The sequence below is a fragment of the Bos mutus genome, chromosome 1 (assembly GCF_027580195.1).
Source record: "Bos mutus isolate GX-2022 chromosome 1, NWIPB_WYAK_1.1, whole genome shotgun sequence".
NCBI classification, from domain to species: domain Eukaryota; kingdom Metazoa; phylum Chordata; class Mammalia; order Artiodactyla; family Bovidae; genus Bos; species Bos mutus.
The window spans coordinates 154,265,895-154,337,340 of record NC_091617.1 but is presented as its reverse complement, the minus strand read 5'-3'; the positions used below and the strand labels follow the sequence as shown (position 1 = coordinate 154,337,340).

Below are 71,446 nucleotides of genomic sequence, written 5' to 3'. Positions count from 1 at the left end.
GCAAAGTGGCAAGTTAAGTGGGCTTGTGATCAGTATCTGCCCTGCCCCTGCCACCTCCCCCCCACCGCTTATGTCAGCCCTTTGCTGGCGGCATTAGTTTTCGGGGTGATGCACAGCTTCGGGTTCACTGCCGAGATAAGAAGGGGAAGCTGTCCTGGAAGTATGGCCCACAGAGAGCGTGGGCCCTGAGCCTTGCGCTTGAGTCGACTGGCCTGGTCCACAGCCTGTCCTCACACCCCATGAGGTGGACCTGAGCCACAGGCTTTGGCCCTACTTCCCAGTTGCCCCACAGGCAGAGCAGGCCTGCTTGGGAAGCACAGAACTTGCTTGCCTCTGAGGAAGGAGCCGCTGTGCACTGCGGGCTTCAAGCAAATGCAAGGCACCAGCCCTGAGGGCCTCAGCCCCATCCCAGGGTCACAACCTGGACTCTGAGTTCGTCCTTCATTGTACACAAGAAAAGCTTCAGGCTGCTCCTGCAGAGGTAAAAAGCTAGTTTGGGATTCTCTCATCTAACTTCTGGATGCCAGAGCGTTGGGCCTGCCCTCTTGGCACAAACATTAGCTTCCTGGGACAGCCCAGTACAGGCTGTGCCCCTACCCAACTCGAGGGCCCACAGGGCGGAGAGGAGCTGCCCATCGGAAAGAGATGGGCTTTCAGGTGCTGTGAGTCCACAGGGTGACATCCTCAGATATGGGCTCTGAGCTGATGCTGAGTCTTGGGGCCACAAACTGGCACTGGGGCCAGCAGTCAAAGGAGAACTCTGGAAGTAAGAGGGAGTCTCAGCCCATTCAGGGTAGCTGGGTGGTGCACAGAACTCTCTGGAGCTGTTTCTTAGCTCCTGAATGTACTGCCAAGACAGACACACTCGGCCCCCGCTGAATTCCCTCTCTGGCTACCTTACCTGTGACCTGAGAGCCACTGTGATAGGGAGCTCACGAAAGTCTCCAGAACAAGACAACTGTGTCCACAGACATCCGTGTGTGGAGCGCTCCAACGCCACTGTGATCTACAGTCAGTACAGGGCCTGATTCTGGTTCAGACACCGGTCCTTGGATGGTGCTGTTGTTCAGTTGCACAGTCGTGTCTGTCTCTTGGCAACCCCACGGACTGCAGCATGCCAGGTTTCCCTGTCCTTCACCATCTCCCAGAGTTTGCAGAAATTCATGTCCATTGAGTTGGTGATGCCATCCAACCACCTCATCCTCTGTCATCCCCTTCTCACCTGCCTTCAATCTTTCTCAGCATCTGGGTCTTTTCCACTGAGTTGGCTCTCTCCATCAGGTGGTCAAAGTACTGGAGATTCAGCTTCAGCGTCAGCCCTTCCAATAACTATTCAAGGTTGATTTCCTTTTGGACTGGTTGGTTTGATCTCCTTGCTGTCCCAGGGGCTCTCAAGAGTCTTCAACACCATAGTTCAAAAGCACCAATTCTTCAGCACTCAGCCATTTTTATGGTCCAACTCTCACATTCATACATACCTGACTACTGGAAAAACAACAGCTTTGACTACATAGACCTTTGTTGGCTAAGCAATGTCTCTGCTTTTTAATATGCTATCAAGGTTGGTCACAGCTTTTCTTCCAAGGAACAAGCGTCTCTTAAAATCATGGCTGCACTCATCATCTTTAGTGACTTGGAGCCCAAGAAAATAAAGTCTCTCACTGTTTCCATTATTTCCCTGGCTATTTGCCATGAAGAAATGGGACCAGATGCCATGAACTTTGTTTTTGAATGTTGAGATTTAAGTCAGCTTTTTCACTCTCCTCGTTCACTTTCATCAAGAGACTCCTCAGTTCTTCTTTGCTTTCTGCCATAAAGGAAAGTTCTTCTTCTGCTTTCTGTCATCTGCATATCTGAGGTTATTGATATTTCTCCCAGCAATCTTGATTCCAGCTTGTGCTTCATCTAGCCAGACATTTCACATGATGTACTCTGCACATAAGTTAAATAAGCAGGGTGACAATATACTGCCTTGACAAACTCCTTTCCCAATTTGGAAGCAGTCCAGTTCCATGTCTGGTTCTAACTGTTGCTTCTTGACCTGCATACAGATATCTCAGGAGGCTAGTAAGATGGGATGGTATTCCCATCTCTTGAAGAATTTTCCACAGTTTGTTGTGGTCCACACAGTCAAAGGCTTTGGCATAGAAAATAAAGCAGAAGGAGATGTTTTTCTGGAACTCTCTTGCTTTTTCAATGATCCAACAGATGTTGGCAATTTGATCTCTGGTTCCTCTGCCTTTTCTAAATCCAGCTAGAACATCTGTTGAAGCCTTGCTTGGAGAATTTTGAGCATTACTTTGCTAGAGTGTGAGATGAGTGCAATTGTGGGATAGAATGAAAATTTGGGCATTGCCTTTCTTTGGGATTGGAATGAAAACTGACTTTTTCCAGTCCTGTGGCCATTGCTGAGTTTTCCAAATTTGCTCACATATTGAGTGTAGCACCTTCACAGCATCATCTTTTAGGATTTGAAATAGCTCAGCTGGAATTCCATCACCTCTACTAGCTTTCTTCATGGTGATGCTTCCAAAGGCCCACTTGACTTTGCATTCCAGGATGTCTGGCTCTAGGTGAGTGATCACACTATCCTGGTTTTCTGGGTCATTAAGATCTTTTTTGTATAGTTCTTGCATGTATTCTTGCCACCTCTTCTTAATATCTTCTGTTTCTGTTATGTCCATTCCATTTCTGTCCTTTATTGTGCCCATCTTTGCATGAAATGTTTCCTTGGTATCTATAATTTTCTTCAAGAGGTTTTTAGTCTTTCCCATTCTATTTTCTTCTATTTCTTTGCATTGATAACTGAGGAAGGCTTTCTTATCTCTCCTTGCTATTCTGCATTCAGATGGATGTATCTTTCCTTTTCTCCTTTGCCTGGAGAAAGGAATGGCAAACCACTTAGTATTCTTGCCTTGAGAACCCATGAGAAGTATGAAAAGGCAAAAAGATAGGACACTGAAAGATGAACTCCCCAGGTCGGTAGGTGCCCAATTTGCTACTGGAGAAGTGTGGAGAAATAACTCCAAAAAAAAAAGAAGAGATGGAGCCAAAGCAAAAACAATGCCCAGTTGTGGGTGTGACTGGTGATGGAAATAAAGTCTGATGCTGTAAAGAGTAATATTGCATAGGAACCTGGAATGTTAGGTCCATGAATCAAGGTAAACTGTAAGTGGTCAAACAGGAGATGGCAAGAGTGAACATTAATATTTTAGGAATCAGTGAACTAAAATGGACAGGAATGGGTGAATTTAATTCAGATGACCTTTATATCTACTACGTTGGGCAAGAATCCCTTAGAAGAAATGCAATAGCCCTTAGAGTCAACAAAGTACTCTGAAATGCAGTACTTGGATGCAATCTCAAAAATGACAGAATGATCTCGGTTCGTTTCCAAAGCAAGCCATTCAGTGTCACAGTAATCCAAGTCTATGCCCCAACCACTAATGCCAAAGAGGCTGAAGTTGAAGGGTTCTATGAAGACTTACAAGACCTTCTAGAACTAACACCAAAAAAAGATGTCCTTTTCATCATAGGGGACTGGAATGCAAAAGTAGGAAATCAAGAGATACCTGGAGTAACAGTCAAGTTTGGGCATTGAGTACAAAATGAAGCAGGGCAAAGTTTAACAGAGTTTTGCCAAGAGAACGCAGTGGTCATAACAAACACCCTCTTCCAACAATACAAGAAACAACTCTACACGTGAACATCACCAGATGGTCAATACCAATATCAGATTGATTATATTCTTTGCAGCCAAAGATGGAGAAGCTCTATACAGTCAGCAAAAACAAGACCCGGAGTTGACTGTGGCTCAGATCTTGAACTCCTTATTGCAAAATCCAGGCTTGAATTGAAGAAAGTAGGGAAAACCACTAGACCATTCAGGTACGACCTAAGTCAAATCCCTTATGATTGATTATACAGTTGAAGTGACAAATAGATTGAAGGAATTAGATCTGATAGAGTGCCTGAAGAACTATGGACAGAAGTTTGTGACATTGTATAGGAGGCAGTGATCAAGATCATCCCCAAGAAAAAGAAATGCAAAAAGGCAAAATGGTTGTCTGAGGAGGCCTTACAAATAGCTGAAGAAACAAGAAAAGCTAAAAACAATGAGAAAAGGAAGGATATACCCATCTGAATGTAGAGTTTCAAAGAATAGCAAGGAGAGATAAGACAGCCTTCCTAAGTGATCAGTGCAAGGAAATAGAGGAAAACAACAGAATGAGAAAGACTAGAGATCTCTTCAAGAAAATTAGAGATCCCAAGGGAACATTTCATGCAAAGATGGGGACAATAAAGGACAGAAATGGTATGGACCTAACAGAAGCAGAAGATATTAAGAATGGGTGGCAAGAATACATGGAAGAACTATATAGAAAGGATATTAATGACCCAGAAAATCACAATACTGTGATCACTCACCTAGAGCCAGATATTCTGGAGTCTGAAGTCAAGTGGACCTTAGGAAGCATCACTATGAAGAAAGCTAGTAGAGGTGATGAATTCCAGCTGAGCTATTTCAAATCCTAAAAGATGATGCTGTGAAAGTGCTACACTCAATATGCCAGCAAATTTGGAAAACTCAGCAATGGCCACAGGACTGGAAAAGGTCAGTTTTATTTCCAATCTCAAAGAAAGGCAATGCCAAAGAATGTTCTAACTACCGCACAATTACACTCATCTCACATGCTAACAAAGTAATGCTCAAAATTCTCCAAGCTAGGCTTCAACAAAACATGAACTGAGAACTTCCAGATGTTCTAGCTGGATTTAGAAAAGGCAGAGGAACCAGAGATCAAATTGCCAACATCCAGTGGATCATAGAAAAAGCTAGAGAATTGCAGAAAACATCTCATTCTGCTTAATTGACTATTCCAAAGCCATTGACTGTGTAGATCACAATAAACCGTGAAGAATTCATCAAGAGATGGGAATACCAGACCATCTTACTAGCCTCCTGAGAAATCTGTATATAGGTCAAGAAGCAACAGTTAGAACTGGACTGCTTCCAAATTGGGAAAGGAGTTTGTTAAGGCTATATTGTCACCCTGCTTATTTAACTTCTATGCAGAGTACATCATGTGAAATGCCGGGCTGAATGAAGCACAAGCTGGAATCAAGATTGCCAGGAGAAATATCAATAACCTCAGATATGCAGATGACACCACCCTTATGGCAGAAAGCAAAGAGGAACTGAAGAGTCTCTTGATGAAAGTGAAAGAGAAGAGTGAAAATGTTGGCTTAAAACTCAGCATTCAGAAAATGAAGATCATGGCATCCAGTCCCATCTCTTCATGGCCAATAGATGGGGAAACAGCAGAAATAGCAATAGACTGCCTTTTCTTGGGCTCCAAAATCACTGCAGATAGTGACTGCAGCCATGAAATTAAAAGACGCTTGCTCCTTGAAAGAAAAGCTATGACAAACATAGACAGCATATTAAAAAGCAGAGACATTATTCCTTTGCCGACAAAGATCTGCCTAGTCAAAGCTATGGTTTTTCAATGGTCATGTGTGCGGATGGATGTGAGAGTTGAACCATAAAGAAAATGAATGCCGAAGAATTGATGCTTTTGAACTGTGGTGTTGGGGAAGACTCTTAAGAGCCCCTTGAACTGCAAAGAGGTCAAACCAGTCAATCCTAAAGGAAATCAGTCCTGAATATTCATTGGAATATTGAAGCTGAAGCTCCAAAACTTTGGCCACCTGATGCAAAGAACTGACTCATTGGAAAAGACCCTGATGCTGGGAAAGATTGAAGGCAGGAGGAGAAGGGGACGACAGAGGATGAGATGGTTGGATGGCATCACCGACTCGATGGACATGAGTTTCAGCAAGCCCCGGGAGTTGGTGATCAACAGGGAAGGCTGGTGTGCTGCAGTCCATGGGGTCACAAAGAGCTGGGTACGACTGAACAACTGAACTAACTGTCCAGCCCTTCTCCCCTCTGTGAAGTTTGGAGTGGGGCTTACATTCCAACCTCCAGTCTCAGTGGTCTCCTCAGGCAACCAGCCCTATCCTGAAGCTCTCCAAGGGCCCAGAGTCACCTCTTTAGCATCATCTCAGGTATGCTTGATAGGGCCTATTATGAAGATCTTCCTCTCACCCCTGCCACTCCGGGAATTATGGGGGTGATAGGAGTTCTGTGCCAGGAACCAACGTGTGCATGCTAAGTCACTTCAGTTGTGTCTGACTCTTGTGACCCAATGGACCAGAGCCAGCCAGGCTCTTCTGTCCATGGGATTCTCCAGGCAAGCATATTGGAGTGGGTTGCCATGTTCTTCTCCAGGGAATCTTCCCAACCCAGGGATCAAACCTGAGTCTCTTATGTTTCCTACATTGGCAGGCAGATTCTTTACCACAGGACCACCTGGGAAGCCCAGAGACAAAAACCAAATACATATTTCTTGTTATATTACAATTTCACACAATGTAATGATATTTTGTAAATATAAACAGCCTATCTGTAAAAGGAATATGTACTATTGCCCAAGTAATAAAAAAATAATCTTAGGGAGTCAGAGTACCAACAGGGCTGGCTATTGGATTGCCACCACCTCAGGTGTTTTCTGGAAGGTGGAGACCAAGGGGCTGGGTGTTGGCCTGGAAGGAAGGTGTTTATTGTGAATAACACTGAAGCAACTCACCTGTCTTTGCTGTCTCTATAGTCCAGAGCTGTCTGCTTGACTAGTGGTCATGGCATTGCTGAGAAATGTCTACAGAACTTCAGGGATAACTGGGAAGCAGTGAAGGATGCTCAGACCCTGCAGCATGTCCAGTGTCAAAGGCCCCCAAGTGACATATAGTGAGGCTTTGCTGGCCGAGGGAGGAGGGCTCCTGAGCAGGGGGCTCCAGCATCAGTCTTGGTAAGGAGAGGTGCTCCTCCTAGCCTATAGAATCCCAGTGGATGGAGATGCTGGTGGGTCAACAGGACTCTCTAGGATGTACAAAGCTCCTTCCAGCTTCCTTGAGCTCAGCTTTCATCCACCCAGCAAACCCTTAGCAACAATTAATTCAGTAACCAGCTCTAAGTCTAGCTGAATTGGCTTGGGGGAAGGAAGAGTTGTTCTGGCTGGAGTTTTCCAGGGGGAAAGGCCTGGGCAGCAACATTGTTCTCTTGCATAAAGGACAGTGCCATCCGCCACCAAGCTGCTCACGAGGTGGGTCAGAGCTACCCATGTCCACAGGGAGAAAAGGATGCCTGTGTTCCAGAGGGATGTGGGAGAGGGACAAAAGGCTTCTGTTGTAACAAATGCAAGTGTCAGGAGAGGAGAATTCATTGCTCCCGAGAAAGCTGCTCCCACCAGCAGCTTTGGGGCTGGAGTCGAGCCGGGTTCAAGTCCAGTCTCTGTGGGCAGAACTCTGGCAACTGACTTGACCTCCCTCAGCCTCAGTAAAAGGGGAAATTTGTGTGTGTGTATATAGTGCGCTGTGCCTAATGCGCCCAGATAACGGTCACTATCATCATGCAAGTTACTATTCTCACCCATCAAAGGAACCTGCAACTGTTGGGTGAGCTCCTGGTACAGAAGGAAGACCAAGCAAAGCAAAGAACAGCAAAGAAGAGAAGAGCAGAGGCTTCTTTCTGAGCCAGATAACTGGAGCCAAAAGTGCAGAATCAGCTCACTGGCTAACTTAGAAAACCTTGAGTCCAGGAGGCCCCAATCTGGCCAATTGTGATAGAGCATCTGTATTTTATGGGTATCATGTTTTATTATTTTTACACCACATCAAATTCCATGAATCCATTTAGTTTCTAACCAGTCGCTCCAAAGTCAGAGTCCCTCCCAGAAGGGCAGGCACAGCGTGAGCAGAGCTGGCAGCCGCCATGGTGTTGGCCTTGCTCTGGGTCCATGGCGACAGCAGGGTCCAGCTCAAGACAAGAGAGCTTTTGTTTTGAGAAGGTGCTGGGGTTGGTGCGCAGCAGCACGCCCCACACGAAGCTGCTTCCTCAGTCCATTTTATGCGTGTGGTTTGTTTCTCTGGAATCGAGTCCAGGGATGTGAGAGCAAGTGACCAATGCCGGGAAGGCACCCGAGGAGGCTCGCCAGCGCGTCCCTGGCAGAACTCGGCACAAGTATTCATCTGAATATGCTTTGTATCATTTTTAAGGACTCAGAAATTTGCCGTTGTGAAATAAAATTCATATATGTGGCAAGACAAGAAAAATGTAAACACAAAGATTCTTCTCTGCCCGTTGGCCTCCCCTCCCCTGCACTGAGCATCTTGTACCCACACTAGGCGTGGAGCAGACCACCCCCCATAGGCAGGGACCCCTGCCAACCTTAAGCAGCATTACGCTCCCAGCACCAAGACAAATCCTTAAAGGCAACATTCCTCCTTGAATTATAAAGGGTCACAGGACCCACACGATGGTGCTTAAATCTGATTTATATAAACTATCAACAATATGTCTTTTTAACGTACAGCCTCAATCTCACAAACCTTATATAAACTGTGTCTTGACTTCTAATGGGCAGACTTTCTGTGATGCTCTTCCCAGGTTATAATCCTCAAATTTGGCTTGAATAAAAAATTCCAATTCCTTCTTAGAATAGTTTTTTTATTCAGAAAAAACAACTGAATAGTTTTTCATTGATGCCATAAAAACTCATCAGGTTTAAGTTTAAAGAAATCACTAGATTAGCCTCCTTGTTTTCTTTTTTTTACTCAATGGTAACGTTTTGTTTAACTGCTCTGTAAGCACCGCTCGTTTTACAGCCTTGTCCCACGTGGGCCCAGCTCAGCACGCAGCATTCAAGTGCATGAAGCCAAGTGAGCCACAGCGGAACCCACTCAATCGATGGCTAAAATTAGTCAGTAGTGAGGGTTCCTACACCTTGTTTTCAAAACAACTATGTGGACCTGAACCCTCTCCAACAACAATGATCCAGGAGGTGGAATGAGTCAAATTATACAAAGACTTAAATAAAAATTCACCAGCTAAAACAGAGAATATTAAAGATCAGTTCAGTTCAGTCGCTCAGTCGTGTCCGACTCTTTGCGACCCCATGAATCGCAGCACGCCAGGCCTCCCTGTCCATCACCAACTCCCAGAGTTCACTCAGACTCACGTCCATCGAGTCAGTGATGCCATCCAGCCATCTCATCCTCTGTCATCCCCTTCTCCTCCTGCCCCCAATCCCTCCCAGCATCAGAGTCTTTTCCAATGAGTCAACTCTTCGCATGAGGTGGCCAAAGTACTAGAGTTTCAGCTTTAGCATCATTCCTTCCAAAGAAGGTTTAAATCCAGCAGTCTAATTCCTAGCAGTTTTCCTACTGTGGGACAATAATATTTTTTGCTTTTTAAAAAACAAACCAAGTTTGGAACTTCCCTGGCAGTCCAGTGGCTAAGACTCCACGCTTCCAGTTCAGGGGCCATGCTTCGATCCCTGGTCAGGGGACTAAAATCCCATGAGCTGCTTGCAGTGTGGCCAAAAAGATTAAAAACAAAGTTAAAGACGTTGTAAATAGTTGGCCTGATATTTAAAATTTTAGTATAAATGAAATAGATCCACAGGTATATTTCTTATTTAATAGTACAATTGAGGGCTAATGTAAATATAAATGTAAAGAGTATGTAAATAAAATCATAAGAGGAATAAACTATTTTGGGAAATTAAAACAATGTAGCCTCCACAATAAAGTCAAGTAAGTTGATACAGTTCCTAGGATGTGTGTATTATCCACCAGCAAGGTGGTCTCAAGACAGTCAGCCCCTCACATGGGGATGGCCTTTCTCCAGAACCACTGGAAGTTTTGACTGTTTTGACCTCATCTCAGAAGTCATGTAGGGTCTCTGTCATCATTTCCCACTCGTTATCGGCAGGTGGAGGCTAGCTGCCCTCACAAGCAGGGGACGGAGTGGTGGCAAGCCCACACCGGACAACAGGGTGTGGGAAGGGAGGCACTGTCAGGGCCAACTTTGGACAAAGCACTCTGCCCTCCAGCCAAACCACAGAGACACGCACAGTAATCCCCCAGACCCACAGGGCTCACCCCACTGCTCGCCAGAGCCCCAGGAGTTGGGCCAGTGTGCTGAACCTCCTCAGACGCGATTCCTCAGAAAAGTGGCTTGAGGATTCAAAACATGTGACCTAAAGAGACAAGTTATCTGACCCAGTCCTCTTGCCCTGCGTCCAGTGGTGGAATGGGTTAGGAGAACCCTAATGAGATAGTCCAGTCTGAAGAGGAAATGGGAGGCCCGGCATGCACAGCAGCCCCTCGTCAGGCTCTACAGTGGCTGGGCATGACCCCCACCTCTCCACTTCGCCCCCCCTTTCCACCTCTCAGCCATTTTTCCTGTTCCATGAAAAGCAGTCCATGTTTGAAGCTGCTGCCTGGCTGACCAAGTTCGGGGTCCAAATGCTGCTTTCTGTCTTGTGCTCTCTCTGGTTCTTTCAGCGCAAGCTGCTATTGATTCTGCCGGTTCTGTTGTCTGAATAACTGTGGGTTTTCTACAGAGTTCATTGACGTTCACAGCACTTGACAAAACCTAAACCCGAATCTGTTTGAAACGGGCCCATCTCTAATTGGCCCTCATGCAGCTTCTGCAACCAGTGCCCTCAGGTTTGGAAGGCAATTGATACGACAGCGTCTGAGGGGCCCATGTACAAAGTCCACAGGAAGCTTTTGCTCACAAAACAGATATGAGCAGCAACTGAACTATTGCGGAGTCTTTGAGGGCTTCACAATGCCATCTCATCTTGTCCCCGCTCTGAGGCCACTCTTCCCCAACAGCCCGTGGAGTCAGCCTTTGCCCTGAACCTGCTCGTTCTTCGAGAATCTTCTTCTGGGAGAGAAGGGGCATAAGAAATAGTTCCATTTTTGAGCCAGCCATGGTCCTTTGTAGCTCTTTTAAGTTCTGTTTGGAAACTGGATTATCCTCCTCTAGCTCCTCTCTTCCAGACCGTTCTTAGACACATAGCGAGGAGACCCGGCTGACACTCTGATGCTGCTGGGAAGCCACTTCAGCAGACCGGAAGTCCACTTCCACACAGGTCACCCTGGGACCCAGTTCCCACGGCTGAATAACGAAGACTCTTTCCTCCTCTTCTGGTACATTGCTTTGATTTCCTTGCCTTGGCCCCTAGGTGTGCAAGCCTCCTGCTTCTGTCTGGTTTCACACTAGGGCTGCAGGCTCTAGGCTCTTGTTTTGGCAGCACCCACAATGCAGCACCAAACTCTGCCCCAGTTCCCAGTGCCATGTAGGAAGCCACCAGCGGACGGTGTAAAATGCTCACCCTCTTCCTTATTCTCACCAGGCGCACCATCAGGGAGCAGGGACCCATCTTGCTTCAGCTCCATGATGTCCGGGCCACAGCTGGGAAACCTGGAACAGTGGGATACCTCAAACAGTGGTAGTGGGTGACCCAGGACCCTCTCAATTGCATGTCTGGCACCTGTATGGGTTCCCAAGTGGACTTTCACAGCGACTGGGTTCTGAGAGCAGGCGTTTCTGCAGAACCAGAGGGCACTGCACAGCCTCTCGTGAGCTGGCCTCAGAGGTCACTGCTGGTCTCCTGTTCTATTGGTTAAAGCCCACCCAGATTCAGGCAGAGGGAATGTTATGGAAAGAGTGTCAAAGAATTCACAGTCGTTAAAAACCCACGGTTCATCCTCTAGCCGTACATCACCTGCAAACAGTGGAGGGTGCACATCTTTTTTAAAGACGTTGAAAGATTACTTTCAATGGAAGTGTCTTTTACATTGTGTGGTTTACATGGTATGCTGCATACTTTTTTTTTTTTTCGGATCAAGGTTATTTTTTATTGCACATTTACTACACACATTTTTATCCATTTAAAGATACAGAACACTCCAGTGTCCCAGAAGACTCCTTCACAGCATCCCCTTCACAGTGTTTATCTCAGGCACACATACAGTTTTGAGGGGAGGAACACAAGCCTATGAGTGGGACTGTTGAATTGCAGGGTAGGCATAGGTCTAACTTTCCCAGTTAGACTGGGAAACTGCCAGTTTCTAACTTAATTGTACCAGTTTGTATCCCACTTTCTCCCCAACAACGTGTAACTCCAGTCCCCAAAATACCAACACTTCAGGATTTTCAGTCTTTTAACCGTTCTAATGGGAGTGTGGTGACAGCTCACTGTGATTTTAATTAGCATTCCTTGATGTGTCTATGAGCTTTTGTTGTATATGCCAAACAGTCCCAAAGTTGAATCATTGACTTAGCTCACGATTCTGCATACTGGCTGTTAGGGATTTATTCAGCAGGGTTTTCAGGAGGGCCTCCCCTGCACTCATTCCATCTCCAGTCACTACCGGCCACCAGGTGGCTTTGGTTCTGGAGGTGACCGGTTGTCAAACGTGTGTGTGTGCTGTGCATGTATATGTGTGTGCCTGTGCATGTGTGTGAGGCAGCCATCTATCTCTGCTCAGCCACCTCTTCACCTGGTGGTACAGGTTTCAAGACCATGAGACTGGAAACTGTGGCTTCTGGAATCCTAACCTTGGAAATTGTACAAGGTCACTTTTCAACTTCTGTGGATATATTTATTGCAAGGCCAGCCCAGATTCAGGGGGTCCACTTCTTGCTGGGAAGCCTGCAGAGTACTGTGGGCATTTGGTGGTAAAAACTAAAGAAAAATCTTGTCTAAAGCAAGTCAGGAAGCCCAGGATGGGGAGCTCTCATGCCTCGCAGCTCAGCTCCCATTCCCAGACAGGAAGCTGACTTCACCAACCACAGGAGAAGGAGAATTTCCTCCCTGCCTGGCAGCAGCTGGACAATGAGCAGCCGTTATCCCAGAGCCTCCCTTCCCTCCCATGGACTTTTCCTTTACAGGAGCCCTTCCAGCTCCCTCTTTGGTCTGTGAAGTGACCTTCTTCTCCCTGTTCTCTGGACTTGCCTATGGTTTGCCATAACCTGCACGTCCTGAATTGCAATTCTGCTGCTATTTCTGAATAAGTCTGTTTTACTGGTAAGATAACTGGCTGTTTTATTTTTCAGGGTGGCATTTGCAGTGTCACACACTTAGCTTTTTTTTTAAACTATTTTATAGTAAATAGTTCTAGAAATGAACTATTTACATTTCTAAACACAGAGCATTTGCTCGCCCATCCCAGGAAGCTCCCTCCCCTAAAAGTCTCATCCAGTTGTGGCATAAAGCTTGAAGCTCAGGACCTCATGATTCATGATTTCCATCAGGTCTAGTAGCCACTGGGGAGCAGTAGCTCTTCTAGTTTCAGGCACTTGTGAGTTGGGAAGACGAGGAGTCTGAATTTCCTGCCAGACCCAGCACACGATGCTGAGATGGGAGCGACAAACAGGACGCTCCCAGGCATGCAGGGGTGGTGCACAGGCCCCTGTCCTCACCTACCGCCCTCAGTCCTGAAATCACAGGGCAGTGTTCCCAGGTCCATGGTCTAGGAGTCAGTGCATTTGGATTAGTGCCTGGTTCTGCTCCTTGGGCTTCCCTGATAGCTCAGGGAAGAATCCACCTACAGTGCGGGAGTTGCTAAGTCACTTCAGTCGTGTCTGACTCTGTGCTGCCCCATAGATGGCAGCCCACCAGGCTCCAGTGTCCCTGGGATTCTCCAGGCAAGAACACTGGAGTGGGTTGCCATTTCCTTCTCCAATGCATGAAAGTGAAAAGTGAAAGTGAAGTCGCTCAGTCGTGTCCAACTCTCCTCGACCCCATGGACTGTAGCCTACCAGGCTCCTCGGTCCATGGGATTTTCCAGGCAAGAGTACTGGAGTGGGGTGCCATTGCCTTCTCCTGCAATGCGGGAGACCTGGGTTCAATCCCTGGGTTGGGAAGATCTCCTGGAGAAGGGACAGGCTACCCTCTCCAGTATTCTGGTCTGGAGAATTCAATGGACTGTATAGTCCATGGGGTTGCAAAGAGTCAGACATGACTGAGCGACTTTCATTTTCACTTTTCTGCTCCTTTCAGGCAGCTGCCATCTCAAGACCCTGCTGCTCCCTGGAATGGCCTGCAGGCCCCTGTCCTTCCTTTTCTGCAAGAACTGGCTCCTCAGCATGGAGGAGTTGGGGTCCACAGCAGCCTTGTTTCACATTGAACGATCTTGGTCCCTTTTGGTTCAAGCAGGTGGTGCTTTCACGGAAGTAAATTTTGTGAGCGCTGTTCATTGTGTGAACACGTCACAGTTTGTGACTCCAGTCTCCTGGTCACTGACACTTGGCATGGTACCAACATTTTTGTCACAAAGCTGCTATCAACATTCTTGGGCAAGGCATCTTTTAACATGTTTTTTTCATTTCTTTTGGACAAAGGCTGTGGGGTCTTTTCTGGGTCCTCCAGGTTCACCCATGTTGCTGCAAATGACAGTATTTCCTTCTTTTGATGTATATCACAGCCTCTTTAGCCACTCACCTGCTGATGCATATTTAGGTTGTTTCCATGTCTTGGCTATTGTGAATAGCGCTGCTCTGAACAATGACCTGCACGTATCTTTTTAAATTGCTGTTTGTTTTGGATATATCTCCAGGAGTGGAATTGCTGGATCACATGGCATCTTTATTTTTAGTTTCCTGAGATACCCTTCTCCACAGTGGCTGCACCGGTTTACACTCCTACCAACAGCTTACACAACTGAAGCGACTTAGCACCAGCAGCAGCTTACAAGAGTTCCTTTTCTGCGGCACCCTTGCCAACATGTGTTACTTGCAGACTTTTTGATGATGACCATTCAACCAGGTGAGAGGTGATAATCTCATTGTGGTTTTAATTTGCATTTCCCTGATGATTAGCAATGTTGAACAACTTTTCATGTGCCTGTTGGCCATCTGCATTTCCTCTTTGAAAAAAATGTCTGTTCAGTTTTTCTGTGCATTTTAAAATCAGATTATTTTTTTGATGTTGAGTTGTATGAGCTGTTTATATACGTTGGATAGTATTTGCAAATATTTTATCCTATCAGCAGGTTGTCTTTTTCTGGTTTGCGTATTCTTAATTGTCTATTTCGATGAGAAGGGCTTTAACTTTTGATTGTCTGATACAGCTGTCAGCAATCTATGGTCAGTCAGCCGTTTGCCTGGATTTGTAAATAGAAGTTTTATTGAAACACAGGTGTGTACATTCATTTCTGCATTGTCCAAGCTGTTCATGCTACGACCAACAACAAGGTCAAGTGATTCTAGCTGAGGCTGCCTGCAAAGCTTTAGAATATTTACCATCTGGACTGCCCTTTACAGAAATGTTTGCTGACCACTGGTCTAATTTACCAATATTTAACTTTATTGTTAGTGGTTTCTTTGTCTGAGGAATCTTTGCTGCTTCTAGTTTTGAAGTTTTGTATTTAGATGTGTGATCCATTCCAAATAAGCTTTTATGTCTTTTGTGAGGCAGGCAAATACGTTCATGTTCTTGCAGCCCACCTTTTGAAAAGACTCTTCAACCCAAGGAGGTGCTTGGGCACCTTGGTTGGAAATCAATGACTGTAAAAGTCTGAGTCTACTCCTGGATTTTCTTTTCTTTTCCACTGATCTCTTTATCATTTTGCCAGTTCCACACTATCTTGATTGCTGTATCTTTATAAAAATTCTTGAAGAATTATGGAGAATTGACTTCTTAAATATATTGAATTTCCAATATGTGAACATGGAATCTCCCTTCACTTCTTTAGATCTTTCAATGATTTTCTCAGCATTAAAAATTAGTTGTAGTATAAAACCTTTCACTCTGTCTTTCACTCAGCTTAAAACTAAATATTAAAAAAACAAAGATTATGGCATCCGGCCCCATTACTTGATAGTAAATAGACAGGAAAAAAGTGGAAGTAGGGACAGATTTCCTCTTCTTGGGCTCTAAAATCACTGTGGATGGTGACTGCACCCATGAAATCAGAAGACGATTGGTTCATGGCAGGAAAGGTATGACAAATTTAGACAGTGTGTTGAAAAGCAGAGACATTACTCTGCTGACAAATGTCCAGATAGTCAAGGCTATGGCCTATCCAAGTGGTTACACATGGTTGTGAGAGCTGGATTGTAAAGAAGGCGGAACACCAAAGAACTGATGCCTTCGAACTGTGGTGCTGGAGAGGACTCCTCAAAGTCCCCTGGACTGCAAGGAGATCAAACCAGTCAATCTTAAGGGAGATCAACCCCAAATACTCATTGGAAGGACTGATGCTGAAGCTGAAGCTCCAGTATTTTGGTCATCTGAAGCGAACAGCCGACTCATTGGAACAGTCTCTGATTCCGGTGGAAGATTGAGGGCAGAAGGAGAAGAGGGTATCAGAGGATGAAATGGCTGGATGGCATCACCAATGCAGTGGACATGAGCTTGGGCAAACTTCAGGAGATGGTGAGAGACAGGGAGGCCGGGTGTGCTGCTAGTCCATGGGTTGCAAAGAGTCAGATGCAACTGGGCGACTGAACATAAAGCCTTGCACATATTTTTGTTAAAATTATTCATAAACATTTTATGTTGATGCTTATATTGGTCAGTCTCAGCCTATCTGTAGCGATGCTATCAGCTAGAGATGCCTGGGGGCCCTCTCTGGACCCATCCTATTTGCTCCCACAGATGTTTTTCAAGGTCTTGCCAAGGTTGGACTAGCCCTGTGGTTATCATTGGGATTTTAAGAAGCACCTCAGCAACCATCATTAAGGAGCTTTGAAAAGACACGTTTTGTTACTCACAGGTCCTGGAAGGTACAGATTGCCCAGGGCACACAGTCAGGTCTCAATATGCAGTGCGGGGGAGGGGAAGTGGAGAGATAGAGCTCTCTGGGGTTCTGCCTTTATTGGGGTGGAGGGTAGGGTCTAGAGTTTTTCTGGCTCACTCTCTATTGGTGAATTTAAAATATAAGAGAGGGAATGAAGGGACAGGATGGAAAAAGCAAACCATCAAAGGGTCAATTATCTAGATCAACCGGTGCTTCCTAAAAAGGGGAAGTTCGTGGATGATCTGGCTCTTCATCTAGTTATGTGGCTGGTAATGTGCTTATCTGAGATGGCTGTCTTTGAAGCAGATGCCTCAGCCATAGAAAGCTTAATGTCAGTCCCTTGCATTGTATTCAAAAGCTAATTGTCAGGTGCTTGCTTTAGTGTGTGTGTGTGTGTGTGTGTGTGTGTGTGTCCTCATGCTCAGCTGTATTTGACTCTTGGGGACCCCAGGGACTGTAGCCTCCCAGGCTCCTCTGGACATGAGATTTCCCAGGCAAGACTGCTGGAGTGGGCTGCCGTTTCCTACTCCAGGAGATCTTCCGAACCCAGGGATCAAACCTGCATCTCCTGCATTGTCAAGCAGATTCTTTACCACTGAGCCACCAGGGAAGCCCAAGAAGGAATGCTATTTTTTTTTAATTTATTTATTTTTTACTGAAGTATAATTGCTTTACAGAATTTTGTTGTTTTCTATCAAACCTCAACATGGATCAGCCATAGGTATACATAGATCCCCTCTCTTTTGAAACTGCCTGCCATCTCCCTCCCCATCCTACCCCTCTAGGTTGTTACAGAGCCCCTATTTGAGTTTCTGGAGACATACAGCAAATTCCTGTAGGCTATCTATTTTGCATATGGTAAGTTTCCATGTTGGAGAAGGCAATGGCACCCCACTCCAGTACTCTTGTCTGGAAAATCCCATGGATGGAAGAGCCTGGTAGGCTGCAGTCCATGGGGTCGCTAAGAGTTGGACACGACTGAGTGACTTCACTTTCACTTTTCACTTTCATGCATTGGAGAAGGAAATGGCAACCCACTCCAGTGTTCTTGCCTGGAGAATCCCAGGGACGGGGGGAGCCTGGTGGGCTGCCGTCTATGGGGTTGCACAGAGTCGGACACGACTGAAGCGACTTAGCAGCAGCAGCAGCAGCAAGTTTCCATGTTACTCTTTCCATACATCTCACCCTCTCCTTCCCTCTCCCCATGTCCATAAGTCTATTCTCTATGTCTGTTTCTTCATGCTGCCTTGTAAATAAATTCTTCAGTACCATTTTTCTAGATTCTGTATATATGCGTTAGAATACGATATTTATCTTTCTTGTTCTGACTTACTTCACTCTGTATAATAGGTTCTAGGTTCATCCACCTCATTAGAACTGACTCAAGTGAGTTCCTTTTTATGGCTGAGTAATGTTCCATTTTGCATATGTACCACAGCTTCTTTATCCTTTCATCTGTCAATGGACATCTAGATTGCTTCCATGTTCTATCTACTGTAAATAGTGCTGCAATGAACAATGGTATATATGCATCTTTTTCAATTTTGGTTTCCTCAGGGTATATGCCTAGGAGTGGAATTGCTGGGTCATATGGTGGTTTTATTCCTAGTTTTTTAAGGAATCTCCATACCGTCTTCCATAGTGGCTGTATCAATTTACATTCCCACTAAGAGTACAAGAGTGTTCCCTTTTCTCCACACCCTCTCCAGCATTTATTGTTTGTAGACTTTTTGATGATGGCCATTCTGACCGATGTGAGGTGATATCTCACTGTAGTTTTCATTTGCATTTATTTTTCTAATAATGAGCGATGTTGAGCATCTTTTCATGTGTTTGTTAGCCATCTGTATGTCTTCTTTGGAGAAATGTCCATTTAGGTCTTTTTCCCAGTTTTTGATTGGGTTGTTTGTTTTTCTGGTATTGAGTTGTATGAGCTGCTTGTAAATTTTGGAAATGAATCCTTTGTCAATTGTTTCATTTGTTATTATTTTCTCCCATTCTGAGGGTTGTCTTTTCACCTTGTTTATAGTTTCTTTTGTTGTGCAAAAGCTTTTAAGTTTAATCAGGTCCCACTTGTTTACTTTTGTTTTTATTTCCATTACTCTAGGAGGTGGGTCATAGAGAATCTTGCTTTGATTTACGTCATCAAGTGTTCTGCCTGTTTTCCTCTATGAGTTTTATAGTTTCTGGTCTTACATTTAGGTCTTTAATCCATTTTGAGTTTATCTTTGTGTATGGTGTTAGGAAGTATTCTAATTTCATTCTTTTACATGTAGCTGTCCAGTTTTCTCAGCATCATTTATTGAAGAGGCTGCCTTAGCCCCATTGTACATTCTTGCCTTCTTTGTCAAAAATAAGGTACCCATAGGTGCATGGGTTTATTTCTGGACTTTCTATCTTGTTCCATTGGTCTATATTTCTGTTTTTATGCCAGTACCATACTGTCTTGATGACTGTAGCTTTGTAGTATAATCTGAAGTCAGGAAGGTTGATTCCTCCAGCTCTATTCTTCTTTCTCAAGACTGCTTTGGCTATTCGGAGTCTTTTGTGTTTCCATGTGAATTGTGAAATTTTTTGTTCTAGTTCTGTGAAAAATGCCATTGGTAATATGATAGGGATCACATTGAATCTGTAGATTGCATTTGGTAATATAGTCATTTTCACAGTATTGATTCTTCCTACCCAGGAACATGAAATATCTCTCCATCTGTTTATGCTGTCTTTGATTTCTTTCATTGCTAAGTTGCTTCAGTCGTGTCTGACTCTGTGCGACCCCATAGACGGCAGCCCACCAGGCTCCCCCGTCCCTGGGATTCTCCAGGCAAGAACACTGGAATGGGGTGCCATTTCCTTCTCCAATGCATGAAAGTGAAAAGTGAAAGTGAAGTCGCTCAGTCGTGTCCGACTCTTAGCAACCCAATGGACTGCAGCCCACCAGGCTCCTCGGTCCATGGGATTTGCCAGGCAAGGGTACTGGAGTGGGCTGCCATTGCCTTCTCCGTTTCTTTCATTAGTGTCTTATAATTTTCTGTGTACAGTTCTTTTGTCTCCTTAGGTAAGTTTATTCCTAGATATTTAATTATTTGTGTTGCAATGGTAAATGGGATTGATTCCTTAATTTCTCTTTCTGATTTTTCATTGTTAATATATAGAAATGCAAGTGATTTCTGTGTATTGATTCTGTACGCTGCAACTTCGCTAAATTCATTGATTAGCTCTAGTAATTTTTTGATACTGTCTTTAGGGTTTCTATGTACAGTATCATGTCATCTGCAAAGAGTGGAGCTTTACTTCTTCTTTTCTGATATGGATTCCTTTTGTTTCTTTTTCTTCTGTGATTGCTGTAGCTAAGACTTCCAGAAGTATGTTGAATAATAGTGGTGAAAGTGGACACCCTTGTCTTGTTCCTGATCTTAGGGGGAATGCTTTCAGTTTTTCACCATTGAGAATAATGTTTGCTGTAGGCTTATCATATATGGCCTTTGCTGTTAATCATAAATGGGTGCTGAGTTTTGTCAAAGGCTTTTTCTGCATCTATTGAGATTATCATATGTTTTTATTCTTCAATTTGTTAATATGGTGTATCACATTGATTGATTTGAATATTTTGAAGAATCCTTGCATCCCTGGAATAAACCCAACTTGACCATGGTGTATGAGCTTTTTGATGTGTTGTTGAATTCTGTTTGCTAAAATTTTGTTGAGGATTTTTGCATCTATGTTCATCAGTGATACTGGCCTGTAGTTTATTCTTTTTGGTGTGTTGTCTTTGTCTGGTTTTGGTATCAGGGTGATGGTGGCCTCGTAGAATGAGTTTGGAAGTGCTCCTTCCTCTGCAATTTTCTGAAAGAGTTTTAGAAGGATAGGCATTATTTCTTCTCTAAATGTTTGATAGAATTGTCCTGTGAAGCCATCTGGTCCTGGGCTTTTGTTTTGGGGGAGATTCTTGATCACAGCTTCAATTTCAGTGGTTGTAATTGGGTTGTTCATAATTTCTATTTCTTCCTGGTTCAGTCTTGGAAGATTGAACTTTTCTAAGAATCTGTCCATTTCTTCCAGGTTATCTATTTTATTGCCATACAGTTGCTCATAATAATCTCTTATAATCCTTTGTATTTCTGCATTGTCTGTTGTAACCTCTCCTTCTTCATTTCTAATTTTATTGATTCAATTCTTCTTTTTTTCTTAATGAGTCTGGCTAGAGATTTGTCAAATTTGTTTACCTTCTCAAAGAACCAGCTTTTAGTTTTATTAACTTTTACTACTGTTTCTTTCATTTCTTTTTCACTTATTTCTGCTCAGATCTTTATGATTTCTTTCCTTCTGCTAATTTTTTTTTTGGTTCTTCTTTTTCCAGTTGTTTTAGGTGTAAAGTTGCGTTGTCTATTAGATGTTTTTCTTGTTTCTTGAGGTAGGATTGTATTGCTATAAACTTCCCTCTTAGAACTGCTTTTGCTGTATCCCGTAGGTTTTGAGTTGTGTTTTCATTGTCTTTGTTTCAAAAAAGAAATTTTTTGATTTCCCTTTTGATTTCTTCAGTAACCTGTTGGTTATTTAGAAACATTTTGTTTAATCTCCATGTGTTGGTGTTTCTTATAGTTTTTTTCTTATAATTGGTATCTAGTCTCACAGCATTGTGGTTGGAGAAGATGCTTGGTATGATTTCAATTTTCTTAAATTTGCTGAGGTTTGATTTGTGACCCAAGATGTGATCTATCCTGGAGAATACTCCATGTGCACTTGAGAAGAAGGTATATTCTTCTGCATTTGGATGGAATGTCCTGAAGATATCAATGAGATCCATCTCATTATATAAGACCTGTGTTTCCTTATTAATTTTCTGTTTTGATGATCTGTCCATTGGTGTGAGAGGGGTGTTAAAGTCTCCTACTATTATTGTGTTACTGTTAATTTCTCCTTTTATATCTGTTAGTGTTTGTCTTATGTATTGAGGTGCTCCTATATTGGGTGCATATTTACAATTGCTATGTCTTACTCTTGGATTGATCCCTTGATCATTATGTAGTGTCCTTCCTTATCTCTTGTAATATTCTTTAATGTAAGGTCTGTGTTGTCTGATATGAGGATTGCTACTCCAGCTTTCTTTTGCTTTCCATCTGCATGGAATATATTTTTCCATCTTCTCACTTTCAGTCTATATGTGTCTTTAGGTCTGAAGTGGGTTTCTTGTAGACAGCACATATAAGGGTCTTGTTTTTGTATCCTTTCAGCCAGTCTGTGTCTTTTGGTTGGAGCATTTAATCCATTTACATTGAAAGTAATTATTGATATATGTTCCTGTTGTCATTTTCTTAATTATTTGGGATTGATTTTGTAGATCTTTTTTCTTCTGTTGTATTTCTTGACTATATAAGTCTGTTTAACATTTGCTGTAAAGCTGTTTTGGTGGTACTGAATTCTCTTAACTTTTGCTTGTCTAAAAAGTTTCTTATTTCTCCATCAATTTTGAATGAGATCCTTGCCAGGTACGGTAATCTTGGTTGTAGATTTTCCCCTTTCAGTACTTTAAATATATCCTGCCATTCCCTTTATAATATAATGTCATTAAGTCTGATTTTAGTGATTGGGTTTTTCATATATGGCTTTTTACAGATAGAAGATATTCTCTTTTTGCTGAGATAAAAAATCTTGATTGGGTGTTGAATTTTGTCAAATCCTTTATTTATTAAAGTAATCTATATGATTTTCCTTCTTTCTTTCTTCTGTTAAAATGATGAGTTACATTGGTTTCCAAGTGTTGGCCCAATTCTGTGTTGCTGGAAAAATTTCACTTTTTAAGGGTTAGTCACTTCAGTCATGTCTAACTCTTTGTGACCCCATGGACTGTAACCCACCAGGCTTTTCTGTTCATGGGATTTCCCAGGCAATAATGCTGGAGTGTGTTGCCATTTCCTCCTCCAAGGGATCTTCCCAACCCAGGGATCAAATCTGGGTCTCCAGTATTGCAAGCAGATTCTTTACAATCTGAACCACCAAGGAAGCCCCAAATTCTGCTTTGGCAATAACATATTGCCATGCTGTTGGGTTCAGTTTGCTAATATTTTGTTAAGGGTTTTGCATCTTTTTTTACTAAGTCTATCGGTCTGTAATTTTCTTTCCATGTATTTGTCACAACCTTTGACTGTGTGGATCACAACAAACTGTGGAAAATTCTGAAAGAGATGGGAATACCAGACCACCTGACCTGCCTCTTGAGAATTCTGTATGCAGTTCAGGAAGCAACAGTTAGAACTGGACATGGAACAACAGATTGGTTCCAAATAGGAAAAGGAGTACGTCAAGGCTGTATATTGTCACCCTGCTTATTTAACTTATACACAGAGTACATCATGAGAAATGCTGGGCTGGATGAAGCACAAGCTGGAATCAAGATTGCCAGGAGAAATATTAATAACTTCAGATATGTAGAAGATACCACCCTTATGGCAGAAAGCGAAGAAGAAGTAAGGAGCCTCTTGATGAAAGTGAAAGAGGAGGGTGAAAAAGTTGGCTTAAAGCTCAACATTCAGAAAACTAAGATCATGGCACCCAGTCCCATCACTTCATGGCAAAGAGATAGGGAAACAGTGGAAACAGTAGTTGACTTTATTTTTCTGGGCTCCAAAATTACTGCAGATGGTGACTGCAGCCATGAAATTAAAAGATGCTTGCTCCTTGGAAGAAAAGTTATGACCAACCTAGACAGCATATTAAAAAGCAGAGACATTACTTTGCCAACAAATGTCCGTCTAGTCAAGGCTATGGTTTTTCCAGTAGTCATGTATAGATATGAGAGTTGGACTATAAAGAAAGCTGAGTGCTGAAGAATTGATGCTTTTGATCTGTGGTGTTGGAGAAGACTTTTGAGAGTCCCTTGGACTGCAAGGAGATCCAACCAGTCAATCCTAAAGGAAATCGGCTCTGGATATTCATTGGAAGGACTGATGTTGAAGCGGAAACTCCAATACTTTGGCCACCTGATGCGAAGAACTGACATTTGAAAAGACCCTGATGTTGGGAAAGATTGAAGGCAAGAGGAGAAGGGGACGACAGAGGATGAGATGGTTGGATGGCATCACCGACTCAATGAACATGAGTTTGAATAAACTCCGGGAGTTGGTGATGGACAGGGAGGCCTGGCGTGCTGCAGTCCATGGGGTTGCAAAGAGTCAGGCATGACTGAGCAACTGAAATGTATTTGTCACGTGTTTCTATATATTTGTGTTTGCCTCATAAAACAAACTGGGAAATGTCCATGCCCTATTTTCTTAAGATTTTGTTTAATACTGATGATGAGATAAATTCATGTTATGGCAAACCAAGAAAAAAAATTAAATGTAAACTTTTTGTCTGCCCATTGGGCCTCTTCCTTCCCCTAGAGTGTGTGCCGTGCATCTGCCTTGACCAGACCTCCTTGGAGACAACCTTCCTTCTTAATCTTGTGAAGGGACCTGATGACTCATTACTTACATTGTACACGCAGATCTGGATGATTGTGTAAACTGTCAATATGTCACTTGATATATAAGCTTTTGTCTCAAAAACATTTATATCCTTTGACCTCTAATGGGGGAAACAATTCCCAGAAGTGGGAAAGAGTGTCTCCTGGGTTGTAATCCTCAGGTTGGCTCCAAAAAATTTCCCTTTCTTTTGCAGATTAACCATTGGTGTTATTTCTTATTGACAAGAAATAATTTTTTGTTGACATTGGTGTTTCTTGTCTATATACTTCATAGAATTCATCCATTAAACAGTTTGGGACAGGAATTTTCTTTGTTGGATTTTTTAAAATAAAATTTAAGATCTAATTTATATAAATATATTTGTATATACAAACATATATATATTTCAATTTTTCTCTTGAGTCAGTATTGTTAAGTTATGCTTTAAAGGATTTATCCATTTCATACAGGTTATCAGATGTATTGGCACAAAACTGGTCACAGTCTTCTATTTATCTTTTTAACGTTGGTGTCATTGGGGTCACAGTCTTCTGTATATCTTTTTCATTTCTAATATTGATCGATCTTTTTTCTCTTGATAAATATTGCTAGGAATTTGTCAATTCTATAAATTGTTTTCTGAGAGCCAACTTTTGTCTTTATTAACGTTTTCAATTGTTTCCTCATCCATTATTTTTTTATATCTAGTATATTCTTCTGTAACTTAATTTGGTTGTAATTTGCTTTTCTTTTCTACTTTTAGCTTAAGTTGGAAGTTTAGATCATGGATTAAATTTTTCTTTAATTCTAACATAAGCATTGAAAGCATCAATTTCTCTCCAAACTCTGCTTTATCTGCATCTCCCCACCTCAATTTTAATCTATGTGTCTTAGTCTGAGTGGACTGTTATAACAAAAAGACCATAAACTATGTGGCTTATAAACCATGAAATATTTGTTTCTCACAGTCGTGGAGGCTGAAAGTCCAAGATGAAGGCACCCCCTTCCCGGGTCTGGTGAGGGCTTCTTGGGTCACAGACAGCTGTCTTCTCACTATGTCCTCATATATGGGATAGGGAGCTCCCTGGGGTCTGTTTTCAGCTCATTTCAGTTGCTCAGTCATGTCCGACTCTTTGCGACCCCATGAACCGCAGCATGCCAGGCCTCCCTGTCCATCACCAACTCCCGGAGTACACCCAAACCCATGTCCCTTGTGTCGGTGATGCATCCAACCAGCTCATCCTCTGTCGTCCCCTTCTCCTCCTGCCCTCAATCTTTCCCAGCATCAGGGTCTTTTCAAATGAGTCAGCTCTTCTCATCAGGTGGCCAAAGTGTTGGAGTTTCAGCTTCAACATCAGTCCTACCAATGAACACTCAGGACTGATCTCCTTTAGGATGGACTGATTGGATCTCCTTGCAGTCCAAGGGACTCTCAAGACTCTTCTCCAACACCACAGATCAAAAGCATCAATTCTTCAGCACTCAGTTTTCTTTATAGTCCAACTCTAACATCCATACATGACTACTGGAAAAACCATAGCCTTGACTAGATGGACCTTTGTTGGCAAAGTAATGTCTCTGCTTTTTCATATGCTGTCTAGGTTGGTCATAGCTTTCCTTCCAAGGAGTAAGCGTGTTTTAATTTCATGGCTGCAATCACCATCTTCAGTGATTTTGGAGCCCCCCAAAATAAAGTCAGCCACTGTTTCCTCTGTCTCCCCATCTATTTGCCATGAAGTGATGGAACCAGATGCCATGATCTTAGTTTTCTGAATGTTGAGCTTTAAGCCAACTTTTTCACTCTCCTCTTTCACTTTCATCAAGAGGCTCTTTAGTTCTTCTTCACTTTCTGCCATAAGGGTGGTGTATCTGCATATCTGAGGTTATTGATATTTCTCCAGGCAATCCTGATTCCAGCTTGTGCTTCTTGCAGCCCAGCGTTTCTCATGATGTACTCTGCGTATAAGTTAAATAAGCAGGGTGACAATATACAGCCTTGACGTACTCCTTTTCCTATTTGGAACCAATCTGTTGTTCCATGTCCAGTTCTAACTGTTGCTTCCTGACCTGCATACAGAATTCTCAAGAGGCAGGTCAGGTGGTCTGGTATTCCCATCTCTTTCAGAATTTTCCACAGTTAAGTGTGATCCACACAAAGGCTTTGGCACAGGCAATAAACCAGAAATAGATGTTTTTCTGGAACTCTCTTGCTTTTTCAATGATCCAGCGGATGTTGGCAATTTGATCTCTCGTTCCTCTGCCTTTTCTAAAACCAGCTTGAACATCTGGAAGTTCACGGTTTACGTATTCCTGAAGCCTGGCTTGGAGAATTTTAAGCATTACTTTACTAGCGTGTGAGATGAGTGCAATTGTGTGGTAGTTTGAGCATTCTTTGGCATTGCCTTTCTTTGGAATAAAAACTGACCTTTTTCAGTCCTGTGGCCACTGCTGAGTTTTCCAAATTTGCTGGCATATTGAGTGCAGCACTTTCACAGCATCATCTTTCAGGTTTTGAGATAGCTCAACTGGAATTCCATCATCTCCACTAGCTTTGTTCCTAGTGATGCTTTCTAAGGCCCACTTGACTGCACATTCCAGGATGTCTGGCTCTAGGTGAGTGATCACACCATCGTGATTATCTGGGTCGTGAAGATCTTTTTTGTACAGTTCTTCTGTGTATTCTTGCCACCTCTTCTTAATATCTTCTGCTTCTGTTAGGTCCATACCATTTCTTTATTGAGCCCATTTTGCATGAAATGTTCCCTTGGTATCTTTTATTTTTTTGAAGAGATCTCTAGTCTTTCCCACTCTATTGTTTTCCTCTATATCTTTCCACTGATCACTGAGGAAGGCTTTCTAATCTCTCCTTGCTATTCTTTGAAACTCTGCATTTAGATGGATATATCTTTCCTTTTCTCCTTTGCTTTTCGCTTCCCTTTTTTCCACAGCTATTTGTAAGGCCTCCTCAGACAGCCATTTTGCTTTTTTGCATTTCTTTTTCCTGGGAATGGTCTTGATCCCTGTCTCCTGTACAATGTCACAAACCTTCATCCATAGTTCATCAGGCACTCTGTCTATCAGATCTAGTCCCTTAAATCTATTTCTCACTTCCACTAAGGGTCTGTTTTATATAAGCATTAATCCCATTCATGAGGGCTGTACTACCATGATTTTTGTCTCATCTGAAATGCTCTGGTTGCTAATACCATCACCTTGGGGTTAGTTTGAGTTGTGGAGTTATGCAGACATTCAGTCCATAGCAGTATATTTTCATTAACATTCAGTGTGAAATTAAAAATGTTATCTCTTTGGTTTCTTCCTTTCACCCATGGATTACTCTGACATATGCTGCTTAATTTCCAAACATTGGGACATGTTTCTATTTGTTTTTCTATTTGTATCGATTTATAATTTTATTTCACTATGTTCAGAACACAAACTCTAAGATTTCAACCTTTGCAACTTATTTTATGGAGCATCTATGGTCTGCCCCGGTTAACGTTCCATATGACCTTAAAAATAAGGTGTACTCTGCAGTTGTTTGGTATATTTTGGATACCTTCATTGTTAGTTAAAACACGGGTGTGACAGTGTTGTTAGACCTTCTGTATCCTGTGTGTGTGTGTTTGTCCAGTTGTTCTTTCAGTTACTAAAGGACAGATGACACTTGATGTTACTTGGTGCTATTCTACACAAACTTTTAGATCACGATTTCCAACTGTTGTTGCCATAGTGAGCCTTCATTTCGGGACCTTAGAAATTCACCTTGTAATTGTAGTACTTTTTTGTGGATTATCTTGGATTATATGCATACACAATCATGCCACCTGTGCCTAACGACAGTTTTATTTTTTCGGTTTAGTCTGCACATTCTTTGTCTTTCTCTAGCCTTCTTGCATTAAATAAGACTGCCAATTGAATAGACAAGGTGATAGAGGATAATCTTGTCTTGTGCCTGAATCCAGGAGGAAACCATTCACTATTTTGTTAAATATTATTGCGTGTCATTTCACAGAGTAAGACATTTCTTTTTTTTTTTTTAATTTAATTTTATTTTTAAACTTTACATAATTGTATTAGTTTTGCCAAATATCAAAATGAATCCATCACAGGTATACATGTGCTCCCCATCCTGAACCCTCCTCCCTCCTCCCTCCCCATACCATCCCTCTGGGCTGTCCCAGTGCACTAGCCCCAAGCATCCAGTATCGTGCATTGAACCTGGACTGGCATCTCGTTTCATACATGATATTTTACATGTTTCAATGCCATTCTCCCAAATCTTCCCACCCTCTCCCTCTCCCACAGAGTCCATAAGACTGTTCCATACATCAGTGTCTCTTTTGCTGTCTCGTACACAGGGTTATTGTTATCATCTTTCTAAATTCCATATATATGTGTTAGTATACTGTATTGGTGTTTTTCCTTCTGGCTTACTTCACTCTGTATAATAGGCTCCAGTTTCATCCACCTCATTAGAACTGATTCAAATGAATTCTTTTTAATGGCTGAGTAATACTCCATTGTGTATATGTACCACAGCTTTCTTATCCATTCATCTGCTGATGGACATCTAGGTTGCTTCCATGTCCTGGCTATTATAAACAGTGCTGCGATGAACAATGGGGTACACGTGTCTCTTTCCCTTCTGGTTTCCTCAGTGTGTATGCCCAGCAGTGGGATTGCTGGATCATAAGGCAGTTCTATTTCCAGTTTTTTAAGGAATCTCCACACTGTTCTCCATAGTGGCTGTACTAGTTTGCATTCCCACCAACAGTGTAAGAGGGTTCCCTTTTCTCCACACCCTCTCCAACATTTATTATTTGTAGACTTTTGGATCACAGCCATTCTGACTGGTGTGAAATGGTACCTCATAGTGGTTTTGATTGGCATTTCTCTGATAATGAGCGATGTTGAGCATCTTTTCATGTGTTTGTTAGCCATCTGCATGTCTTCTTTGGAGAAATGTCTATTTAGTTCTTTGGCCCATTTTTTGATTGGGTCATTTATTTTTCTGGAGTTGAGCTGTAGGAGTTGCTTGTATATTTTTGAGATTAGTTGTTTGTCAGTTGCTTCATTTGCTATTATTTTCTCCCATTCTGAAGGCTGTCTTTTCACCTTGCTGATAATTTCCTTTGATGTGCAGAAGCTTTTAAGGTTAATTAGGTCCCATTTGTTTATTTTTGCTTTTATTTCTGATATTCTGGGAGGTGGGTCATAGAGGATCCTGCTGTGATGTATGTCAGAGAATGTTTTGCCTATGTTCTCCTCTAGGAGTTTTATAGTTTCTGGTCTTACGTTTAGATCTTTAATCCATTTTGAGTTTATTTTTGTGTATGGTGTTAGAAAGTGTTCTAGTTTCATTCTTTTACAAGTGGTTGACCAGTTTTCCCAGCACCACTTGTTAAAGAGATTGTCTTTAATCCATTGTATATTCTTGCCTCCTTTGTCAAAGATAAGGTGTCCATATGTGCGTGGATTTATCTCTGGGCTTTCTATTTTGTTCCATTGATCTATATTTCTGTCTTTGTGCCAGTACCATACTGTCTTGATAACTGTGGCTTTGTAGTAGAGCCTGAAGTCAGGTAGGTTGTTTCCTCCAGTTCCATTCTTCTTTCTCAAGATCACTTTGGCTATTCGAGGTTTTTTGTATTTCCATACAAATTGTGAAATTATTTGTTCTAGCTCTGTGAAGAATACTGTTGGTAGCTTGATAGGGATTGCATTGAATCTATAAATTGCTTTGGGTAGTATACTCATTTTCACTATATTGATTCTTCCAATCCATGAACATGGTATATTTCTCCATCTATTAGTGTCCTCTTTGATTTCTTTCACCAGTGTTTTATAGTTTTCTATATACAGGTCTTTAGTTTCTTTAGGTAGATACATTCCTAAGTATTTTATTCTTTCCATTGCAATGGTGAATGGAATTGTTTCTTTAATTTCTCTTTCTGTTTTCTCATTATTAGTGTATAGGAATGCAAGGGATTTCTGTGTGTTGATTTTATATCCTGCAACTTTACTATAGTCATTGATTAGTTCTAGTAATTTTCTGGTGGAGTCTTTAGGGTTTTCTATGTAGAGGATCATGTCATCTGCAAATAGTGAGAGTTTTACTTCTTCTTTTCCAACTTGGATTCCTTTTATTTCTTTTTCTGCTCTGATTGTTGTGGCCAAAACTTCCAAAACTATGTTGAATAGTAATGGTGAAAGTGGGCACCCTTGTCTTGTTCCTGACTTTAGAGGAAATGCTTTCAATTTTTCACCATTGAGGATAATGTTTGCTGTGGGTTTGTCATATATAGCTTTTATTATGTTGAGGTATGTTCCTTCTATTCCTGCTTTCTGGAGAGTTTTATCATAAATGGATGTTGAATTTTGTCAAAGGCTTTCTGCATCTATTGAGATAATCATATGGTTTTTATTTTTCAATTTGTTAATGTGGTGTATTACATTGATTGATTTGTGGATATTGAAGAATCCTTGCATCCCTGGGATAAAGCCCACTTGGTCATGGTGTATGATCTTTTTAATGTGTTGTTGGATTCTGATTGCTAGAATTTTGTTAAGGATTTTTGCATCTATGTTCATCAGTGATATTGGCCTGTAGTTTTCTTTTTTTTGTGGGATCTTTGTCAGGTTTTGGTATTAGGGTGATAGTGGCCTCATAGAATGAGTTTGGAAGTTTACCTTCCTCTGCAATTTTCTGGAAGAGTTTGAGCAGGATAGGTGTTAGCTCTTCTCCAAATTTTTGGTAGAATTCAGCTGTGAAGCCATCTGGACCTGGGCTTTTGTTTGCTGGAAGATTTTTGATTACAGTTTCAATTTCCGTGCTTGTGATGGATCTGTTAAGATTTTCTATTTCTTCCTGGTCGAGTTTTGGAAAGTTGTACTTTTCTAAGAATTTGTCCATTTCTTCCACGTTGTCCATTTTATTGGCATATAATTGTTGATAGTAGTCTCTTATGATCCTTTGTATTTCTGTGTTGTCTGTTGTGATCTCTCCATTTTCATTTCTAATTTTATTGATTTGATTTTTCTCCCTTTGTTTCTTGATGAGTCTGGCTAATGGTTTGTCAATTTTATTTACCCTTTCAAAGAACCAGCTTTTGGTTTTGTTGACTTTTGCTATGGTCTTTTTTGTTTCTTTTGCATTTATTTCTGCTCTAATTTTTAAGATTTCTTTCCTTCTACTAACCCTGGGGTTCTTCATTTCTTCCTTTTCTAGTTGCTTTAGGTGTAGAGTTTGGTTATTTATTTGACTTTTTTCTTGTTTCTTGAGGTGTGCCTGTATTGCTATGAACTTTCCCCTTAGGACGGCTTTTACCATGTCCCACAGGTTTTGGGTTGTTGTGTTTTCATTTTCATTCGTTTCTATGCAAATTTTGATTTCTTTTTTGATTTCTTCTGTGATTTGTTGGTTATTCAGCAGCGTGTTGTTCAGCCTCCATATGTTGGAATTTTTAATCGTTTTTCTCCTGTAATTGAGATCTAATCTTACTGCATTGTGGTCAGAAAAGATGCTTGGAATGATTTCTATTTTTTTGAATTTACCAAGGCTAGCTTTATGGCCCAGGATGTGATCTATCCTGGAGAAGGTTCCATGTGCGCTTGAGAAAAAGGTGAAATTCATTGTTTTGGGATGAAATGTCCTATAGATATCAATTAGGTCTAACTGGTCTATTGTATCATTTAAAGTTTGTGTTTCCTTGTTAATTTTCTGTTTAGTTGATCTATCCATAGGTGTGAGTGGGGTATTAAAGTCTCCCACTATTATTGTGTTATTGTTAATTTCTCCATTCATGCTTGTTAGCATTTGTCTTACATACTGCGGTGCTCCCGTGTTGGGTGCATATATATTTATAATTAGACATTTCTATTTCTAGTTTTGTGAGAGTTTGGTGGGTCTTGAATTTTATGAAATGTTTTTCTCTAGCACCTATGTAGTCTTCATATGTTTTCCCCTAATAATCTGTAATGTGGAAAGAATATTGATTTTTAAATGTTAAACATTCTGTCATTTCTAGTATAAACCACACTCGGTCATGACAATCATTTTATATATTATTGGATTACTTTTGCTTATGTTCAGTTAAAGAAAGACACACAAGATAAAAGTTGTGAGTTTAAGCTTTAGTCAGGGTCTTGCTGAGCACTATATCTTGGGAGACAGCCTCTTAGTGGCTCTGAGGAAACTGCTCCAAAGAGGTAAGGGAGGAGCCAGTTTATATACAATTTTGGCCTGGGAATAGAAGGAGTCAAGCATGTATCTTGGTAAAACATTACTGTTAATCACAAAGAACAGATATCTCAAGTTCGTGATTTTAGTACTTTTCTTATGTATGGGAGGATGCAGGGATCTGATTCACTGAAATTCTTCCTGAGATATGCATCTAGAGGCCTGTGTATCCAAACCATAGACTGCTAAGCCCTGAAATCTTCTCAGGGTGCACTGTCCTTCAGCTGCTGTGGGCTATGCCTTAACTCCGTGGAACTGCATGCTGAGTAAAGCTCTCTGTTGCAGCCATTTTAACTTCTTTCTGCCTTAACTAGTATTTTATAGCAGGGCGATGCTGGCCTCATAGAACCAGTTATGAAGTATTTCAGTTTTCTCTAGTTTCTGGAAGAATTTGTGTAACACTATTATTATTTTTCCTTATATATTTGGAAGCATTTAATAGTGAAGCTGTCTTCTCCTGGAGCATTCATTGTAAGATTTTAAATAATGAAATCATTTCTTTTAGAAGGTCTAGAACTATGCAGCTATCCTAACTATTCCTGCTCAGTTTTGGCAAGTTGTTCAAGGAATCTAATTTATTAACTTTTTTGGACAAAGTTTCATAATATCAGTTTATTATCTTTAAAAAAATCTATAGCATCTGTATTTTCTTTTTCATTCCTTATACTGCTAATTTGTGTTCCTGCTGTTTTTCAATGATGAAATACACAAATTTATTACCTTAACCATTTATAAGTCTACAGTTCAGTTCAGTTCAGTCACTCAGTCGTGTCCAGCTCTTTGCGACCCCATGAATCGCAGCACGCCAGGCCTCCCTGTCCATCACCAACTCCCAGAGTTCACTCAAACTCATGTCCATCAAGTTGGTGATGGCATCCAGCCGTCTCATCCTCTTTCATCCCTTCTCCTCCTGCCCCCAATCCCTCCCAGGATCAGAGTCTTTTCCAATGAGTCAACTCTTCGCATGAGGTGGCCAAAGTACTGGAGTTTCAGCTTTAGCATCAGTCCTTCCAATGAACACCCAGGACTGGTCTCCTTCAGAATGGACTGTTTGGATCTCCTGCACACATAGACATCACCAGATGCTCAACACCGAAATCAGATTGATTATATTCTTTGTAGCCAAAGATGGAGAAGCTCTATACAGTCAACAAAAACAAGACTGGGAGCTGCCTGTGGCTCAGATGATGAACTCCTTATTGCCAAATTCAAACTGAAATGGAAGAAAGTAGGGAAAACCACTAGACCATTCAGGTATGACCTAAATCCAATCCCTATGATTATACAGTGGAAGTGAGAAATAAATTTAAGGGACTAGATCTGATAGAGTACCTGATGAACTATGGACGGAGGTTCGTGACATTGTACAGGAGACAGTAATCAAGACCATCCGCATGGAAAAGAAATGCAAAAAAGCAAAATGGCTGTCTGAGGAGGCCTTACAAATAGCTGTGAAAAGAAGCGAAGCGAAAAGCAAAGGAGAAAAGGAAAGATATAAGTATCTGAATGCAGAGTTCCAAAGAATAGCAAGGAGAGATAAGAAAGTCTTCCTCAGCGATCCATGCAAAGAAGGAAAACAACAGAATGGGAGACTAGAGATCTCTTCAAAAAAATTAGAGATACCAAGGGAACATTTCATGCAAAGATGGGCTTGATAAAGGACAGAAATGGTATGGACCTAACAGAAGCAGAAGATATTAAGAAGAGGTGGCAAGAATACACAGAAGAACTGTACAAAAAAGACCTTCTCAACCCAGATAATCACGATGGTGTGATCAGTTACCTAGAGCCAGACATCCTGGAATGTGCAGTCAAGTGGGCCTTAGAAAGCATCACTAGGAACAAAGCTAGTGGAGATGATGGAATTCCAGTTGAGCTATTTCAAATCCTGAAAGATGATGCCGTGAAAGTGCTGCAATCAATATGTCAGCAAATTTGGAAAACTCAGCAGTGGTCACAGGACTGGTAAAGGTCAGTTTTGATTCCAATCCCAAAGTCTACAGTCAGTGGTATTAAATAATTTACATTTCTGTGCAACGATCAGCAGCATATATGCGCCGAAACGTCATCCTGTGAATCTGACTACGCCCACCCGTCTACTCGACTGCGACCCCCGCCGCCCTACTTTCTCTAGGATTTTGACCACCTCCTTCTACCTTTCCAGCTCCAGCCACCCCCTGCCCTGGAAAGAATGACACAGGATTTACACTTCACAGTGTGGTTGCGAAGGTTACTGAATTATTACAAGAAAAGCACAGGAAAACTTTCTCGGTCCTGCTCCGGCGGAAATCAGCCATTTCTGTCACTCCCAGCCGGTTTCTGACCCCGGACCAGGACGTCGCCCACCCCCCGCCGTCTGACTCCCCGCCCCATGGGACGCGAGCTCGAACACGAGCCGGCATCCGAGCGCAGAGCCCGAGCTCGCGCGACAACCGAAGGCGGGACCTCAAAACGAATTTGCGCAGAGAGATCCACCTAGGTCTGAGTCTTCTCCAGGATGCGCGCCAGCGCACGGCGCCTGCGCAGTTCAGGGCGTTGGCTCACTCTCCAGACAAGGGGGTGGGCGTGGACGGTGGCGCATGCTCGCGGAGCCGGTTCCAGGGCGGGGCCTTCCACGGCGGGGTTGGGGGGACAGTGTGTTCAGAGAGCGCCTGCGCGGGCAGAGGGCGGTGGCTTGTTCTTGGTGGGTGCTGGCTTCCACTCCTTTCCGGAGGTGTGGACGCCGACCTCAGCGGAGAAACGCAACTGAGGTAGGTTTCCCGTGGGCAGCTCGGGCGACTGGACCGCGCGTAAAGCTGGACATGACAGGGGAGGGGGGAGTACACTCCCGAGGTGTGCGTCAGCCGGCGCACCGAGGCCGCCGTTCTCCTTCCCGGGATCCCCGCGCCTTCCTGCTTCTGCTAGCCCCTGACCACTGGCTCGGCGCCCCGCCCACAAGGCCACGCCCCCATCGCGCCACGCCCACGACCCCGCACCCTTTGCCTCACTGCCCGGCTGTCTTCCCAACCACGCCCACAGTGCCCGCCCCTCCCACAGCCACGCCCACTTTCCCGTCTGTCTTTGGCATCCGGGACCACCCTCTCCGAGCGCAGGTCCCATTCTCTTCCCCCACTACTCATTCCGCTCTTGCATCACGCCCCGCCCCTCCCTTCATCCTCCCTTCCCCTATTTCTCTCTCTAGCCCACGGGCCACCTGCCCTTCAGGGCCCTATCCCCCAACCGTGCCCCGCCCCTTAGCCGAGCACCGCCCTATTATTCCGCCCCGCCCACCCTGTCCCCGTCCATCAATACGGCCACACCTCATCTTCCGGCCCCGCCCCATCCTGGCCTCAATGCAGTTTCCAGTGAAAATGCAATGTATGTGTATTAGTATTTGTAATTATAAACGTCACAAAAACAAGTACTAGGTATTGACTGATAATGTGAAGCACTCATTTCAAACGAGGAATTGCTGCGTAACTGAAAAAACACACATCCATAGCAGAGCACGATGTGAGTTACACTGTCACTGAAAGAATAAGATTGAAACTGAAAAGTCTCTGGGAGGTGCAGACCTTGGTTCCTGTTAGTGGAAACGTTTTAAAGCCCCAGATAGGAAATTTTAATTGGAGTCACAGTTGTCAGGGTTCCAGGTTAAGGGTTGACATCAATTTATTGTTTTAAATTTTCCCAGTGATCTAAGAGAAAGTAACAGGCTTTGGCCAATAAACAGTTAACACTTTGCAGGCTAGTGATGAAAATATACACTGTTTGGAGTTCATAAATTTTAAATGTTTTCAGTTGATTTTGTAAGAGTTGTGTTTATAAATTTCATTTCCATTCATTGTTCACATTCCATTTGGTAGAAGACCTTTTTCATGGACCTTAAAAGATAAGTGAACATTATGATGCAACATAACAAGCGTTTTCTCATTTTCTCTTTTTTAAAAAATAGAAATGAAGGGGAAAATGAAACATTAAAGCAGCAGTTATGTACAGATCCCAAAGGAACCATGGCAACACCAGGTGACTGCCCCAGAAATGAGTTGCAGGTAATTTCGGTTCTGCTATTCGAGAACTTGTATTTAAAGACTGGGACCATTACAGAGAGTGGAGCTCACTCAGTCACGAAGTGATGGTGATTTCCTTGGACCTTGGAAGGTGGCCACTAACCAGGGGCTGCTTAAACAGAGGAAGTGCGCTGTGAGGTCACACAGGACATTACGAATTGGGCATTGTAAATACCTCCCAGGAATCTAGGGTTCCATTTTTGACAGTTGAGCTGGTGAAGCAAGCACAGGTTTTTTTTAGTTGTTAAAAACATCCCAGACAGAATATATTAGACACGGGTTGGATATTAGAAAAGATTTATATATTTATGCTTATTTTCTGCTTGTAACACGTATCATTCAAGTTAACAGTAAAAAAAAAAAGTCACCTTAAATTTCAAGGAATGTTGATTATGTAAAATTAAAAAACAGAATAATAAATAGTGTTTTTTTAAAAACATTTTCATGTCTGTGATATCAATTTTGATGTTTCTTTTTTTCTCTTTTCATTCTAATTATTGTTCTAAATTCATGTGGCTTTTATATATAGAATTTTATTTGTAGTTGGATCATTTCGCTTATCTGTTTCTTAAAATTATCATAAAATGTTTTAATTTTGTGGATGTCTTAATTTTCTTTTGAGAAATTAAAAAGTACTGGAACATTTATAGAATCAGTTCAGTTCAGTCGCTCAGTTGTATCCGACTCTTTGGGACCCCATGGACAGCACACCAGGCCTCCCTGTCTATCACCAACTCCCAGAGTTTACTCAAACTCAAGTCCATTGACTTGGTGATGCCATCCAACCATCTCATCCTCTGTCGTCCCTTCTCCTCCCACCTTCAATCTTTCCCAGCATCAGGGACTTTTCAAATGAGTCAGTTCTTCACATCAGGAGGCCAAAGTACTGGAGTTTCAGCTTCAACATCAGTCCTTCCAATGAATATTCAGGACTGATTTCCTTTAGGGTAGACTCATTGGATCTCCTTGCAGTCCAAGGGACTCTCAAGAGTCTTCTTCAATACCACAGTTCAAAAACATCAATTCTTCTGTGCTCAGCTTTCTTTATAGTCCAGCTCTCACATCCATACATGACTACTGGAAAAACCATAGCCTTGACTAGATGGACCTTTGTTGGCAAAGTAACGTCTCTACTTATTAATATGCTGTCTAGGTTGGTCATAACTTTCCTTCCAAGGAGTAAGCGTCTTTCAATTTCATGGCTGCAGTCACCATCTGCAGTCAATTTGGAGCCCCCCAAAATAAAGTCAGCCACTGTTTCCCCATCTATATGCCATGAAGTGATGGGACCAGATGCCATGATCTTAGTTTTCTGAATGTTGAGCTTTAAGCCAACTTTTTCACTCTCCTCTTTCACTTTCATCAAGAGGCTCTTTAGTTCTTCGCTTTCTGTCATAAGGGTTGGTGTCATCTGCGTATCTGAGGTTACTGATATTTCTCCCAGCAATCTTGATTCCAGCTTGTGCTTCATCTAGCATTTCTCATGCTATAACTCTGCATATAAGTTAAATAAGCAGGGTGACAGTATTTATAGAATAATACTGCAAAAAATTACATATTACAGAGAAATGGAAACTTGCTAACATTTTGTCATATTTACTTCAGAATATAAGTATGTGTATATATATATAAATATGAATGAATGAGAAAACCATGAATAAAGTCTGTTCCCCAGTCCCATTCTTCTTCTATCTCAAGGGCAAACACTACTATAAATTATGAATTGATCTTTGTGTTTCTGGACCGTTTTTTATACTTTTATACCTTATGTAGGTATCTTTGAGCAATATATGATATTGTTTGTGTGTGCTTTTTAGAATTTACCTAAGTGGAGGAAATTTAAAATTTTCTGGGCTATCCAGAGTATGTTGCTTAATTTCTAGACATTTGGGAAATTTTATATTTTTGTTATTACTTTTGGTTTTACTTAATGTTTGGTCTGAAAATGCAACATTTCAGTCTTTGAAAATTTACTCATGCCTGCTTTATGGTCTCATTGTAAGGCCTATTTGGCCTTACACTGGTCTCATTGTAAGCTGTATGGTCTCACTGTAAGACCCTGTTTGGCCTTGGATGCTGCGTGTATACTTTCAGAGACTAAGTCATCCTGCAGTTGTGGGGTGTAGTGTCCAGTGTTGTCACTGTCAGATGGGCCATTTTTTTTTTTCCCCTAAGTTTCTCACTTGTGTCCAACTCTTTGCGACCCCATGGGCTATATAGTCCATGGAATTCTTCAGACCAGAACACTGGAACTGGTGACATTTCCCTTCTAGAGATTGAACCCAGGTCTCCCACATTGCAAGCGGATTCTTTACTAGCTGAGCCACAAGGGAAGCCCAAGAATACTGGAGTGGGTAACCTATCCCTTCTCCTGTGGATCTTCCCCACCCAGGAATCGAGCAGGGGTCTCCTGCGTTGTAGGTGGATTCTTTACCAACTGAGCTATCAGGGTGTCATCACCGTCATATGGGTCATTAGTATTGCTCAAATCTCTGGATTCCGTCTGATGTTTTGTCCATTTGTTCTGTCAAATACTGAGAGAGATGAGTTTCAAAAATCTCTGCTGTGATTGTGGATTTGTCTTTTTTTTTTGTTACTTCCATTTGGATCTGTCACTTTTTGCTTCATATATTTTGAATCTGTTACTTGGTACATATGTTTAGGTTAGTATTTGTTTACTAGGTTAGTTGACCCTTTTATTTTTATGAAGTCTCTCTTTTTACCTATTAATACTTCTTGCCTAGCATCTACTTTGTCTTATATTAATTTAGCTGTACCAGCTTTCTTAACGGTTAGTATTTGCATGGCACACAGACACATATATATCTATATTTTCAACTAGTCTAACTCTATATATTTAAAGTATTCCTCTTGTAAAGAGCCTGTAGTTGTGTCTTTTATTTTCCTGTTAGGTAATTTTTGCCATTTAATTAGAGTGTTCAGTCTGTTAACATTTAACATAATGAGTCTAACATCTTGCTATTTGTTTCCTTTTTGTCACAGTTCTTCCTTTTTACCTTTTTCCAATCTTGCCTTTTAGATTAATAAAATATTTTCTATAATTCCATGTTATCTCCTCGATTAACTTTTTAGCAGTACCTTTTTATATCATTCTAGTGGTTACCCAAGAAATTATGTTGTGTATCCTTAACCTATCCCAATCTTTTTTTTTTTTTTTTTGACCTCTTCACAACTAAGATCATGCCATCTGGTCCCGTCGCTTCATGGGAAATAGATGGGGAAACAGTGGAAACAGTGTCAGACTTTATTTTTCTGGGCTCCAAAATCACTGCAGATGGTGATTGTAGCCATGAAATTAAAAGACGCTTACTCCTTGGAAGAAAAGTTATGACCAACCTAGATAGCATATTGAAAAGCAGAGACATTACTTTGCCAACAAAGGTCTGTCTAGTCAAGGCTATGGTTTTTCCAGTGGTCATGTATGGATGTGAAAGTTGGACTGTGAAGAAAGCTGAGTGCTGAAGAATTGATGCTTTTGAACTGTGGTGTTGGAGAAGACTCTTGAGAGTTACTTGGACTGCAAGGAGATCCAACAAGTCCATCCTAAAGGAGACCAGTCCTGGGTGTTCATTGGAAGGACTGATGCTGAAACTGAAACCCCAATACTTTGGCTACCTGGTGAAGAGTTGACTCATTGGAAAAGACCCTGATGGTGGGAGGTATTAGGGGCAGGAAGATAAGGGGACGACAGAGGATGAGATGGCTGGATGGCATCACCGACTCGATGGACATGAGTTTGAGTGAACTCCGGGAGTTGGTAATGGACAGGGAGGCCTGGCATGCTGTGATTCATGGGGTCACAGACAGTCAGACACGACTGAGCTACTGAACTGAACTGACAATGTAAGAATCCTCCAAATTAGTTCCATTTACCAGCCCCTATTTTTGTGCTGTGTTGTAACATATTTTACTTCTATACATGTTATAAACCCCACAATAAATTATTGCTGTTTCTCTGTACTATCAGAAGTCTTCTTTATAAAGTGTAAGTAATAGTGTTTCCCCACATATTTACCCTTTCTGGAGTCTTTACACATAGCACTCTGCAAAAACTCAAGTCAGTCACCCCATGCACTGCTGGTGAAGTGCCTCACCCTTTATGGAAAGAACCTGACAAATGTTTGAATGAAAACTGTGCCTATGTTTCAGCCATGTCAGTCTATCCCATAGAGACAAAATGTCATCGTGTCAGGATAAATGTGTGCAGATGTTTGTGGACATAGAGAAAGTCCATCAGTAAAGGACGACTGAAGACTCAGGCAGAATTCTGCTGTGTGATGTTAAGTAGCCACTGAACATTATAAGTTAGAGTTCTGCAGGTGGGGAGTTTTCCGCAAGGTATTATGTGAGTGAAAAAAGAAAAAAAATTTAAAAAGTGGCTGTGCAATCTTTGACAGAAAGCTAGGTCAATAGAAAAAATAAACTGAGTGTGTACGTATGTACGTGTGCGGGCACAGGTGTGACATGAGCATGGAGAGGTGTGGGGACCTCCTGCCGCTCCATGCTCTACATGGACAGTAGGCAGCTGAGGATAGGGGGTGTTGGGGAGCCAGTGGCCGCGAGAGTGGAGCTGAATGGGATGAGAGTGAGTGGAAAAGAATCGAGTAGAGAGATGAAGAGTGACATAGACGGACAGAGATGGAGAGAGAGGCAGAGAGGAAGGGGGAGGAGTGGCTGCCCCCATCACCTCCCTTTCTCCCTTGCTCTGATCAGGAGGAGGAGGACCCTACCACGCAGGCTGAGGAGGAGCACCTCCAGGGGGCTGTGCATCCGGAGGAGTTCGTGGCCATTGCAGACTATTCTGCCACCGACGAGACGCAGGTAGCCATGTGGGTTTATTCTTTGTGGGTTCAGCATGTTCAGTGGCAGGATTAATGTCAATGCAGAAGTCAGCAGATTGAAATAGAGAGGTATTCAGATACTTCACAGCAACAGAAGACCCACCTGTGACCCTTCCAGCCTAACAGATTCAGGTCCGAAGCCTGATGTGTAGGATCCTTGGGTGAGGAATGGGGTGGGAGAGGAGGTACCTGCTTCACCTTCTGCTTTGAAACCCTTACTTGTAACCTATTTAGCGAAGGAAAATTGGGTGTAAAATAAAAACATCTACCTGATGCAGCTTTCTTTACTGTGTAATAGTAATTTCTTAGCGTAAGCCTCCAGCAACTGAATCCGTTACCACCTAGCTGAGTTACGGTGAAGGGGCTGTTAGGAATTCTCTTCTAAGAAATTCAAGCTGTTCGAAAATGTTTGATCTTTCTTGTTAAGGTCTGCTTTTGTTTCTTGTAGATTTCCACAGAAATCTCGAAATGCTAGTGTGATTTTTATAGACTGTCAGTTGATGTCCTTCCCATGGACTCCTTACTGCAATTGCTGTGATTTGGGACCAGTGATGGAGGTTTATCACTGAGCCACAACTGAAATACCAACTGCAGGTTTTTCTTTAGTTTTCATTTCTATATGTGTTTCTCTAGCTCAGCTTTTTGAGAGGAGAAAAGATCCTCATCCTGAGACAAACCACTGCAGACTGGTGGTGGGGCGAGCGTGCGGGCTGCTGTGGGTACATCCCGGCGAACCACCTGGGGAAGCAGCTGGAAGACTGGGACCCCGAGGATTCCTGGCAGGATGAGGAGTACTTCGGCAGCTATGGAACCCTGGTATGCCTCCTGCCCGCCCAGCCAGGCAGAGCCGCTTGCCACTCTCTGGTTTTAGGTTCTAACTTTAAAAATAATTTCCAGGCTTCAGCTCAACTGTTCAGAATGGGGCCTGCAGATGTTTTCTTCAGCTCAGCTGCTCAGCTCTGCCATCCAAGTGCTGAAGCAGACTTAAAAATTTCAGTGAGCAGGTCTGCGTTCCAATAAAACATTATAGACACTGAAATTTGCCTTCCATATGATTTCATGTGTCGTGTTTTTGGATTTTTAAAAACCATTTAAAAATGTAAAAGCCAATCCTGGCTTGCAGGCCATACAAAAGCAGGTGATGGACTGGATTGGCTGTAATGTACCAATTCCTGGTTTAGAGATACTATCTGAGCAATGGAATTTTAAACTTTTCTCAGTGTTTAAAAAAAAGTAGTAAATTTTACTGTAAAAATAAAATGTAAAAAGTTGTGTAAATCAGTAGTTTTACCTATAAATAACTAGCTTATTAGTTTGGTTTTTTCCAGTGTGAATAACGACCCAAAGTCCTATGGTCCAGACAACCCTGTTTATATTTTAGACTAAATAAAATAGATACTTGAATGATGAACGTTTCAAATACGGTAGATTCAGTCCTGTAAGGTTAATAAGGCGACGTTAAAAGGTGTTGTTTGTGAATGTGTGTAGAAGTGGTGGATCTGGAGATCAGGGACTGGATTCCCCTTAGAATTTGGGTGATGGTTACCGGTAAAGGGGGTCCGTGTTTGGTGAGGCCAGGTGGGAAGGCCTGGGGTGCTGGCAGGGTTCCAAGTGGGTGTGGGTACAAGAGTGTTTGCACTGTTGCTATGTTGGGTGAAATCTACAGGTGCTTTTTCGTGTACTTTTTTGTAGATATGTATTCTGCTTGTGTGTGCTCAGTGATGTCCAACTCTCTGTGATCCCATGGGCTGTAGCCCATCAGGCTGCTTTGTCCATGGGATTTCACAGGCAAGAATACTGGAGTGGGTTGCCATTTCCCGCTCCAGGGGATCTTCATGACCCAGGGATCTTACCCTCATCTCTTGTGTCTCCTGCATTGGTAGACAGATTCTTTACCCCTGAGCCACCTGGGAAGCCCCCATCCTATTGGATCATTAAAAATGTTAAAGTAAATGAAAAACCACTGACGCATGTACATGCTTGTTGTTCAGTCTCTCAGTCACGTTCAACTCTTTGTGACCCCCATGGACTGCAGCATACCAGGCCTCCCTGTCCCTCACCAACTACTGGAGTTTGCCCAAGTTCACGTCCTGTTGCTCAAATTCATGTCTAAATTCATACTATCCAACCATCTCATCCTCTGTTGTCCCCTTCTCCTCCTGCCCTCAGTCTTTCCCAGCATCAGGGTCTTTTCTAATGAGTCAGCTCTTCGCATCAGGTGGCCATAGTATGGGAGCTTCAGCATCAGTCCTTCCAATGAATATTCAGGATTGTTCTCCTTCAGGATTATCTGGTTTAATCTCCTTGCTGTCCAAGGGACTCTCAGGAGTCTTCTCCAGCACCATAGTTCGATAGCATCAATTCTTTGGTTCTCAGACTTTCTTATGGTCCAGCTCTCACATCCATACATGACTATTTGGACCTTTGTTAGCAAAGGGGTGTCTGCGTTTTAATATGCTGTCTAGGTTTGTCATTGCTTTCCTTACAAGAAGGAAGCGTCTTCTCATTTCATGGTTGCTGTCACCATCCACACTGATTTTGGAGCCTAAGAAAAGAAAATCTGCCACTGTGTACATGCTTAGAGGTTTCCGTCTAGTAAGAAAGAGTTAATGAGAAGATGAGGTCTGTCTCTTCTGTGAGATTTCTCCCAACAGCAGTGTAGATAGTCTAAGTCTAAGCTGCATCTGTTTTATTCTTTTAAATTTATGGAAAAGGAGTAGTCCCCATACACTGTTAGCACCTTTCTCACATGGCTGTACTGCTTTGGAAGTCTCTTCTTTTCAGTAGCTCCAGTGCGTTGATTTTGAAAGGATCATGTTTGCTTTTCGTCATGCTAAGTGATGCTGTAGTGGATGTCCTCCTCCTTGAATCCTGCTCCTCTTTGCTAGATTCCCACTGGGTGGGTTTGAGGGGGATGTGTGTATGAGTTTTTCTGGGGTGGATCAAGCCAAGCCACCCGCCTGGAAGGTCGGCTGAGTGTACGCCTCCCAGCGGCGCAGAGGGTGCCTTTGCTACAGGTCTTCACAGAAAAAGCTGCCAGCTGAAAAAAGATTTCCCATCTTAAAGGCAAAAAAACATGTATCTCGGTTTTGATTTACCTTTTTAGCATTTTCATGGCCTGAAGTGTTTATTTTTTGAAACTAATTTTATTACTGTTTTGTTGTGCTCCGCCTTTGCCCCTACCCCATTGGTTTTATGGAAAGTGTGTGTGAATTTAGGGAGGAGTGACATCTTTGTGGTGATACGCCGACTCTCCTCGTTTCTTAACCCTTGTGTTACGTCTCTTTAAGTTTTGAGGTTTTGATCGTACATGGTTGTGTACCTTTCTAGGTGAATCTGTAGATGTTTTTGTGTCTTATTGTAAATAGTCGGGAAAGTGCTGTTCAAGTCTGTTGGATTAAGTTAGCTGATACTGTTGTTTACATCTGTGTCTCTTAGGATTTTCTACTTGTCAGTTACTGAGAGAAGGGTATGGAAATCTCTGTAGTGGTGAATTTGTGTTTCTTGTTGCATTTCTCCTGGCTTTTGCTTTGTGCGTTTTGAAGCTCTTTTGTGGAGGCACAGGAACCTTTAGCATTCCTATGTTCTCTGGCTGCAGTGGTTCTTGTGTTGATGTGGGGGCTCCCCACCACCCCCATCCTCAGTCGTCTGCTGTCCATGCCATGACCTGATGCTGTTTGCTCTGAAGTGTATTGTATCTGAGGTGAATGTAACCACACCTCTTCCATGGGTTCCATATCCTGGTTCTGACCTGCAGGCAGGACATCTGGGTCTCAACTTAGTCCACTTTGGTGGTATCCCTCTGTCTGTCTGTCCCTGAGGAGCCATGGGCTCACGAGGCCCACACAGGCTCCTGTTGGCGCTGACCTGGTCTGGGTTGCCAGGCCCCTGTCGCCACACCCCTACCCTCCAAGTGGTTGTCGGGCTGGGTCTCCTTGGCGGGTGTGTGGGGACGGTGCTGGGGGTGCCCCCTCTGTGGCTTCCTGAACTGTGTGGAGGAGCCCTGCTCTGCCTCCTTGGGGATGCGTTCGATTCCCGTGGAGTGCCGTCACCTCCCGAAGCCCCTGCCAGTCTCGTCCATTCTCTCGTGGTGGATCTTGGCCACGTTGTGTCAGGTCAGGCATGTGGCCGCTTCTCCCGTGTCCACCTCCGGGTCCACACCTGCTTCCTTGCTCTCCTGACTCTTGGAGAGGTACACCGCCCTGCATGGGAAGGGTTCCAGAAGCTTCTACCTCATTCCTTCACTGTCTAGTCTTGTTTGTATCTGTTGGCATTTTTTTGGTCTTCTGATTTTTGCACATTTTTTTAGGCACGGGGTGGTGTGGGGCTTTATGGGGGTCAGGTCAGGCTCTGATTGTCCAAAGTCAGAGGGTAGCGTAGCGCTAATGACAGGCAGTGATCCTTCCTTCACGTGTATTTCATCTAGAAACTTCACTTGGAGATGTTGGCAGACCAGCCACGAACAACTAAGTACCATAGCGTTATCCTGCAGAATAAAGAATCCCTGAAAGACAAAGTGATTCTGGACGTCGGCTGTGGGACTGGGATCATCAGCCTCTTCTGTGCACACTATGCTCAGCCCAGAGCCGTGAGTAGGGAGCTTCTGAGCAGGGTCTTGGTGGCGCCTCCACTGCTTAGTGAAAAGGGCAGCGTGTTTCTGAAGGCTGAGCCCACCACAGGCCATGCTGTGGGTCTGATGAGTCGCAGGCAGCACAGAGTGGAATAGGGCAGGGCAGTGAGGTGAAACCGGTGGGATGTTTTTGTGAAATGTCTGCTTCAGTTACGTTAGAAACACGTGTATCCACGTGTCAGGGCTGGGCAGCTTGTGTAGACTGCTATCCTGGTGTCCTGGTGTCCTCCCACCCCAAATGTGACCCTGCCAGGGTCAGGGTGGACCACTCTCTGGGACTCCTGCTGGGCTCTGGTCCTCTGCCATTTAAGGCCTGTCTGAGCCGAGCAGAGGTGCCCCTCTCAGTGGCCCCGAGGCAGGTGGATGAGGCTCACAAGTGGAGCTGCAGCGCAGTGACTGCCCAAGTCCCAATCCTGCCAGAACCCAGACGTAGCATTCAGGACTTCTTAGATCCTCGATTGGTAACTAGCTGCTGGTGGCCTCAAAGTCTGACTGTTGTCATTTGAGGGCCAGGAGTCTCCTGTGTCGGTTACGGATTGTTGCTGTGTATATGGGAGCTAGGCCACTGGGCCTGACCCGGGACCCCTGGGGTGGGCAGCCCTCGTGGGTGCAGAGGCTCTGTCCACCTGCACGCAGCCCTGTGTCTGCCTTTTGGCAGAAGGTGGAGTCAGGGAGAGAGGCAGGCCCTCCCGGGGCTCCATCAGGGGGACGGCGTGGCCATCCACTGGCCGCCGTCCAGCACGCTGCCTGCCTCTCTCTGATGCTGGTCCTGACTCTGCTGGTGACTTGGGCTCGGGGAGAGTGGGCAGCTGGCCGTGGTGTGGGGCTGAGGCACACGTGGATGGTGTTTCTGTCATGTAGGTGTTTGCGGTGGAGGCCAGTGAGATGGCCCAGCACACGGGGCAGCTGGTCGTGCAGAATGGCTTTGCTGATATCATCACCGTGTTTCAGCAGAAGGTGGAAGACGTGGTGCTGCCGGAGAAGGTAGACGTGCTGGTGTCTGAGTGGATGGGCACCTGCTTGCTGGTAAGGGGCCGTGGGGAATGCTGGGGTGGCTGCTTTGGGCTCTGGAATATTCGTACATCATGATTAATTTGAACTTTTTCCTAAGGTGACATGTCAGTGATTTCTTGTATGAACATTGGCTTGAATTTTTAATGCATTAAAAAAAAAATGCCTTTATGGGAAATCTAAGAGTGAATGTATCTTTCTGGTGAGTGATTTACATAAATTTCTGTTCTCTTCGAGAACCTGCGAATATCCAGTGCGTGATGTTAGGCGGTGTTTTCCGTGCTAGCAGAGCCTGTCTCCCCCCGGCTGATCTGCCCCCTCTCTGTAGCCCCCCTGGTCTGCACTGGTGCCAGCCTGAAGCCCAGGCTCTCCCAGGTTCCCTCCCCAGTCTCACCTGGGTTGGGGTGGAGAGGTTGCTGGTTTGCCCACCCAGCCTGCGCAGTGGTTTCTGAGCTCCCTAGCTCTCTGTGCTCCAAGGGCAGGTGAGAGGTGAGTGGGAGCCGGGCCTGCAGGTGTGTGTCTCCTCGGCCCCTCGGCCCACCCCCTTTCTGGGACCTAAGATGTTACAGTGAAATGTGGTCTGAAGTTTAGTCTCTGTAAAAACCCAGAGAAGTGACGTATGGATGAAGGGGAGGGGGACACCACTGGAGTTTCCAGCAAGAAGTTTGTTTTAAATAGTAAGGAACTAACTAATATGAACAATAAGAATGTTGGTCCTCACTTCTTACAGATTGCAGAGATTTGGGAAAGTGACAGCAAATGACACTGAGCCTTAAGATTTCTGTCTGGATGATTTATCTATTGTTGAAAATGGGGTATTGAAGTCCCCTACAATAATTGTATTGTGCCTATTTCTCTTTTCAGATCTCTTAATATTTTCCATATGTACTTAGGTATTCTGCCTTTTGATGTTTTAATTGAGCGTTTTATATGACTCCGTTTTCTCTCCTTTCTTAGCGTATCAGTTATACTTCTTCTGTTTTCCTTTTTTTAATTGGTTGCCCTACAGTTTCCAAGGGCTTCCCTGGTGGCTCAGTGATAAAGAATCCACCTGCTGTGCAGGAGACCCAGGTTCAGTCCCTGGGGTGGGAAGATCCCCTGGAGAAGGAAATGGCAACCCACTCCAGTCTTGTGGCCTGGGAAATCCTACAGTCCGTGGTGGGTTGTAGAGTCGGTCATGACTGGACACAGAGAACAACAGTTTCCAATATATACTTACAGCGGATTCACGTCTGTTTTCATCTAACACTGTGATGATTCATGGGTAGTGTGAGTTCTTTATGAGAACAAAATAATTCAGTCCCTTGTGTGAGCATTTTTATTCATTTGTTACACGTAAGCATAAATACACATACATGGTCAGGTACTGTGTTGCTGTTATTTTGGACACATTGTTAGATTTGTTAGATTAAATTGTTAGATTAATTAAGAATGGGAAAAACAAAAGTTCTAGTTTTATCTTCACTTATTTCTCTTTTAGTGCTTTCCTTTCTTTATGTAGATCTGCGTTTGATCTACAGGCAGACCTCAGAGATAGTGCAGGTTTGTATCCAGACCACCATGATAAAGCACGTATTGCAGTAAAGCAAGTCACACAAGTACTTTGGTTTCCCAGTGCATAGAAAGTTATGTTTACCCTATACTGTGGGGTGTGCAATAAGCATTATATCTAAAATAACAATGTACATATATTAATTAAAATACACATTATTGCCTAAAAATGCTAACCATCATCTGAGCCTTCAGCGAGTTCTAATCCTTTTGCAGTAGTAACATCAAAGATCCTTAATCACAAGGACTTCCCTGACAGTCCAGTGGTTAAGGCATTGTGCTCCCCATGCTGGGGCCCAGGTTCAATCCCTGGTCAGGGAACTAAGATCCTACATGCAGCACAGGGTGGCTTAAAAAACAAACACACAACAGAAAATCAAGAAATACGTTAAATATTTCACTCCACTCTCTTCTTGCTTTCAGGGTTTCTGAGAATTCAGGTGAAATTTTATCTTTGTTCCTCAGTAGGTAGGTGTTTTTCCCCCGGCCTCTCTCAGGACTTTATCTTTTGAGTCTCTATAGTTGGAAGATGACATGCCTCTTCATACTTCGCCCCCCACCCTCCAACCACACATTTATCCTGCTTGGTGTGCTCTTCACGCCTGCATCTGTGGACTTGTGTTTGACATTGTTGTTGTTCACTCGCTCAGTCGTGTCCAACTCTTTGTGACCCCGTGGACTGCAGCATTCCAGGCTTCCCATCACATCTCCCCGAGTTTGGTCAAACTCATGTCCAATAAGTCGGTGGTGCCATCCAACCATCTCATCCTCTGTCGTCCCCTTCTCCTCCTGCCTTCAATCTTTCCCAGCATCAGGGTCTTTTCCAGTGAGTTGGCTCTTCACATCAGGTGGCCAACATACTGGAGCTTCAGCTTCAGCAACAATCCTTCCAAAGAATATTCAGGTTTGATTTCCTTGCTGTCCAAGGGACTCTCAAGAGTCTTCTCCAACACCAGAGTTCAAAAGCATCAATTCTTTGGCGCTCTGCCTTCTTTAAAATCCAACTCTCGCATCCATACTTGACTACTGGAAAAACAATAGCTTTGACTGTTTAGACTTTTGTTGGCAAAGTAATGTCTCTGCTTTTTAATATGCTGTCTAGGTTGGTCATAGCTTATCTTCCAGGGAGTAAGCATCTTTTCATTTCATGACTGCACTCACTGTCCCCAGTGATTTTGCAACCCAAGAAAATAAAGTCTGTCACTGTTTCCACTTTTTCCTCTTCTATTTGCCATGAAGTAATCAGACCAGATGCCATGATCTTAGTTTTTTGAATGTTGAGTTTTAAGCCAGGTTTTTCACTCTCCTCTTTCACCCACATCAAGAGACTCTTTAGTTCTTCTTCTCTTTCTACCATTAGAGTGGTATCTGTATCTCTGAGGTTGTTGATATTTCTCCCAACAGTCTTAATTCCAGCTTTTGAGTCATCCAGGCCAGCATTTTGCATGATGTACTCTGCATATAAGTTAAATAAACAGGGTGACAATATACAGCCTTGTCGTACTCCTTTCCCAATTTTGAACCAGTCAGTTGTCCTACATAAGGTTCTAACCATATGTAGGGAAAGAGCAAATTAGCCAGGATGGCGTGGTCAGGGTCCTGCATCCCACGTTTTGTAAATACATGCTTTTGTAACAGTGGAGGTCACTCACAGCACTGTGCATGCACATCATGTTGTACTGCTTGGTCATGGACCACTTTTGTTCTGGAAACGTATATAAGCCCCACCTGAGAAATCCCCCTTTGCCACTACACCCGCCATCAGAGAATAAACACATGTCTGCAGTCCCTACGGTGCCTCAAGTTTTCTTCCAACCTCCCTGCTCGTGCCTTACCTACCCTGGGTTCAGCAAACGGTGTGAACCATGTAAGACACCACGTGAGGTTCTAATACCGCAGTGGTTTTCTGTCCCCTCCTCCGGTGGACCACGTTTTGTCAGAACTTTCCACTATGACCCATCCTTCTTGGGTGGCCCTGCATGGCATGGCTTATAGCTTCATTGAGTTACACAAGCCCCTTCACCACGACAAGGCTGTGATCCGTGAACGGAGTTGACATTAATTTGGGGAAATTCTCAGTCATTTTTTCAACTGTTTCTTCTCTCCCCGCCTCTCATTCTTCTCTTGATATTCTTGTTCTGTGTCTGTTACACCTTTTGTGTTCTGTAGCCCTTCAATGTGTTCCCTTTTTCAGCCTGTTTTATTTTGCTTTTCAGCTTTGGCAGTTTCTGTTTTCATTTCCTCAAGCTCAGGCTTGTTGCTCAGCTGAGAGTCCTTACTAACAAGCCCATCAAAGGCATCCTCCACTTCTGTTACATTGTTTTGCTCTTGAGCATTTATTTTTGGTTCTTTCTAAGAATTTCCCTTTCTCTGTTTACATTGCCCATCTGTTTTGCATGCTGTCTGCGTTGTCCATTGGAGCCCTTAGCATATTAATCATAGTTGTTAAGTTGATAATTACAGTTGCCTACTGTGTCTTCCTTTGTGGCTCAGTGGTAAAGAATCTGCTTGCAATGCAGGAGACCTGGGTTGGTAGGATCCCCTGGAGAAGGGAATGACAACCCACTCCAGTATTCTTGCCTGAAGAATTCCATGGACAGAGGAGCCTAGGGAGCTGCAGTCCATGGGGTCACAAGTAGTCTAACATAACTGAGTGACTAACACTTTCACTGTGTCTGAATCTGGTTCTAAGGTTTGCCTGTGGCTCTTGTAACTGTTCATATGTCTTTTTTCCTGATAGCCAGGTGTGATGACTGGATAAAGGGTCTGTGTAAACAGGCCTGTAGAGATATGGAGGGGGTTGCTCTGGGGTCTCAGTGTTGAGTGATCCTGGGCCTCTGGACTGTGAACCCCACAGGTGCTTCTCAAGTTTTTTCCCCTTTTAGGTGGGACAGGATCACTGGAGGGTGCTCGAATTGGATAGTATTCTTTCCCCAGCTGATTAGGCTCTGTTAAGTAGTCTCTCCTGATGGCAGACCCTGTTAAGAAGAACAGAATACTCTGGCGTATTTCCAATGGTTTCTTTTGAGCTTGTGAGAAGCACTGGGACTTCCCTCTGGTATTTACTGTGGGGACCCCGTGATGGGGCCTGCCTGGAGTCTTGGCCTCAGCTGTCCACACGGAGCCCCAGCAGCCTGTCAGCCTCGGTTCAGCTCCCTGCCTGGCCCTGGTTCCAGGGATGTTTCTGCTCTGGTGAGTTGCGATTCCCTGTGCAGCCCTTCCTTGACTTACAGTGAGGCTGCGTCCTGACAAACCCGTCCTAAGTTGAAAATACTGAGATCCAAAACGCACGTAACGCAGCTCAGCTCTTGAACGTCACAGTTGAGCCTCATTGTCTTAGACGTGCTCAGGGCACTCCCACTTGCCTACAGTTGGGCAAAATCATAACCAAAGCTTGTTGAAAACGAGTGCTGAATGTCTCATGTAGTCGACTGAATACTGTCCTGAAAGGGAGAGGCTGTCAGTGTGTGGACCGTTCACGCTCATGATCGCATGGCTGATGGGCGCTTGGCCTGTGTGGCACGTGGGTGTTACACTGCGTATCACTAGCTGGGAAAAGATCAAAATTCGAAGCATAGTTTTTACTGAATACCTATTGCCCTGTCATGAAGCTGAACCATCGTACGTCAGGGACCGTCTTACGGGCCTCTCAGTTTTTCCAATTTGAAGGTAGCCGTTTACTCTGTGACCTAGTTTCTCTTAATGGACTTCAGAAGAGTTGTTGACTTTTCATTTCAGCTTTTTACTTGTTAGGACAGAATGGCCACTTCCCCCAGGGCAGGAATGAAGCAGGAAGGGGTGCTCCCCTGTTCCTACTCAACATTGTCCTGGGAAATCTAACCATTGCAAGAGAGAAGGAAGAAATGGGAGCTAACAGAACGAAGGCACAGGAATAAACCCTGTTCTCAGACAGTGTGATTGCTTTTGTAGAAAATGCCAAGGAATCTCCCAAAAACTTTCCTAGACTAGTGAGCAAGTTTAAGACGATCATGGAGCACAGAGTCAGCATTCAAAAGGCAGTCACATGTTTATACACTAGCACTGTTCACGACTAGTTACAGTGGCTCCAGAATGATGACACTTGGGAAAACATGTTCAAGTTCCGGATGCTGACTCCACGTGATGCTGACCCACACGCATCGTTCATGAGCTGGAGACGGCCTTGTAAGGATGCCCCTTCTCTCCAGGTTCATCTGTAGATTTAATACAATTCCAATAAAAATTCAAGCAGGATTTTTTTTGTAGATACAGATAAGCTTATTGTAAAATTTATGTGCAGTGTAAATAAACTAGCCCTGGAGAAGAAAATGGCAATCTACTCCAGTATTATTGCCTGGAAAATCTCATGGACAGATGAGCCTGGCAGGCTGTAGTCCATAGGAGCACAAAGAGTCAGACATGACTGAGCACAGGCAGGCTAGAATAGCTGATACAGTTTAAAAAAGATATTTATTTGGCTGTGTCGGATCTTAGTTGGGGATCTTTGTCATGGCATGTAGGATTTTATTTCCCTGACCAGGGATGGAACCTGGGCCCCCTGCATTAGGAACGCAGAGTCTTAGCCGCATAACCACCAGGAAAATGCCACACTTTTTAAAAGAAGAACGAAATTGGAAGAACTGTAATACCTGACTTTAGTATAAAGCTGTGGTGGTCAAGACTGTGAACCTGGTGAAGTGATAGACATGTAAGCCAGTGGAACAGAATGGATAGTAGATTCCTGCAAATGTGGTCAGCTGATTCTTAACAGAGGAACAGAGTTAATTTAATGAAGAAAAGATAGTCTTTTCAACAAATTATATTGGAAGAGTTAGCCATCCATAAACCAAAAAAAGCTTCAACTTTAAGCCTCATACCTCATCTTGAACAATGAACTCAAAATTGATTATATCTAGTTGTGTAAATATAAAACTGTAAAACTTTTGGAAGAAATCATAGAAAATGTTCATGATTAGTCAAAGGGTTTTTTGACTCCAAAAGCATACTCTATTAAAGGAAAAGTTGATAAATTGGACTTCATCAAAATTAAAAAGTCTGCTCTGTAAAAGACAATGTTAAGAAAATGAAAAAAGGCCAACCAGGAGAAAATATTTGCAGCTCACATGTGCACCCTGACATGTGAAGAAGCCTCAGAATTCAGCACCCCCGAGGGGCTCCTGGGGCTCTTGCTGCTTTTGACATGAGGGTCACATGACCCCTGAGGGCTCCTGGGGCTCTTGCTGCTTTTGACATGAGGGTCACATGACCTCTGTGGCACTCCTGCTTTGCTGTTTCACATTTTTGAGAAGTGACTTCAGTCAACCTAAAGGGTGGTGAAAGTTCTGAGAATACCTCAGACCAGAGTGATACTGTTTGAGAGTTAAGACCCCAAAACACGGTGACAGCTGTCTCCTGGGTGGGCAGGGTGGGCGAGAGGGCAAGTTCCCTGACCGTTGGCCGTGCCCAGTTCTGAGGAGTGGTGTGGGCCAGTGGGCTTAAACCCAGGCTGTGACTGAACTCGGTGACCACTGTGGTGACGGTGTAAGAGAAGCCCTCCGGTGAGCTGGCGGCTCGTCCTGTCTGTGACGGTCCCCGGGATATGAGTGCCGTGGCGGGGGCAGGGCGGTGGGAGCAGACGCCATCTCAGTCACTGTGTCTCCTATATGCCTCCCTCCACGCAGTTTGAGTTCATGATCGAGTCCATCTTGTATGCCCGGGACGCCTGGCTGAAGGAGGATGGGGTCATCTGGCCGACCACAGCCGCCCTGCACCTGGTGCCCTGCAGCGCTGACAAGGACTACCGGAGCAAGGTGCTCTTCTGGGACAATGCCTATGAGTTCGACCTCAGCCCTCTCAAGTGAGTGTGGGCTCCTGGCCTCCAGGGCACGAACCCTAAGCCAGACCCTAACCTCAGTGAGTGCCCTCAGGCAAGCGTGGGGCTCCCGGCCTGTGGGACCAAACCCCATGCCAGACCCGAACCTCAGTGAGTGCCCTCAGGCAAGCGTGGGGCTCCCGGCCTGTGGGACCGAACCCCATGCCAGACCCGAACCTCAGTGAGTGCCCTCAGGCAAGCGTGGGGCTCCCGGCCTGTGGGACCGAACCCCAGGCCAGACCCTAACCTCAGTGAGTGCCCTCAGGCAAGCGTGGGGCTCCCGGCCTGTGGGACCAAACCCCAGGCCAGACCCTAACCTCAGTGAGTGCCCTCAGGCGGGCATCAGGCTCCCGGCCTGTGGGACCAAATCCCAGGCCAGACGCGAACCTCAGTGAGTGCCCTCAGGCAAGCGTGGGGCTCCCGGCCTGTGGGACCAAACCCCAGGCCAGACCCGAACCTCAGTGAGTGACCTCAGGCAAGCGTCAGGTTCCCGTGCCTGCAGGGGCACAGGCCGCAGGGCTAGAAAACCCTCACTGCTGGGAGTTCAGCTTGTTCACATGACTGAGAAGTCTGCCTATTGCCTTACCGGCCTTTAAGCTGATAACAGAATTGAAATGGCCTGTTTATAAGGCCCCAAACATGATAGGAAACATAAGGTAACGTGGGCCGTTAAAACAGACAGATGATCCCATTAAGAGCCAAGAGTGTTTAATAAGGGTCGGAAAATGTGTTAGTGGAGTCTCTGCTGGCCTTTGTCACAGAAAGCAGTGCCCCAGAATTTGTGGTGGCTCTCCTGGTTCCTGTCTTACGGTCATGCCTGTGGCAGAGCTTCAGGTTTTGACACAAAAGGTCTCCTCACAAGGGCCTCCTGTTTCTTGCATTTCCTCCTCGAGAAGGATGATGTGTGTATGGCTGCCTCCCCTCCGAGGGTGCCAGGAGGCAGGAGGGGAGGCCTCGCAGTTGTCCTGGGGCCAGGGAAGGGCCCCTCATCAGAGATGGCTGCTCACCTACCAGATGACCAGGTAGGGCTTGGCAGTAAGATGGGGGCCTCTGGGCCTTTCTGTTTTTTATTAAAAACTCAAAAAACAAGCGGAGAAGGCAATGGCACCCCACTCCAGTAGTTTTGCTTGGAAAATCCCATGGATGGAGAAGCCTGGTGGGCTGCAGTCCATGGGGTCACTAGAGTTGGACACGACTGAGCGACTTCACTTTCACTTTTCACTTTCATGCATTGGAAAAGGAAATGGCAACCCACTCCAGTGTTCTTGCCTGGAGAATCCCAGGGACAGGGGAGCCTGGTGGGCTGCCATCTATGGGGTCGCACAGAGTTGGACACGACTGAAGCGACTTAGCAGCAGCAGCAGCAGCAAAAAAAAAGAAAAAAATATCGGTGTAGAGGTATGGAATCTTCCCTCATGTGTTGAATCATCGTATTCTCAACCCAAATCCGAAAGTGGGTGGAGAGGGGAGTCTCCGACAGCGGCTCTGTGGTTCGTGCAGGACTGATGTGGCGGGAGCGAGGGAAGGTCTGGAAAGGGCAGGGGGCTTCTTGTGTTGCCTGGTGTTAATGTCTGGTAAAGTGACCAGGGAGGGCAGAGGAAGCTCTGAGCAGGGCCTGCAGTGTCTGGAACAGGGCACTGTGAACTGGGCGTGGGAGGACTGTGGCTGTGCATTTCCCAGGGACGTTGGTTGGCCCCTTGGAGGAGACGTGTTCTCTCGCACCATTCACTGAAATTTAATTTCCCGTGGCTTCCGTGTCCTCCGGGTGTGTCAGTGGGACACAGAAGGATGTGCCTGTGGCTCCCATTCTCGGCCACTGCCCACCAGAGCCAGCCTCCTCGGCCCTGCCTTTTGCTCTCGGGGCTGCAGACAGTGAGTTAGGATTCCTGCTAACACAGAGGAGGGAGCGAGACAGCCTGAGATGGGGGCTACGTCATCTCAGATGCTGAGCACTTACTTTTTCCCCCCAGATCTTTAGCAATTAAGGAGTTTTTTTCGAAGCCCAAGTATAACCACATTTTGAAACCAGACGACTGTCTCTCTGAGCCATGCACCATATTACAGTTGGACATGAGAACCGTGCAGGTCGCCGACCTTGAGGTGAGCAGACATGACCCTTCCTTCCTTCCCCACGTAATCATTCAAGTAAATGAGTTAGATGTGTTGCTCTTGATTTTCCCACATTCTTTTTAATCTATTCTGATTTTGTTTTTAGTATTTTTTGGTTATTTTCTTTATAGCTAACCTCTTTAACATCTTCAGTTATTTTTAGATTTATGTTTCATATTCTCAGCTTGTTCAAATGTGGATAAATTACGTGTCATGATAGGATTTGGATTAAAATTTTTTCCTAAGTTTTTTATCTCCCACTGATGACAAAATTCTTAAAATTCTCTTACTTACCATTTGTGGCCATGAGGTGGCATGTGTGGATTCTGGACAACCCCGTTTTAAGGGGTCCCTCCAAAGCGGAAGGACCCTCTTATGGAGCTTACAATACAAAACCATGTGCAGACTAAACCTGAGGCTTCAATTCATTTTGGGATCATAGAGACTCAATCTGGAATTTCCTGTTTATGCAGAGAATTGAGAAAGTGTCCTGCTTAGATTTGGGGACAGAAAATCAGGACAATGAGACCTAGATTGCTCCAGACCTTTCTGATTGTCTGCAGCATTTAAGTTGCAAGTTGTAACGTTTCCTTTCTCTGGGTTTTTGACATGTTCGGCTAAATTAGCAAGCTACGGATTTGTGTCGTAGCTACTGAAGTAGGCAGTGTGGCTGCCTGGGGTGGTGTTGTAGGTCTTGGATGGCCACGTGGAGGTGGCCACAGCCCATGGGTCCCGTGCACCCAGGGCCTGCACCCACTTCTCACCCGTTGCCTTGAACACAGATGATGAAAGGGGAGCTTCACTTTGATATACAGAAGGCAGGCATGCTGCATGGATTCACAGCCTGGTTCAGCGTCCAGTTTCAGAACCTGGAGGAGGACGAGCCACAGCTGGTGCTGAGCACTGGCCCGCTGCACCCGTGAGTGTGCCACCCCATCCCCACCGTGGGTCACAGAGGAGGCCTGACAGAGTCACGAATGTAAAGAGCTAGACATGTCAGAAGTGGACCCAAATCTCTCCAGACCCGGCCGAGCGCGAGGCCAGGCATGTGGGTGGTGCGTGGGTGCTGGGCAGGGCTGTGTGCGGAGGTGAGTCCGGGTCGCCTTGGCCCCTGCACAGGTAGGGGAGCCCCTGATGCCCTGGATGGTCAGCCTCCACCTTCTCTCCGTGGCCCCACTGCTGCTGCAGCTCAGTTGCAAGGGCTTTTCCTCTGACTCTTGGAGAAGGCGGATGTTTCCTGAGATACGATTTTCATGTAGTAACATTTCAGAGTTGCACGCCTGCCCCTGCGTGTGGGGATGCAAGCTTGTGTTGTCTGTCTGTGGGGCTAGACGCAGCAGCCCCTGGAGCACTGCCTTCACGTGGGGACTCCACTCCCCTCCACATGACCCTGCTACTTGTCTGCACCGTGTGGTTGGCAGAAGTGACACAGCCTCAGGGAGGGTGGTGGCCTCCTGGGTCAGACCCCACTGTGGCCTTTGGGCCGGGGAGGACCTGGGCATCCTCTGTGAACGTTGAGCAGGAGAAGGACCTGAATGGCCAGAGTGGACTCCAGCCGGGCCTCCTCCCAGACCGGTGAACCGGGTATGCCTGACGTTTCCCACTCGAGCGTTGGGTGGGGATCGTCCACACTCAGGTGGTATGGGGATGGGGATGAGGGAACATGTGGGCTGCGGAAAGGATACCACCACTGTGGCTGAGGTGGGGTGCCTTTGCATCAGAGAGAATGTGACAGAAGAGCAAGAGGCCACAGAGACCCTTAGTGCTGGGTGTGCCTGGGCCCACACCAGGCACTCGTGTGTCTGAGCCATAGAACTTGCAGAGTTTGGGGTGTCTCTGCTCACCCAGTGCTGCACTTGTCTTGCTCACACTCAGCCAAATTCAGAGAAGTAATGACTTCTTTTGGGCATGATTTCATGAGTGTGAATCTCTCTCTAACTGCACCAACTAGGACTGTGGGAGTCACAGTTCAGGGTCAGTGGCTTTGGGTAGGCGCTGCTGTGCCAGCTCATGGAGGCTGGGTTGACCCAGAGAGGGGCCAGGACCTGTGTCTGGCCACACGCCCTTGTGGCTTGTCTACCTCAGGTACCAGGGAATCTGAGCAGCATCCAACAGCTGCATCCACCCACCTCCCCACCCAGGTCGTGACCCCACCTGGGTCCTGTGCAGCCGTCTGATCCCGGGGCGGAGGTGTGGGGGGTCCCATGGCCTCCCCAGAGGGGGCAGGCTTAGATGGCCCCACGGCCTGTCTTGCAGCACCACCCACTGGAAGCAGGTGCTGTTCATGATGGATGAGCCCGTCCCCGTCCTCGTGGGAGACATGGTCACGGGCGCAGTGGTGTTGCAGAGGAACCCCGTGTGGAGGCGACACATGTCTGTCACCCTGAGCTGGTCCATCACTTCTGCACAAGACCCTACGTTGCAGAAAGTAAGATATGTAGCTCTAGAGTCTTGTGCTCTGATGCTGTCCTGAAGGTGGCGGGTCTGTGGTGGTCACAGTGGTGGGTGCCTGTTCCCACCCCAGCAGACTCTGTGCCGGAGCTGGTCTGGGTTATTTTTCTAATCCTCATGGCAGGAGGCGGACCCTCCTGTTCACAGGAAGCAGAGGTGCAGGAAGCTAAGTTCTCCCTGTGAGACTCGGCTGGTCAGTGAGAACAGAGACCAGGAGACTCAGGGTGCAGAGAGAGCCGAGGGCTGGGCCAAGCGCGGCCTTGCTCACAGCGTGTGCCTTGCCATGGCCGCCGTGGATGTGTGGTGGAGCCGTGTCCTGGCTGAGGCTGCAGTGAGCATGGCTGGCGGGGCCTTGTGGCTCGTGGCTCACAGAGGCCACTGAGAATCCTCTTCCTCACTCAGGTTCATGCAGGAGAGAGAATAATCAAGCAGACCATTTTGTGCTTGGCTTTATGCTGAAAGTTGAAATGCTTGTCATTAAAAGAAAAGCCTTCACCTGAATGCCAGCCTCTTGTCCAATATTAAATTATTATTAGGAAATACTGCATGTTAATGAAACTGACGTGATTTGCTGTCTGATTGGTTTGTTTTCATTTCCTCTGTCTTTCTCAGGTTGGGGAGAAAGTCTTTCCCATCTGGAGATGACAGAGCAGCTCTGTGGGGGATGTCCACTGCATCTTGGGGGACATACGTGACTCTGAGGAGTCACTCCTGGACGGATGCGTGTCCTGGGAAAGCCATGGACTTACTCCAGGTTGGGGTGGTGACTCCCACACGCACGGGCTCGGGGCTTCAGGGTCCTCCCCATACGCCCGGCACCGGGGGCCCACCGTCACCATTGTCACTGCCCTGCCTGTCCTGAAACCTGGGCTGTGTTTCCAGCGTCCACTGTGGTTAGTTGGTGGCCCACTCCCTCAGCCAGGCCAGTCCTGAGCTCACGGGATATGAGTGTCCACCCTGTGCTCTGAAGGTGGCTGTCATGCATCGTGTGTGCGTCTGTCCTTCCCGCCCTTGGCTCATCGCTCAGCTCACGGACGTGGGGTCCCAGATCGTCGCAAGAGCTGGAGGTGTGATGCACGTTGTGGGGCTCTGCATGGGGTAGTCCACTTGTAGAGACGTCTTCCAGATAAGTTATGGGTCGGCACATAGGACATGCTCAATAAATATTTTTTAATAAATGAATGGCGGTGTATATCCTGTTTCTGTGCACATAACATTTTTTCAGAAGCACGGGTCACATTATGTGCATTGCTTTATAACCTTTTTGGTGTGTGTGATTTTGATTTTTAGTTAACTTTTTATTGAAATATAAATTATATACCCCAAATTGCACAAGTCATGAGTATACAGATGGATGAAGTTTCACAAAGTAGGCACATGTGTAACCAGCCCTCAGGCCAAGACCCTTCAGCACGCTGGCGGCCCCCAGTGCCCCTCCCACCCCCAACCACCGCTAAGGGTGATGCCGGCTTCTGTGACCAGAGACTTTAGCCTGGCTTCCAACATTGTGTGAATGGGATTGTACATTGTGAACTTGCTGTCGGCTGAATGTTTTATGTCCTCACGAAGCTCCTGTGTTGAAAACGAATCCCCAGTAAGGTGGTGTTAGGATGATTCCATCATGAGAATGGAGTCCCACGAATGTATTTCATGCCCAGAGGTCCAGAGGCAAAAGGCCTATTGTGCTGTGACCCATGGAATCACACAAGTCTGTCCTTAAACACAGTGATAGGATGGGGGCAAGACAGACACTGCTGTTCTGATGGGAGGTTGGGAGCAGTCAGACAGTGAGGGGTCCCAGGCACGTCCAGACACAGCAGAGTGAGTTCCATCAGCTCGTAAGGCTGGACAGGAATCCTCTGGTTTGATGCTCTGCCTTCCAGGCCCACCGGGTGGCAGTAACCCTTCTGCTCCAGCCACCCAATCAACTCGCTTTGACAATGCCACCCCCGAGACCTTGGGCTGCGTCATTCCAATGAAACCAGAGAGATACCCCTCCTTCCTGCCCTGTGAAGGGGAAGCAGCCTTACCTCACCTGGGCAGGGGGTTGGGGCGCGGGGATTGGGGGCGGTGGGTGGTAGCAGTGGCAGCCCTGGTGACCCTGAGTCGCCGCTGGGGGTCACTCTTCCCTTTCTTTGAAGGAGAATGATGTTTGCAGCTGAGCCAGTCTGTGCTGTTAAATCCAATGGTTGATGCCTTTTTCTTCCTGCTTTAATATTTGCGCTTTGTCTTTGGTTTCAGCTGTTTTAGTACATTGTTTCTTGGAGCTCCTTGAATCTGTGAGCTGATATTGTTTGTCAGTCTTAGGAAATTCTGGGCCATTCTTACTTTACATGTTCTTGCACTACTGTCTGTCTTGTGTGTATGAAGTTGTTGACACATTTGTTGGAAGGTGTTCGCTGGCCCCATGTGACTGATGGTCATCCTGCCTGCTTTCTGCCGACCCCCTTTGCCTCCCAGTCCTGTCTTCCGCTGCATCTGATCCTGGGCTCCCCGGTACTTCCCTGGCGTCAGTCCTGGGGGAGTGTGAGTCCTCAGGACACAGAGCCCTGCCTCCCCCAGCACCTGGGAGAACCAAGCAGATGGTCCAGACGGGCTGGCAGCCCAGGGGGACGTTCAGACCTGAGTCAGGCAGGTGCAGGGCTCTTCCTGTGCTGTGTGTGGGAGCTGCCCTCAACGGTAGCTTCCGGGCTGGTATGCAGTTGGCTGTCAGAGCTGTGGTGGAGGCTGTGGGTGTGAGCCTTGAGGACAGCTGCCTTTGGGAAAGGCTGGTGACCTTCCTTAGAACCACCAGAGGTGAAGTGTGGGTGGGGGGCCTAGATGGAAACTGAGATCGAGGTGGGGTTTAGACCAGCTCGAGCAATGGGATGGGAGCCAGAGCACGTGGGTGGACATTATACAACTTCCAGGGGGATAGGTAGGGACTTCCTGAGAGGGGGAGGCCAGGCTTGGAGCTGGATGGTGGGTCCCGAATCCCAGAGGTTGAAGGCGTTATCCTCCATAGTGAGGACCCTGGGTCGTGCCCCAGCCATGCTGGGGCCTCTCCTATGACGTGAGAGGCCAGCGAGTGCAGACACTGAGGACGCAGGTCTCAGGAGGAAGTTCAAAGAGAGGGCAAAGGTTAGATGTAATGGCCAGGGAGGAGGACCACCATGGATGGGGAAGACAAAGTGGGCGGTGAGCCGGGATCAGAGGCCCCAGTCCTTACCTCCTTTCTCCGCAGTCCTTTGCTAGGCAGGCACCCATGGCCCTCACCTCTCATTCAGCCAGGATTCTCCGCTCCAGAGTCGAGTGCCTGGAGGCGAGTCTGCAGGTGCCAGTGCTGCCCTCAGAGATGTAACTGGATGGAACATTCCCTCTACTTTGGTTGAAGATGTTACCACTAATCTAGATTTAAAAGGCACTTTATCCTCGGTGAGATAATGTACAGATATTTATGTCTAAAATGATGACAGGGCTTCCCTCATGGTCCAGTGGTTAAAGAATCTGCTTTGCAATGTAGGGGATACCGGTTCGATCTCTGGACAGGGAAGATTCCACATGCCACAGGGCAACTAAGCCCACGCGCCACAACTACTGAGCCTGTGCTCTGGAGCCTGTGCTCTGCAACAAGATGAGCACCGCAATGAAAGCCCGTGCGTCACAACTAGAGAGCAACCCCTGCTTGCTGCAACTGAAGAAAGCCCACATGCAGCAACAATGACCCAGTGCAGCCAAAAATAATAAATAATTAATTAAAATAATGACAGAACACAGTTTTCTACACCATCAGTTCAGTTCATTTGCTCAGTCGTGTCCGACTCTTTATGACCCCGTGGACTGCAGAATGCCAGGCTTCCCTGTCCATCACCAACTCTCAGAGCTTGCTCAAACTCGTGTCCATCGAGTCACTGATGCCATCCAACCATCTTTGTCATTTCCTTTGTCATCCTCTTCTCCTCCTGCCTTCAATCTTTCCCAGCATCAGGGTCTTTTCAAATCAGTCAGCTCTTCACATCAGATGGCCAAAGTATTGGAGCTTCAGCTTCAGCATTAGTCCTGCCAAAGAGTATTCAAGACTGATTGACTTTAGGATTGACTTGTTTGATCTCCTTGCTGTCCAAGAGACTGAGTCTTCTCCAACACCACAGTTCAAAAGCATCAATTCTTTGGCACTCAGCTTTCTTGATAGTTCAATTCTCACATCCATACATCACTACTGGAAAAACCTTAACTATACTAGACAGACCTTTGTTGGCAAAGTAATATCTCTGCTTTTTAATATGCTGTCTAGGTTGGTGATAGCTTTTCTTCCAAGGAGCAAGTGTCTTTTAATTTCATGGTTGCAGTCACCATATGCAGTGATTTTGGAGCCCCCAAAAATAGTCTCTCACTATTCCCATTGGTTCCCCATCTATTTGCCATGAAGTGATGGGACCAGATGCTATGATCTTAGTTTTCTGAATGTTGAGTTTTAAGCCAACTTTTTCCCACTCTTCTTTTTCACTTTCATCAAGAGATTCTAGTTCTTCTTCGCTTTCTGCCATAAAGGTGGTGTCATCTGTGTATCTGAGGTTATTGATATTTCTCCTGGAAATCTTGATCCCATCTTGTGCTTCATGCAGCCCAGCATTTTGCATGATGTACCCTGCATAGAAGTTAAATAAGCAGGGTAACAACATATAGCCTTGACGAACTCCTTTCCCAATTTGGAACCAGTTCGTTGTTCCATGTCCAATTCTGTTGCTTCCTGCATACAGATTTCTCAGGAGGTAGGTAAAGTGGTCTGGTATTCCCATCTCTTTCAGAATTTTCCACAGTTTGTTGTGATCCACACAGTCAAAGGCTTTGGCGTAGTCAATAAAGCAGAAATAGATGTTTTTCTGGAACTCTCTTGCTTTTTTGATGATCTGCCAAATGTTGCTACACTGTAATAAGTTTTAATCAGATACCAATAGGAGCAACCTAAAAGTCTACATTTCTAAAAATGAAGTTTAAAAAAAGACTTAAACTGCTCGTTGTTGTTGTTGTTCAGTTGTGTCTGACTCTTTGTGACCCTATGAACTACAACATGCCAGGCTTCCCTGTCCTTTACTGTCCCCTGGAACTTGCTCAAACTCATGTCCATTGAGTTGGTGATGCCATCCAACAATCTCATCCTCTGTTGTGCCCTGGTCCTCATGCCCTCAATCTTTCCCAGCATCAGGGTCTTTCCCAATGAATCGGCTCTTTGCATCACATGGCCAAAATATTGGAGCTTCAGCTTCAGTCCTTCCAGTGAATATTCAGGGTTGATTTCCTTTAGGATTGATTGGTTTGATCTCCTTGCTGTCCAAGGGACTCTCAAGAGTCTTCTCCAGCACCACAGTTCGAAAGCATCAATTCTTCAGTGCTCAAAAGACCACTCATGTTACACAAAATTGGACATTTGAATGTTCTACTAGTTTTTGTTCCTGATGACACTGCACTAAACATATTTCTGGATCTGCCTCTTATTCAGCCTGTGCATGTGCCTGGCACAGGGGTGAGTGCCTGGTGTGGGGCTGGGGTGTGGGACCCCTCAGCTGTGCCTTGCATCCCCCTCCCCAGAGTCCCCTCCCCACCCAGCCTTGAGCTGAGAACTGTTTTTTCTGTATCCACTGAGAAAACAAAGCAACTGTAAGAGGAATCCCTCCCTTTGGGCTGGTCAGTGCACAGTGCCATGCAGAGAGCGTCCCCATGCTTACCTCAAGGGTGATAGAGGCTGTTGGTCTGGATGTCTGTGGTGGGGGGTGGGTGGCGGTGGTAAGAAGAGGCAGCTCTGAGGAGGTGGCTTGAGGGAAGGGCCCCTGTGGTGGGGCTGGCAGCCTCTGGGTGCCTGTCTGTCCTGGGTCCCCACCTCAACTTTGCCCTGGGAGTCTCCCAGCAAAGCTGAAAAGCTGCAGAACCCTCAGTGGATGTTGTTCACAGTCTGACCAGCCTTCAAGGGCCCAACTCCGGCAGCCACGCTGGGGACAGACTCGACCCCTCCAGCTCTGGATGGAGCACAGGTGAGGCCCTGTGTTCTGGGTGGGTCGTGTTGAGGGGGACATGCCACTGGACAGAGGGAGAATGGAGAGAAATGAGTGAGGATGCAGGTCTTCAAGCTGAGGGGACTTTCTGAGTGCCACATGGAGCACACTGGGGGAAGTACACCAGGAAAGGCTCATTTCAGAACCCCAGTGTTGAAGACAAGTATCTAAGAGCTTCTGGGGTTGAGGGGAGGAGGTTGGGGCATTACCTGTGTAGGGAAAGAGCAAATCATCCAGGATGCTGTGGTCAGGCTCTCTCACCCCACGGCAGCTCAATCTTGCCCCACATCTTGTAAATACATGGTTATATAACAGCTGAGATCAGTTACAGCACTGCGCATGCATGTCCCCATGTGCCTGCTTGGCCACAGGCCACTTTTGTTCTGTAAGAATATATAAGCCTGAAAAGCCCTTGTGGCTGCCTTAAAGCTGCATCAAGACTGTGTCTGCTGGGTCAACCATGAGAAAACAGCATGTCTGCTGCTATGGCTGTGCACCAGCCTGGAGAGAATAAACATGTCTGTAGTTCCTACAGCTCCTTGAGTTTTCTTCTAGCTACCCCACTAGCACCTTGCCTACCCTGGGCTCAGCAAAGAGTGTGCACAGTTATACAGCAAGACAACTGGTGTAGTTGGCAGGATACCCAGCACGTAGAGGAGCCTGAGGCTCCAGTGGATGGAGAAAGCCAGTGGCCACCACATAGTATGTGGTACCTGGTGGCCACAGTCCTCTCAGTGTGGGTCCTGGTGGGAGACTAGAAGGTTGTGGAGGGGTCACCAGAGAGTATTGAAAAGGCATTCCAGGTGGTGAATTCCCATTGCTGGACAAAGCAGCGTGTACTGCCACTGGCCATGTGGGGTGGATTTTCCTGACTGCCTTGAAGGCAAATATGGATAGTGATGCTGTGCAAGTGCGCAAGTTGCAGAGATGAGAAGAGCTAGAGCAGCGTATACACACTCTGGAGCAAGAGATGCGTGGCCTTGAGGAACTCAGTGCCTTGAACTATGAGGTAATGAGGGACGCTGAGCCTTGTGAGACTGCGGGTCCCCACCTCTCCACGAGGCCATTGTGCAGCAGAAGGTGAAGTATGAGCAGCCTATGCTCAGTGGGGGGCATCCTCAAGGGACCCCTGAATGTGACTGAGTTCATGACGTATCAACTCAGATGACTTTGGTAAGCAGTTTCAGCAAAAGTAAGGGGAACCCTTGGCAGCACGGCTTTTGCGACTCCGGGACTCAAGGCGGACAGCATCCTTTGTTGCAGGGATGAGATAGAACAGTTGGCATCTATAACCACTCACCCCTCATTGAGACAAAGTTTGCAGAATGCCAGGTGAGTCATGCAGGGTGTGCCTAACCAAACACACACCCTGATGGCATGGATGAACGCTGTATCTGCACCATGTGGCTGAACACAGGCAAGCTCCCGGATACTGTGAGTAAATGGCATACCTATGCCAAGTTGACCCAAGTTGTGAGAGAATTGGGCATGAAGCGGCTGATATTTAACCCAAATATTTGGGCGTTTTACTGGTGGCATGTGAGATACCATTTTGAACAACGCTTCGTCCACCACTTTTGAATCCCTGGTTGCTGTTCTTGAGCCCTATGTGGGGTGCCTCATCTATGAAGTGACCTCAATGGTGGCGAAAAATCGGGAGAAATAGAGGGGCTGTGGCAGGCAAAAGGTGTCAGGAGTATGAAGACCCTGAAGAGGGGCCGAGCTGGTAAGGCTCCTTTTCCCCACTCATGCGGCAGTTTGCTGTTTTCTTTCCTAAATGTAGGTCCCATGAGGCAAGCCTTTGTCTCTTGTTCTGCTCTGCCCCACGCGCCTGCCTCCTGGCAGATCCTAGAAGAGTGTTTGTTAAGGAAGAAACTGTATTTGTTACATTAGAAACAGAGAGCAAAGTGAGCAAGGGGGACTTTCCTGGTGGCCCAGAGGTTAGAAATCTGCACTTCCACCACAGGGACCTAATTTCTGGTCCAGAACTAAGGTTCCACTGAAGCCAAATACAGCTGAGAAAAGCAAGTGAGCACAAGTGCCTCCTCCTGATCCTCACACCTGGGGGAAGTGAGCACTAGAGGTGCAGACACAGGATTAGAAATAACAGCTACAGGAGAGGCACTGCTAATGACCAAGGATCAGTCAAGCTTGTATTAAAGCAAAATCTGTGACTGTTTCACACAGTTTTTATTTGTGAGATGTAATTTACATAGCACACATTCCACCCCTTGAAAGTGTTACTACTGCCGAATGAAAAAAAAAAAGCACAACCTAAAAGTTGAGAGTTATGTTTTATCCTGCAGACTTTCTGAGGACTTCAAGCCCGGGAGGCAGCCTCTCAGGATAGCTCTGAGGGACTGCTTGGAAGAGGCAAGGGAGGAACCAAGATATACAGGAACTTTGCAGCGAAAACCAGGTGGCCAGAACATCAAAAGTTTACTGTTAATTAAGGAAAACCGGACATCTCAAGGAGTTTAGTGCTTGTCTGTGGGCGGGAAGATGCAGAGTCTGGGCTCACTGAAGCCAGTCCTGTGATCTGCAATTTCAGCTCCCGGGGCCACTGCCGGTGCTTTCCCGTCCTGAGTCCCTTCAGGGCTAACTGTCAGGGCAGGCGTAGTGGCTGGGTGGCCACAACATCCTTTGTTCACTGACATGGCAGCAACATTGTCCATTCACGCTGCATTCACAGAGTTGGGCAGCATCACCACAATCTAATTTTAGAATATCTTGTCAAGCCCTGAAGAACCCTGCCCCATCAGCAAGCAGTGAACTCTCTCCCAACCTCCCCATACCACCCCTGCAGCCACCAATCTATTTTCTGCATATGGATTTGCCTCTTCGGAACATTTCGCATAAATGGACTCCTACAATATGTGATCGTTTGTGACTGGCTTCTTTCATTTAATGTAACATTTTCAGGATCACACTGTAGTGTTGTCAGAACCTCATTCTTCTTCATGGCAGGGCAGTACTTCACATTTTGTTTATGCAATCATCTGTACAAATGCTGGGGCTTTCTCCACTATTTGGCTATTATTAGTAATGATGCTACAAATATTCTTGTAAATTTTTGAGCATGTATGTTTTCATATCTCTTATGCAGATACCAGGAGTGGACTTTCTGTCACATGATAATTATATGTTTAACTATTTGAGGAAGTGTCAGACTGTCTTCCAAAGTGGCTACACCAGTTTATATTCCCATCAGCAATGTATGAAGATTCCAATTTCTCCACATCCTCACCACCACTTGTTTTGTCTTCTTAAAAAGTGTTTGTTGCAGCTGAGTAGGTGCAATGAAGCGTCTCATTTGGTTTTGACTTACCCTTCCTGAATGACTGCTAATGCTAAGCCTCTGTTCATGTGCTTGTGGGTCATTTCTACACCTTCTGTAGAGGAATGTCTATTCAGATAATTTCCTATTTATTAATCTTTTGTTACTGAATTGTGAGAGTTCTTCATGTATTCTGGATACAAGTCCCTTGTCAGATATGTGATTTACAAATATTTTTTCCACTCTGTGGAGTTTTCATTTTGCAGCACAAATATTTTTAATTTTGATGATATCCAATTTATTTTTTCTTTTTGTCACTTTTTTTTTGGTATATCTAAAAAGTTGTTGCCTCACCCAAGGTCCTGAAGATTTACTCCTGTGTTTTCTTCTAAGAGGGCTTCCCTGGTGGCTCAGAGGTTAAAGCGTCTGCCTGCAATGCGGGAGACCTGGTATTGATCCCTGGGTCGGGAAGATCCTCTGGAGAAGGAAATGGCACCCCACTCCAGTATTCTTGCCTGGAGAATCCCATGGACGGAGGAGCCTGGTGGGCTACAGTCCACGGGGTCGCAAGTTTGTGGTTTCAGTTCTTACATTTTGAGTGGATTTTTGTGTATGGTGTAGGGAGGTGTACAGCTTCATTCTTTTGTGTGCGGGTGTCTGGTTGTCCGGCATCATTTGTTATAAAGACTCTTCTTCCCCTTTTGAATGGCCTTGGTGCCCTTGTAGAAAATCTGCTGAGTTTACATGAGATGAAAGAGAATAATATGATAAAGTAAAAGAGAAGGCAAGTAAGTGAAGCAACCATCAGTTTATGAAATAACAAAAGAGAATAAAGATAAATGAAGTTTATCAGTTGAAGAAGTTTAAAAAGTAAGCAAAGCAGGAAGAAGGCTCAAATAAAAATGAAAGCAGAAATTAATTTAGAAAGACAATAACAGAAAGATCTCTGGAAATGTGCAAATATTTGGAAAGTAGAACACATACTTGCAGATAACCCAGGGCTCAAAGAATGGGACTTTACAATCTATTTTCAACTGAATGAAAATATATAAAAATTTGGGAGATGAAGCTAAAGCAGTACTTAAGGGAAATTTATACCATTAAAAGTCTATATTAGATACTGAACGTCACAGAACTATACACTTAAAAATGGTTAAAACTGTATATTTTATTTTAGGTACATTTTATCACAATCAAAGAAGAAAGTCCTCCACTTAAAGATCTCAGTTTCTACCTGAAGAAACTGAAAGAGAAGAAAGAGCATCTTAAACCCAAAATAAGTGGAATAAAGTAAATGATAAATATCAAAGGGGGAATAAATGAAGAAGAAAATAAAACAGTAAAGAGAATAAATGAAACCACAGCTGGCTCTTTGAGATTCATAACATGTGGGGACCCGAGATCAGCTGTCTGCTGAGACCACAGCCACTCGTCTGCTCTGAATCCTGCTGTGTCAGTGCCCCTGTCCTCTTCCAGGGGGCTGACAGGTAGCCTGTCCCCTGACACCATCCTTGCCCAAGGCACGGACACCCTCAGGTAACTTGCAGAACAAGTTGAAAGGACAAGCATGAATTTTTATTCATGCATTGTAAGCACTGTGGCTCAAATACCTGCTGGGACACCAACCATGCTCCAAATCGAATGTAAAGAGCCATGATGATGGTCAGAAATGATTCTGGAGGGTCAGGGTGCTGTGTAACGCTGCCCTGGGCAGATTCTGGACAGGCTCTTGTGAAGAATGGAGTGTGTGTGTGTGCGGGTGCGTGCATGCCTGTGCTCGTGCACTGTACACAAACGTGTGACTATGGCCTCAGAGGGAGATTTTTGCCCCTGGGCACTCTCACCTGTCTTCCCGGACACTCTCTCACCTGTCCCTCCCGCGCACTCTCTCATCTGTCCCTCCCGGACACTCTCACCTGTCCCTCCTGGACACTCTCTCACCTGTCCCCCTGGGCACTCTCACCTGTCCTCCTGGACACTCTCTCATCTATCCTCCCGGACACTCTCACCTGTCCCTCCCGGACACTCTCTTACCTGTCCCTCCCGGACACTCTCATCTGTCCCTCCTGGACACTCTCTCACCTGTCCCTCCCAGACACTCTCTCACCTGTCCCTTCTGGGCACTCTCTCACCTGTCCCTCCCAGGCACTCTCTTACCTGTCCCTCCTGGACACTCTCTCACCTGTCCCTCCTGGACATTCTCTCACCTGTCCCTCCTGGACACTCTCACCTGTCCCTCCCACGCACTCTCACCTGTCCTCCTGGACACTCTCTCACCTGTCCCTCCTGGACACTCTCTCATTGTCCCTCCAGACACTCTCTCACCTGTCCCTCCCACGCACTCTCACCTGTCCTCCTGGATACTCTCTCACCTGTCCCTCCTGGACACTCTCCCCTGTCCCTCCCTGGCACTCTCTCACCTGTCCCTCCTGGACACTCTCTCATTGTCCCTCCAGACACTCTCTCACTTGTCCCTCCTGGACACTCTCTCATTGTCCCTCCAGGCACTCTCTCACCTTTCCTTCCTGTGCAACTCTTACCTGCTCTGGTGACACCTTTCATGCTCCCCTTGGTTCTGCATATCCCAGGCCCCAGGTAAACTTTGTGGAGCAAATTATCAGACACCAATCCTCAAAGCGCTGTGTTTATGGTTTGTTGTTTTTCTTTTCATGGGTGCCTTTAAAAATCAAAGTTTTCAGACTCAGCTCAGATGTGTGGAGGGATGATGGTTGTGGGAGCAGCAGGCCACCGTCCTGGGGGCTTGGTCACAGCTGGGCTGCCACTGGTCCTGGTCAGTGTTGGGTTAAGGTGACTTTTGATCCAGGGTCCCTGCTGTGCAGCTTCTGTCCAGCAAGCCCTTTACATTCTCGAGCTGACAACTATGAACATCTGACCCCGGAGGCCACATAGCCGTCTCAGTTTTGTGACAGGAGGGCCTCGTCTGAGATGCACTTGGCTCTTGTGGTGCCCCAGGGGTCCAGACAGTGGTTCAGGGCTTCTTTCTCTAGAATTCAGCTGTTCACTGCAACAGCCATTTCTTTGCACGGTAGGGAGTCCACTAATGCGTGTGCAGCCATGTGAACTGAGAGAGAACACTGACAGCAGGAGCCACCAGCCACCATGTCAATGAAGGTCAATGAAGAGAAACAACCCCAAAGGGTTCTCAGCAGTGGGCTGGGCTCCCCACCTCAGCCAGACCCTGGCTCAGGGGTAGAAGGCCTGTCGCTGTCCCGGGGGCTCAGCCTCTCAGGTTGCTTTCATCTTGGTCAATTTTTTCACT

The 71,446-nt window shown here is 45.2% G+C and overlaps 1 protein-coding gene across 2 annotated transcripts; it reads left to right on the top strand.

The window, feature by feature from the left end:
* The first annotated feature begins 34,586 nt into the window (after positions 1-34,586).
* On the top strand, positions 34,587-60,042 carry PRMT2 (protein arginine methyltransferase 2). Of its 2 annotated transcripts, XM_005902325.3 has the most exons (11): positions 34,946-35,096; positions 36,281-36,377; positions 41,130-41,237; positions 41,891-42,073; positions 45,684-45,845; positions 46,749-46,913; positions 54,110-54,285; positions 56,271-56,400; positions 57,192-57,328; positions 58,666-58,837; positions 59,473-60,042. In XM_005902325.3, the coding sequence occupies exons 2-11, from the start codon at positions 36,339-36,341 to the stop codon at positions 59,503-59,505; spliced, it is 1,305 nt and encodes a 434-aa protein (XP_005902387.1). In that variant the 5' UTR covers positions 34,946-35,096; positions 36,281-36,338; the 3' UTR covers positions 59,506-60,042. The 2 variants fall into 2 exon arrangements, with proteins under 2 accessions (XP_070233849.1, XP_005902387.1); XM_070377748.1 differs by lacking the exons at positions 58,666-58,837; positions 59,473-60,042 and adding an exon at positions 57,932-58,648 and having other exon boundaries at positions 34,587-35,096.
* The last annotated feature ends 11,404 nt before the right edge of the window (positions 60,043-71,446 follow it).

Bases quoted from the DNA above. Each gene is read 5' to 3' on its own strand.
- PRMT2 (XM_005902325.3), top strand. From the start codon at position 36,339: ATGGCAACACCAGGTGACTGCCCCAGAAATGAGTTGCAG. The intron at 36,378-41,129 runs GTAATTTCGGTT...TGCTCTGATCAG, and splicing joins GCCCCAGAAATGAGTTGCAG to GAGGAGGAGGACCCTACCAC. The intron at 42,074-45,683 runs GTATGCCTCCTG...TATTTCATCTAG, and splicing joins TCGGCAGCTATGGAACCCTG to AAACTTCACTTGGAGATGTT.